This window comes from Gracilinanus agilis, chromosome 5 (genome assembly GCF_016433145.1).
Source record: "Gracilinanus agilis isolate LMUSP501 chromosome 5, AgileGrace, whole genome shotgun sequence".
In the NCBI taxonomy this organism is placed as follows: domain Eukaryota; kingdom Metazoa; phylum Chordata; class Mammalia; order Didelphimorphia; family Didelphidae; genus Gracilinanus; species Gracilinanus agilis.
In genome coordinates, this window is record NC_058134.1 from 214,616,453 (window position 1) to 214,688,541 (window position 72,089).

Here is a 72,089-nt window from a genome sequence, read left to right on the forward strand (position 1 = left end):
TAAACATTTACTATGCTATCTGGCAGTATTCATTGCCCATCAAACTATACATGATGCATGAGTTACTTCTTCTCAGTCATCTTTATGTTCTGTGAGTCAGCAGGTCCTGAAAAGCTGGTTAATCTGTCACTCACAATGGCCAACCCTGGCCATGATTTATTATACACAAAACAAGACGAGGGGCTGAGACAAGTGCGGGGACCAGTGTAATGGGGTCCCTATTCTCAAGGACCATGCATTTTAGTGCAGGTTAGGGGCAGGTATCCAAAGAAGCAATATCACACTATTGAATCTTCCTTCTGACACTTGCTGGCTACAGGCAGAAATCTTGCATCATTCAAAATCAATCAGACAATTAAGTAACAAACATTCATTAAATATATACTGTAATCTAAGCTGGCAATAGGGATTTTAAGACTATCGTGAATAAGTCCTTCCCTCTCTAGGGAGACATATATATGGACATATGTAACTATATAAAAAACATACAAAATAAATACAGGGTAATGGTGGGAGGGAGGACCACAGCAATTTGGGAAGCAGAAGAAGCTTCATGTTGAAGGTGGGACTTTAGCCAAGAACTGGAAACTAAAGAAATGCCCATCTATTGGGAAAGAACTAAACAAAGTATGAATGTAATGAAATATTATCACATTGTAGCAAATGGTGAAATGGAGTGTTTCAGAGAAACCTGGAAAGACCTGCATGAACTGATGTAAAGTAGAAGTGTGCAAAACCAAGAGAATGGTTGGTAAAAACAATACTATAAGTAAAGAGTTCAAAAGACTTCACAAATACATTGATCAACTATGATTCCAGTGAATGAATGATAAAGTATGTTACCAATCTCTTGACAAGAAAGTGATGGATTCAAGATGAGAAATAAGGCAAACATTTTTGGATATGGCCAATGTGGGCATTTGTTTTGCTGGATTCTGCATATTTATTGCACAAGGATTTTGTTTTTGTTTTTTCTTTTTCTAACGGGATCAGGAAATAGGAGGCCAATAGAGAAGATAGGGATAGAAGGAAGGAAGGAGGAAAAGGAAAGGAAAAAGAAAAAAGATTAAGGTCATTAAGGGATTTTTTTTTAGATGTATGTATCAGAAGGAAGGCAAGAACAGAGTATGCACTTCAGTTTTCAAATCTACAGGTTGAACTTATATGCTAAAAAAGAAAAACCAGGTAAAGTTTTATGTTTTAATCATTTTAATTTTAATATAGTTTTTTCTTTGGTGTTTATTAAATTTAGAATAAAAAGAAATGGTACTTGATCTAAGTCTTGAGGGAAACCAGGAATTCCAAGGTGGGCTTCTCCACTCCAAAAGTGGTTGTTCTATCCCCTCCATGTATCCAAAGTCTACATTTTCTCAAGGTTTACCTCAGGTTCCTCTTCCCCTATATATCAATCTCAGTAACCAACAATCTTTCCCTTATTGCAAATACTTTCAGTATTTATTCAAATTCAACATCCACAAGCAAGTCATTTACTCATGCTTGCTTATAATATCTATATTTAAAGTATCAAACATTATAACTTACTATATTAGTGTTTTGTATACAGTAACTGTTTAATGAATGTTATTGTATTGTATATTACCTTCAAATTATTCTCTAGTTCTTTCATTTGTGTATAAGTTTGTACCACAAACTCATAAGTTACACATAAAAATAGTTTAACTTGAGATAACATTTGTCATCTCTCCAATTAGGCTGTAATCCCTTTCAGCAACAATTGCTTGTGTTTACATTGTTGCTTGGCAGTTTAGAAGCACTTTCACTGGATCATAGATTTAAAGAAGGAAGGCTATCCAGTCCAACCCCTTCATTGACTGAAGCCTATAGAGGTAAAATAATTTATCCAAGGTCCTACAGGTAGTAAATGTCAGAGCTGGGATTGGAACCAGGTTCTCTGATTCCAGCTTATACCCACTTTCCAATTTCCCAACTTTTTCCCAACCTGTTTTCTTTACAATAAATCAGTAACTCAAGTTTCATGAGGTGAAGAATGATACAGGTGAGCCAGGGCAGACAGAGATGCTCCTGGTTTGTGCCCCAGGGAAAGAAAGCCCCATTCATTGTCTTCTGTCCTGGTCAGCCCACATCTGAATTATTACCACATTTTGGAAAGTACAATTCAGAGGGTTCCCAGAGCATAGTCACCTATATGGTGAGGCGAGCAGTTAGAGCAGTGATTCCCAAAGTGAGCGCCACCACCCCCTGGTGGGCGCTACAGTGATCCAGGGAAGCGGTGATGGCTACAGGTGCATTTATCTTTCCTATTAATTGCTATTAAAATAAAAAAAATTTATTTCCAGGGAGCTAAGTAATATTTTTTCTGAAAAGGGGGCAGAAAGCCAAAAAAGTTTGGGAACCACTGAATTAGAGGATAGAGGCTTAGGGGGATGGGATGCACTGTTCTATGGAAGGGAGTTGAGACTTACCATGAGCGGTAGTTGGATGTTTCTAGGAGAAAGACTGAAGCTCTAAGTAAAACTTCTAATAGACATTTCCAAAAGTGAAATAACTACATAATAGGGCAATAGGTGTCCTCTTCATTCCTAGCACATAGTAGGTACATAATAAATATTTGTTGATTGATCTCAGGAGGACTGCAAGTAGAGGTCTGAAGGCTATATGTTGTCAAATGGATTCCCCTTCATACATGGCCCTTTCATGTCTGAGTTTATGGTTCTCCTTAGGTGGGTCAAGGAGCATTAGTTTTCCTTCCCCTCCCCAAGTGAAAGTGGAAAAAAAAAAAGAGAGAGAAATGTGCATTTATAGTAGGCCACAAGGTGTCGCTCTTACCCCACAGTATTTTCAACCCCAGGCTTTCTTAAAGGATGGATGAGGAAGAGTTGCTTGGGACAGAAAGAATAACATTCCACACCAAGAGCTGGAAAGCCATCTTGGTTGGTTGTTCTTCGTCCTGGATGAGGACCAAAATGATATCATTTATGTCTTTTGACTCGTGTGCTCTCAGAAGTCACAGGATCATAGATTTAGAACTAGAAGGGACCAACCCACTCATTTTACAGATAAGAAAACTGAGCCCTAAACAGTGTCAAGTATATTATTTGCACTGAGGTCATGCAATGAAGAAGTGGCCCAATCAAACCCAGGGCTCTAGATCCAATCAGCTTTTTCATTGTACCATACAGTCTTTGTTATTTCAATCATTACCCCCATTTTACAGATGAGGAAATTGAGAAGTCTTTATTTCCCCCTCCCCATTACATGTTAAAACAATTTCCAACAGTTTAAAAGGAACTTTGAGTCTTGAATTCTCTTCCTTCCCCCAACTCCCTGAGATAGTAAGCAGTCTCATTTGGGGCTACATGTGCAATCATAGAAAACATTTTTCCATTTTAATCCTTTAGTGGAAGGAAACTCAAACGAAAAAGAATTAAGAAAGAAAGTGAAAAAATTTGCTTTGATCTGGATTCAGATTCCATCATTCCTTCTTTAGAAATAGACAGCTTTTTTTTTATCATGAGTCCTTTGGGATAGTTTTAGATCATTGTATTTCTGAGAATAGCTAAGTTATTCACAGCTGATCATTGTATAGTATTTCTGTCACTGTGTATAATGTTCTTCTAGTTCTGCTCGTTTCACTTTGCTTCAGTTAATGTAAGTTTTTCAAAGTTTTTCTGAGTTTCTCCTGCTCATTTCTTTCAACACAATAATATTCCATTACAACATATACTATAACTTAACTTAGTCATTCCCCAATTGATGAGTATCCCCTCACTTTCTAATTCTTTTCCCCCAACAAAAAGAGCTACTTTAAATTATTTTTGTACATTGAGGTCCTTCCCCACCGCCTTTTTTTAAAAATCACTTTGGGATACAGACTTAGTAATGGTATTGCTGGTTCAAATGGTATATACTGTTTTATAGCTCGTTGACTATAGGTTCAAATTGCCCTTCAGAGTGGTTGAACTACCCCAGTGGTGCATCATTGCCTCAATTTCCCCACATCTTATCCAAGTTTTGTCCTTTCCTTTTCCTTTTCTGCCATAATAGCCAATCTGATGGGTGTGGGGTGGTACCTTAGAGTTGTTTTAATTTGCATTTCTCTAATAATGATTTAGAGCATTTTTTTCATGACTATAGAGAGCTTTAATTACTTTGTCTGAGAATTGCTGGTTCATATCCTTTAACCTTTTGTCAATTGGGGCATGACTTGCATTCTTATACATTCCACTCATTTCTCTAGATATTTAAGAAATGAGACCTTTATTAGAGGGACTTGTAAAAATTTTTTTGCACCATTATGATTACTTTCTATTCTATTTCCCACTTAGTTTCTGGCTTCTATTTCCCCCAATGTCCATTCTTTTCTATCAGCCACTCCCCTTCTCTTATCCCTATCCCCTCCTACTTTCCTATTTTCTATACCCAATTGATCGTTTTTTTTTTTTTTTTGCTCCTCTCTCACTGAGCCCATTCCAATGAGAGTAAGGTTCACTTGCTTCCCTACCCATTCCCCTCTACTGTAAAAACTCTTTCATTCCTCTTTTGTACAGTAATTTACCTCACTCTATTTTCCCCTGTTATGCCCAATTCAGATCCCTCTAGCAAGGACAAGTCCATGCCCATAATGTAATAAGCAATAGGAACTTTAATGCTAACTCAGAGTTAGGGTCCAGGACACTAGAACTAACCTGGACCTCGTTGGGAGGGAAGCATGGATTTTTATGCTAAATGCAGAGTGTACATAAATCATTTGGGAGTCTAGTTACATTGTGTCCTAACAAACACCCTATTATTAGTGACTGTGGGTTTCTCAGAGCCCTTCTGATCGTGGAGTCCCTAGCTTGTGTTTGGTTGTGGTTGCTTAGTTTCTGTGTCATAACTTTGGGATTCTACACCCCTTCCCCCTTCTCCCAATGCATTCTTCTTTCTCATGCCTTAATTTTATTTTTTTAAACCATCCCATCTTATTCAATTCACACCCTTGCCCTCTGTGTATGTATATTTCTTCTGATTGCTCTAATAATGACAAAGTTCTTTGGAATTACAAGTATCATCTTCCCATGTAGGTATATAAACAGTTTAACCTTATTGAATATCTTTTGATTTCTCTTTCTTGTTTTCTTTTTAATGCTTCTCTTGAGTTTTATATTCAAAAGTCATATTTTCCATTCAGCTCTGATCTTTTCATCAGGAATATTTGAAAGTCTTCTATTTAATTGAATACCCATTTTTTCCCCTGAAAGATTATGCTCAGTTTTGCTGGGTAAGTGATTCTTGGGTGAAGTCCTAGCTCCTTTGCCCTCTGAAATATCCTATCTCTAGCCCTTGAACCTTTTAATGTAGAAGCTGCTAAATTTTATGTTATCCTGACTGTGGTTCCACAATATCTAGATTATTTCTTTTTGGCTGTTTGCAATATTTTCTCCTTGAACTGGGAGTTCTGCAATTTGGCTATAACACACTTGGAAATTATTCTTTTGGGATCTCTTTCAGGAGGAGGTTGGTAGATTCTTGCTATTTCTATTTTACCCTCAGGTTCTAGAAGATCAGGGCAGTTTTCCTTGATAATTTCTTGAAAGATGATGCCTAAATTATTTTGTTGATCATGGCTTTCAGGTTATCCAATAATTCTTAGATTATCTGTCTTGGATTTATTTTCCAGGTTATTTGTTTTTCCAATGAGATATTTCACATTTTCTTCTATTTTTCATTCTTTTGACCTTCTTTGATTGTTTCTTGATGTCTCATGACTTGCCCAATTCTAATTTTTAAGACATGATTTTTTTTGAGTGAGATTTTGTACCTCCTTTCCATTTGGCCAGTTCTACTTTCCTAGACATTCTTTTCTCCCTTGGCATCCCTGACATTTCCATGGTTTTCCTCCTACCTTATGACCACTCCTTAGTCTCTTTTGCTAGATCATCACCAGCAAGGATGTTTCCCAAGAATTTGTGGTAGGCTTTCCTCTCTCTAGATTATCTGATCCATTAGGCTCAATGATCATCTCTGCCCAGATGATTCCTAAATCTATTTATCTAGCCTGAACTCCAGCCCTGCTGAATACATTTGCCCTGATATCCCAACTCAACATGGCCAAAATAGAATGTGCTATTTTCCCACCAAATCTAATCCTGCCCTTCATTCAAACTTCTCAATTTTGGTAGAGGACATTGCCATCCTTTCAGTCACTCAAGTTGTGGTCATTCCTGGCTCTTCTCTCATCTTAATCCCCCACAAATAATCAATTATCAAGTCTTATCAATTGTAGCTCTACAACTCTTACATCTCTTCCCTTCTCTCCACTCCTAGCACAGGGCCCCAAGTCCAAGCCCTTATCATCTCTTGCCTGGACTATTGGCAGTAACTTCCTAATTGGACATCCTGCTTCCAGTCTCTCCCCTCTCCAATCCACACTCTAAATTGCTGTGAATATAATCTTCCTAAAACTATGCCCAAAGGGCTATAAAACTGTGCATGCCCTTTGATCCCATGTAAAAATATTTATAGCAGCTCTTTTTGTAGTGACAAAGAATTGGAAATTTAGGGGATGTCTCTTAATTGGGGAATGGCTGAACAAATTGTGGTATATGTTGGTGATGGAATACTATTGTGCTATAAGAAATGATAAGCAAGATGATTTCAGAAAAATCTGGAAAGATCTACATAAACTGATGCAGAGTTAAATAAGCAGAATTGGGAGAACATTATACCCAGTAATTGCAATAATGGGTGATGATCAACTGTGGAAGACTTAGCTATCCTCAGCATTACAATGATCTAGGACAATTCTGAAGGATTTATGACAAAAAATGCTATCCACCTCCAGAGAAAGAAATGCTGGAGTGGGATGAAAATCAAAGCAAACTATCTTTTTAATTTATTTATAGTTTTATTTGGAGATTTTTATTTTATATGAGTATTCTCTTATAACAATGACCAATATGGAAGTATGTTTTGCATGATAATACATGCTCAAATTGTTTACCATCTTCAAGAGGGGAGAGGAGGGAGGGAGTCAATTTGGATCTATAATTTTGGAAAATACATGTTAAAAATTATTACATATAATTGTGAAAATAAAATATCTTGGAATTTTAAATATATACAATCTTCCTAAGGGGCAAATGTGACTAGGTTACTCTTGTGTTCCACAATTTCAATGACTTCCTAGAGGAAACTCTAGGATAAAGCCACAAATACCTTGGGCCTGGCATTTGAGGGTCTCCACAATATGACTCCTCCCCTAAGATTCCAACCTTTTCTCATATCACTACTCTTCACACACTATAAATTCTATCCAAATTAGCTTTCTAGTAATCTCTGAACTTGATGTTACATCTCCTCCTTCCATGCATTTGTATAAGCCATCTGTCATGCCTAGCCTATGTTCTTTTTCTCATCCTAGCTCCCTGAATTTTTGACTTCTTTCAAAGCTCACTTCAGGTGCTATCTTTATGTTATTAGTGGTCCATGATAGCTGAATTGAATTTGTTGAAAATACTAGTCACAATAGAAAATATTAGTCACAATCCTTCCCATAGGTTGAGCTACCTTTCCACAGCATCCTCCAGATATGCAAATTTATGACCCTGGACATTTTTATTTCATCCAAAAGTTCCTCAGAGGCATGATTAGTAGCCATGTTTTGCCCTGGGTCTAGTGCCATTAGATGCTATTGTTATCATTCTTTCCAGATAATGTCCCCACCAACCCAGCCAGGAATACGGCTAAGGAGGAGAAAGAGAAATCAGTGTGTTACAATGAACCACAGCTCTGTATTCAATGAAGTTTAAATTTAGAGCCAAGAGGATCTCTGAGCTCATTAGGTCCAACCACCTCACTTTATAGGTGAGAAAATTGAAGCCCAGAGAGTCGTGGCAACTTGCTCCAGGTCATATAGGTAATAATCACCCAGTCTTTGAGACTAGATTTGCACCCAGGTCCTCTGGCTTTACCATGCTCCCTCTTTTCTATTAGAACACAGTCTTAGATTTCTATATATTTATTGAATCATTCTCCCCAATCATTTTTTACAAAGCAAGGCCCTAATAATTTCCTGAAGCTGAATGAGGTGGCTAGTACAGTATGGGCTGAAAATGATAGCTCTACCAAGAAGAAGAAGACAGAATTTTTGAAGAATATCTTAGCAGGCAAATTCAGTCTCAATGGAACAAGATAATCAGCCTGGTAGGGCCAATTACTGTTTTGGGTGTTGGTATGGCTAGGACTAGGTGACCTGCAAAAAGCCTTTCCAATTCTGAGAGTCTATGACTCTATCACACATCAAAGATCCCACATAACAATCATGGACTGAAATATATTCAGAACTACAAAAGTTGAAATAGGACATAGTTTTACCTTGGACAGCCATAACTCTGCTGGGATAAAGTAAATTGTTAAAACCCACTGGGTCTCCCCAATTGAAAAATGGTCAAAGGATAGGAACAGGCAGTTCTTAGAGGAAGAAATTAAAACTACTTATATGAAAAAGTGCTCCAAGTCACTACTGATTAGAGAAATGCAAATTAAAATAATTCTGAGATGCCACTTCACATCTATCAGATTGGCTAACATGACAAAAAAGGGAAATGATAAGTATTGGAGAGCATGTGGAAAAATTGGGACACTAATACACTGTTAATGGAACTATGAATTGATCCATGTCAATATGGAACCATGTCCAAAAGGCCAAAACTATGTGTGCCCGTTGACCCAGTAATACCACTACTGGGTCTGTATCCCAAAGAGATTGAAGATAATGGAAAAAGATCTACCTATATAAAAACATTTTTAATAGTTCTTTTTGTCATGGCAAAGAATTAGAAACTGAGGGGTTGTCCTTCACTTGGAGAATGGATGAACAAGTTGTGGTATATGGTTGTAATGGAAAACTATTATGCCATTCTAAATTACAAACAAGATGAGTTCAGAAAAACTTGGAAAGTCTTATATGAACTGATGCAAAGTTAAATAAGCAGAACCAAGAGAATGATATATACAGTAACAGAAATATAATATGATGACCAGCTGTAAAGGACTAAACTATTATCAGCCAAGGAAGTTCCCAAGATACTCACAAAAGACCCAGGATGAAAAATGCTATCCACAGCCAAAGAAGGAACTGTTGGAGTCTGATTGCAGATCATAGCATCCCATCTTCCACTTTATTTCCTTCATGAGTTGTTTTTTTTTTAATTGTATGGGTGATAAGTGTCTTCTGTCATGGCATGAGCAATATGGAAACATGTATTACATGAAAGCACTGGTATAACCTTTATCAGACTATTTATCATCTTGAAGAGATGGGGAGGAAGGGAGAGATGGAGAAAATCTGAATCCTTAAATGTCAGAAAACATTTGTCAAAAATGGTTTCTACATGTAATTTAATTAATTAGGAAAAAAGAATAAAAAGAATACTAGGTCCAGAGAACTGCAGCTTCCCTCTTCTAAGGGGTTCCAGCTTTGCCCTTACCTAGACTAGGTTCAGGCCTAGGAAAACGTAGCCTCTAAAAAGAGGAATCGGGTTTTTTTTTCCTTTTCATTTTTCTTGGTTCTTCTTGACTCTCCACCTTGGGCAAAATAGTTTGAAGCTTAGGTAGGTTTTATGCATAGAATCTTCCCTAAAGGGATTATGAGGGCTTCTAGAAAGGCACTCTATATACAAGGTTGATCAGACATGGGACAGCTATTTACTTCCATATATAATTCATTTTAGGGGAAATGGTGGATGAGGACTTACTGGAAGCCCCTGGATGTTCATGCCCTTTATTTAGATTCTGAAGCCCTCACCCCATCACTGACAGAACCATACTCCAATAGGACCACCCCTATTACATTCAGATAATAAGAATTAGCATGGTGAGTCAAGTTGATCTTCATTTTACCTTGGCCTTCTCCAGAGGATTATAGACAAAGTGCCTGACTCTTCCTTTACTTTTCCACATTTCCTTTCTTTTTCTTAACTTTGATCTCTTTTGCCCTCAGCAGGGCTCTATTCTTTCCTCTTCACTCAGGGTATAATACTGGAGAAATGGGGAATGAAAAAAAACAAAAGATGTAGTTGTAGTCCTAATTATGCCACTGACTGACAAGTCACTTAAGATTCTTTATCAAGCTAGGCTTTTGCCCTAAGGTAAGTCATGGTCAATTCTAGGGAATTCAGTCTTCTATAAAGGGAGAAATAATTGGCCAAGATAGCATGGCATAATGCCAAGAAGGTTGGATTTGGAGTCAGGGGACTTGGGTTCAAATCCTGCTCTACAACTTACTGCTGTGTGACTTCAGATAAGTCTTTTCTGTGATTTAGCTTCCAAAAGGGCTGGATTAGATGATCTCTAGGGTCCCTTCCAGTGCTCTTTTTTAAAAATTTTTTTAAAATTTAGAATATTTTCCCATGGTTCCATGATTCATGATTCCCACCTCCCTCCCCCCACCCTGCTCTTTCCTTCTCCCTCCTGAAGCTGACAAGCAGTTCCACTGGGTTATACATGTATTATTGTTCAAAACCTATTTATAGTAGGATTCTGGTTTTTAATCCAATCTTCTATCTGCTTCCATTTAATGAGGGAGTTTATCCCATTCATATTAAGCATTATGATTACTATGAATTGCCTTCCATAGTATTATCCCATTTAGATCCTGCTCTATTCCCTTTTACTCTGTTCCTCCTCACCAGTATTTTGCTTTTTGTCATCCTCCCAGTTCCCCCTCCCTTTGATTACCTCCTGTTTCCCTTGTCTTGTTCCCCTTCTACTTCTCTGTAGGTTAAGATAGAATTCTATACTGTACTGAGTATATTTGTTTTCCCCTCTCTGAGCCAGCTAAAATGAGAGTAAAGTTAAAGCATTGCCTGTCACCATCCTTATCCTCCCCTCTCTGTATTGATTTTTCTTGCCTCTTTATGTTATATAATTTACCCCATTCTGTCTCTCCCTTGCCTTTTCTCTCAGTGAAACCCTCTTTTTCAGCCCTTGATTGATTTTTTACATGTCATTCATATGCATACACATCATGTCATACATATATACATCATGCCATCATATATCATCACATACAGCATATTATCATAATTAGTTTACTTTTCTACCCTCCTTTGAGTAAATTCCTTCTATCTTCTCTACTACTGAGAGTAATTTTTGAGAATTACAGAAATCTTCTTTCCATTTAAACATATAAACATTTTTATCTTAATGTAACCCTTAAATTTTCTCTTTCTTATTTACCTTTCTGGGCATCTTTTGTGCCTCATATTTGGCCTTCACATTTTTTTTTGTTTAGGTCTTGCTCATTCCTCAGGAATGCTTGGAAATCTTCTATCTTATTGAATGACCATTTTTTTCACCTGAAAGAATATACTAAATTTTGCTGGATAGATGACTCTGAGTTGTAAACCCAAATCTTTTACTTCCCTGAATATCATATTCCATGCCTTATGATCCTTTAACATAGAAACTGCTAGGTCCTGAGTGATCCTGATTGTAGCTCCATGATATTTGAATGGTTTCTTTTTGGCTGCTTGAAGTATTTTTTCCTTGGCTTGGTGGCTCTTATATTTAGCTATTATATTCCTGGAAGTTGTCATTTGAGGATTTCTTTCTGGAGGTGATCTGTGAATTTTTTTCAATTTCAATTTTATTTTCATGTTCAAGGATCTCTGGGCAGTTATCTTTGATAATTTCTTATAATATGACATCCAAGATTTTTTCTTCATCATGGCTTTTAGGAATTCCAATAATTCTCAGATTATCTCTCCTAAATCTATTTTCTAGGTCAGTTGTTTTTTTCAATAAAATATTTTATGTTTCTCTCTGTTTTTTTTTTCATTCTTTTGATTTTGCTTTAGTGTTCCTTGATTTCTCATGCAATCATTAGTTTCTAGATCAATGGTTGGCAACCTTTTTGGCCGTGAGAGCCATAAAAATGCCTGCGGAAGGAGGAGGATGGAGGCAGAAGGTGCTGGAATATGGGGCGGGGGCTGAAGGGCTCCCTGAGGCACATCCTGGGGCTCTGCCTGGACTGGCTGGTTGGGAGGTGGAGCCAGATATGACTCAAGAGCCATACGTTGCCAATCCCTATTTTAGATGATCAATTCTGATTTTTAAGGCCTGGTTGTACTCTGTCATTTTTTGGTTCTCCTTTTTCAGTTGGCCCATTTCTTCTTGCATCACTTTCTTTTCTCCTTTTATCCCTTTCCTTTCTTCTTGCATTATGCTACTTTCTTCTTGCATCACTTTCATTTCTCTTCCCCATTTTTCCTCTACCTCTTTTAATTGGTTTTTGAAGTCTTTTTGAGCTCTTCCAGATTCAGTGTCCAATCCATATTTTTCTTTTGGTCTTTGCATGTGTTTCCTTTACTTTCACTGTCCCTTTTTGTGTCTGCACCTTGCTCTTTGTCTCCATAAAAATCCTTTAGTGTTAGTTGCTTTTTTGTTGTTTGCTCACTTTTTCTATCTAATTATAGGTAGGCTCTGTTTTCTGGGAATTTGGGGTACCCTCTTAAACTTCCATCCTTCCTTGATGCTATTTTCATCTTATTTTCTGGGTTTTTTTTCCTAGTTTATCTGATGATCTGAGGGCTGAGGGTTCTGAGAGCCCCCTCCCCATGCTGATTCAGTTGACCCTTGAAATGCTAATAGCTTAAAGACTTTCCTCAGGCTTGGATGTAAGCTTTTGAACTCAGTCTGAATTTGATCAGGTCAGGGGCTGATCAAATTCTAGCCCTAGGCTTAGACTCAAGTTTTTGGTCTCAAAGTGTTCTTGATTCAATCAGACACACCCTTGATTGCCCTGTCTTGGAGCTCCAACCTTAGTTTTGGGCAAAAAGACCCCGGGGAGGCTTCCCCTGAGAACTGTGTCCTTACCCCATACCATGAATTATGTCCTCATTTCAAGCTGAAACTGGGATTCCTGGCTTCACTCTGGGCTCACAAGGATTGGCCCCCTTCAGCCCAGATTACTCTGGGTTAGGACTCTAGACTTCTCCACAGGTTTGAAATTTCAAAGGGTGTGAGTTGGTTTGGACCACTATTTGCCCCAGTAGGATCTCAGGGTCTGACTTAGCTTTGCTGCTATGCCTCTTCTATCTCCACTCCCCTCTCACCCAATTCCCCAGATGATCTCTGCCTACCTTTTGGGTTTTTCTTTTTTTTTTTAAGGTTGTTTCACTCTGTCTCCTTGTTGATTCTTTCACTCCTGTATTTGTTTTGTGGTGATATTTTACTTTTGGTCAGAGAGGATTTTCATGGTGAAACAGCACTGTTGCCCTAATTACTCCTCCCCCTTCCAGTATTCTTTATGAATCTATGAGCTGGTCTTGGCTAGTAAAGGATGCTCCTGCTCACCAGTTTCAGTCAGTGGGAGAATCAGGAAAAAACCTCTTATAGGAGGTGGCACTTGAGTTGTATAGTGAAGGAAGTCAGAGGTTCTGAGAGATAGAAGGGATGTTGGAAAGCATTCCAGGCATGGGGGACAAATTGTGCAAAGTTGTAGAGATGGGAAATGAATGCGTGAACAGAAAACATCAAGAAACCTTTTTTTAGCAGGAATGGAAAGTGTATAAGAGGAAGTCACATAGGAAAGTCTCCTTTGAGAAGAGTCTTCACAGCTGAATAGCTCTGTTTTCACTTCTGTCATTACTTTGGATTCTCATGACCTCCCTGTCTGTGAGGTAGAAAGATCATCACTGGGCCAAAGATTTACAGCTGGCCATTACTCACTCTGACTTGTCCCTGACCCCTGGACAAGTTCCCAAAGCATCCCTTCCTAGGTTATCACTTTTAATTTTCATTCTGAGCTAGCCATTACTGGGAGGCAATGTAGCATAGCAGGATAAAAGAAATCACTCCTACATCTGAAGACCTGAACTTTTACTTGGAATCTGCTATTCATTTGCTGGGTGACTTTAGACAAGTCACTTCTGGGACTTGAGGAAAACAGGGATAAGAATAATTGTACTCCCTATCTCACAGTGTTATGAGGATGAGATAATGCATATGCAACTTTAAGGTGTTTTATACACATTTATTATTATTATTATTATCATTATCATTATTATTATTATTATTAGTGGTAGATATAATAGGGGGATCATTTTAAACCTCTTAATTCCAAACTATTTAAATAAGTAATTAGCAATAAAAAAAGAGAAATGGATATCAGAAATGATACTGACATAGATTACTATAATTTTATAGAGAAGCTTAACTGTTATTTCTCTAATGCCATGACAAAGAGGCTAACAGAACCCAGAAAGCACCTTTGTCAGCAAACCTTTGATTTGCTTGCCAAGCAGAGTGGGACTTCAGGAAAGACCGACCACTTTTCCAATATTCCCCTCAGCATGCTCCTATGTGGTTTTAATTTTCTTCTGTTTGGTCTCTATATTTTTAAAGCTTTCTATTACTATTGCATGTACTATGCTGGGGATGGAGAAAGTGAAGCTTTGATGTTCTAAAAAAGATACCTAAAGGCTCTGTTCTTGTATTCCATTAGATTGGGAGCTACTCAATAGCAGATACTATCTTTTGTCTTTACTTGGGTTCCCAGCATTTAGCATAATGCCTGGAACATAGTAAGCACTTAATTAATAAATTATTGACTTATTGACAGATGTTTGAAAATAAATGGATAACATTTATTCAATGCTTTACCATTTTAAAAAACGTTTTATAAACATCTCATTTTATCCTTACAACAACCCTCTGAGGTAGGTGCTATTATTATTATTATTTTTAAATTTTATTTTATTGTCATGCAAAACACACTTCTGTACTGGTCACTGTTGTAAGAGCAAAGTCATACATAATCAAAACCCCAAAATAAAACCATAAATACACTGATGTGAAAGACGATTCCAATAGTTCTATCTCTGGAGATGCTATTATTTAAAAAAAATTTTTTTTTATTCCTTACTTTTTGTTTTAGTAACAACTTTAAAACAGAAGGACAAGGGCTAGACAAATGGTGTTAAGTGACTTGCTCACACAGCTAGAAATCACCTTAGGAGGAAAAAAACAAGAAAAACAAACAAATAAATAAATAAATCACCTCAGGTCAGATTTTAACCCAGGTGCTCCTGCCTCTAGTAGTTGCTATTATTTGCTACCATTTACATATGAGGAAACTGAGGCAGGCAGAAGTTAGTTGACTTGCCAAAGATCAAACGGGTTTGAACTCGGGTCTCCCTGACTATCCCAGCTCATGATATATAACCTATGTCACCTTTATCTCATTCTCATATTATTTTTATTATTATTGATAAGAAGCAGTAATTTCATTGATGTAGAGAGTACCTTAAGAGGAAACTCCTTCTATTAGCTAGCACCTGGTCTGCAATTTATATAATCTTGGAGAGAGTTGTCTGGGGACCAGAGAGACTGAGTGATTTGTCTTGAGTTGAACACTAGTGGGTGTCCAAGGCAAAACTTAGATTGGGTCTTCCTGGCTCTGAAGCTCGTCCTTCTCTACTGTATTTTCTTGCCTCTTTTCTAATCATTATTAATAAGAACACCAATTTATACTGGCTAAAGATTCCAATAACCAAACTGGGAATGAAAGTCAAAACCATAGCTGCTTGTTAAGTCCATCAGCAAAAAACAAGTAATTTTTGTTGAATCTCCTCCAAGGGATAAAAGGTGTCCAAAGGTGGGCATTTAATCAGCCTCCTGAGGAGAGTTAGCTCTTGTTCATTCTCAGGAAACATTCCTTAGAATCCAGGACTTCACCCCCACGGGGCCAGGCTTAAGGAACTTGGGACTCTTTTTCCTATTAAGGCTGATTTTAGGGGGTTTATGTGGGTACAGCCTTGGGTACCAGGGTCTATAGAAGAGGAGGGACTTTGACTGGGAAAGCTGGCAGGGGAGTAGCCTAGAACAAGGCAGGTTTGTTTATGTGTGTGCCCACATGTTATTAATGCCTGCTCTGGCTTTCTAGGAAGTGTGAAAAAGTGGGTAAGCAAGAGATAGCTCAAAGGTATATGCACATGCAGTCCTGCGGATGGAGAGAGTGAAGTTTTAATATTGTAACTGAGTCATCATTAGTAACAACTTGCATTTCTATAGGGCTTTAAGGGAGAAGGGAAGAGAATGAGTATTTACAGAGACCTACTATGTGCCAGGAACCATGCTAAGTGCTTTACAAAATATATCTCATTTGATCCTTACAACAAGCCTGTGGGGTAGATTCCACTATTAGCTTCATTTTACAGATGAAGAAACTGAGGCAGAGAGAGGGAAGGCAAAATGCCTTAGCGTCACCCAGCTAATAAGTGTCTAAGGCCGTATTTGAACTCAGAAAAATGAGTCTTTCTCATCCACTGCACCATATGGCTCCCTCTAAGATTTGTGAAGTGTATTACATGTTCTATGAATCTCCTTTGATCCTCACCAGAAACCTTTGGAGCAAATACTATTTGCTATCCCCTATTTACAGGTGGAGATAAGCCTTCTCCAGGGTCGAGTCTCTCTGGATTTAGCCGGGCTGGTCCTTGTACCACAGACCAACAGTTTATCTCTAGGACCGTACTAGAAGCCTTGCTAGCTCCTGAGGACTTGATTGAGCCTAGGCTACACTAGCATAGGCCTCCAGGGTCCAGGGTCACCTCTGAGCTGAGATAAATCCCCAGAAGGATTCTGGTAGAGAGCTATACCTGCACACAAATGTGTATAGACACAAATACGTACACAATATTGAATTCCCAAAGCCTTGGGGCCCATTTAATCTTTTACTAGCCTAAATTTCTAATAACTTAGATAGAAGTCTAATATAGGAGGCATACACATATTAGATGAAGTGCTACTTTGGGGGCTAATCCCAGAAAAAAAAGAGCTGTCATGAAAGGACATAAGAAGCAAATGCAATCTTATATATATATACGAGTTTCTGCAACCCCCTAAAATAGCATCATTACACCAAAATTCAAGCCCCTTTGTTTGGAGGGATTTAAGCTTCTTCCAAGTTAAAAAACTAAAATATAGCATTCATTTATTTATGGCCAGTTTGTAATGGGTACCATATGCTAAGAAGCCTTAAGTACAAGAATTTACCTTGGACAACACTTCCAAAATACTTCATCAGAATATAATTTTTACTTTATTAAAAAAAGTTTTATTTAAAAATATATAATTTAAAAAATACTTCATTAGAAGAGCTCACACACTAATGCTGAAAGAGAATCTGCAGCCATTAGGGAACCATGGCCTTGGAACAAAGAATGCCAGAGAGAAACACAACAGCCCCCATATGGAAATCCAGGTCACCTGAGAAACAAGGAACATAATTACAAGGATGGGTAGTAGCAGTGGATGATTTGAAGTTCAAGATCTCCTAGATTTTCCACCAAGGCTGCACATGAACTAGGAACCTTGCATGGAGCTCCTGGAGCCTGGAAATAGTCCAATCCCAGGGATCTATCCACAAGGCCTTTGGTATCAACACTGATCCCTCTAGAACGAGCTGGTTCTGAAGTCAGAGGGGATGTGTTTGGGTTCTGAAGTCAGTGGGAAAGGGTTGGCGGACCAGGCCAGTTCTCAGGAATGGACAAAGAAGTATGAAATCTGTTGCTGGAGAGTACACAACCCCTGGACCCCCAAAAGGTTTTGGATGGTGATAAAGGATAACTTGATTCTCCCATTTGGTATGGACCAGGATTGTATAGAAAGTTGGCCTTGGAGTTGGGAATATCTTGGAAGACCTGGGTCCAAGTCTTGCATCTGACACACATTAGTTGGATGGATGAATAGATAGATAATAGATAGATGATGGAGAGATGGTTGGATGGATAGATGATAGATGGTCGGATAGATGATGGGTAGACAATGGTTAGATATGTGAATAATGGAGAAATGGATGGATAGATGACAGATGAATAGATGGGGGATGGATGATGGGTGGATGGATAATAGATGAATAAATGATAGATGACAGATCAATGGCTAGATGGTTGGTTGATAAATAATGGCTGGTTGGCTGGATGAATGATAGATGATGGATGGATGGATGAAAAAGCACTCATTAAGCATTTATTTTGTGCCTGACATTGTGCTAAGTGCTCTTTTGGGCTCAAGATTCTGGACTCTATCAGAGTTTGAGAGAAGGTATCATATGAGACCCCTCCTAATTCTCAGGGTACATTGTTACTTCACACACAAATATATATACATATATACACATATATGTATATATAAACATACATATACACATTTTCCCCTTTAAACCAGTGATTACATTGGTGGAGAGAAATTGATGAAGAACCTGCCCACACCAATGCAGACTGGCAAGCAACTGGTCTGCAGTTTAGCCTTAGAGTTGTCTGTGACATGGAGAGATGGTCTCACAGTTAGGATGTGTCAGAGGCAGGATCTAAATTCAGCTTTCTTTCTCCTGTCCCAGGTTGCCCTGATCCTTCTTCCACATATATGCATATATATTCATGATTCAACAGACACCAGAGAAACTTGACAGCAGCCCATACTGGTTGGTACATTTTTATTCATCTAATTTAAACAAGTTAATACAAACAATGGAAGGAACAAATAAGAATTATCTGTCATTTCCACAAGACTCTAATCATAATACGCCTGTGGCCTGGGGACTGCAGAGAGGGAGGACCTTGGAGAGCTTCTAGAAGTTTTCCACGTTAGCACATTAACAGGAGACTTTATCAGATGAGCCAAATGTCAGTTGAGATGACAAGAGTTTGGTCCTGAAGAGAAGAATGGGCCAATAAGAGGCAGTATCAAGAGAACGTGTGTGTGTGCATGTGTGTGTGTGTGTGTGTGTGTGTGTGTGTGTGAGAGAGAGAGGGGGGGGGAGGGAGAGAGAGACTGAATGAAGGTGATACCTAATGAAAAGGGGTCAGCTTAAATGAGAACAGGGCCTCCCAATGGATCTTTGTGCTTTGCCTAATTAGGAAAGGAAAGATAAGTAAGTCTCCAAGGGTGCTGGTTTATGGGATCCAAGGCAAGGTTCGGAGATGCTAGAAAAGAGAATGTGATCTGGAATCAGAGGGCCTAGGTACAAATCCTGCCTTTGCCATTTGGATAAATCTCTTAACTGGTCTGAGTTTCTATTTCTTTACCTGTAAAATGGGGATCGGTGCTAGAAACTAGATGATCTCTAAAGCTCCTTCCAATTTCCAATCCCTGATTTTATCATTGCTATCTGTGTGATTCTGGCCACTTCTCCCTGGGCCTCAATTTCTTTCATCTGTTAAAAGAGGAAGCTGGACCGCATAGCCTCTAAACTCCCTTCTAGCTCCAGAACTATGACGCTACTCCTAGAGACAGATTCAGTAGAAAGAAAACTCCTTGAGGGAAAAGACTATTTCATTTTTGTATTCTCAGTGCCTGGTTCACAGTAAGGCACGTAATGCTTGTTGGATGAAATTGAGCTGCATCTCAATGGGCTCAGTTCTAGTTTTACTGGTTTACTTTGGTGAGAAGTCCTAGTAGTGTCTGGGCAGTTCACATCCCAGATGCTGACTACTTTATCTTGTTCTTTTCATGATTTCCCTGACTGGCCCTACCCTCTTCAGTTTAGTTGGGCTAGGGGTTTCCATCTTCCCTGCCTCTCTCTTTTTGTTCCTGGGAGAATCAAATAAACAGCAGCAGCTAAAATGTCTTTAGAGCCCTCACAAGAACAGGATGAGCTTGTTAGCAAAGGCTGAAGGACCTTTTTCGAGGAGCCCTGACTCCAGGGGTAGCTGGAGAGCTGACCAGGGCACACAGTAGGGAGTTTGACACTAGCACAGAGGATCAAACCATTTCATACTACTTGAAGGAGAGGTATTCCTAGAGCCAAGGAAAAATGCCATTTCCTCTGACTTCCAGAGAAGAGATCAAAGCATTGAGAGTTGGAAGGAACTTTACTGACTGATCACCTAGCCCAACTCTCATTTCACAGAGGAACCGAGGCTCTGTGACCTGGCCAGGGTCAGGCAGGCAGCATGCCACAGAGGACAGATTCAAACCCAAGTCTTCCTCTAAATTCAAGTGACTTTTCCACTATACCTCAAGGTCACCAAAGAAAGTTCAGTGTGGGCTAAGGGAGTCGCAGTCAAAACCTCACAGCAAACATTCTCTTTTTAAGATTCTTGAAATGTGGGAAAAGAAAATTTTGGGATAACTTTCCTAGAGAGTACCTAAGATTCATAATGGGTGAGGAGGAACCCTGCAAGTCATGCAGTTTAACTGTCCCATTTTACAGCAGACGTTTTGAGGCCAAGAAGAAAAACCATTGACCCACTGACCAAGACCACATGAGAAGAGTCATAGGCAGAACTGGAGCCCCGGCTCGCAGGGTTCTTTCTACAACACAAAGTCCCATCTCTCACATGAATTCCCAAGTAGGATAATTAAAGGCAGTAGGATGTAATGGGAAGAAAGAAGGCTTCAGAACAGAAAGCCCAGGTTCAAATTTGCCATTTACTACCTTGGAAGAGTCACTTCCCCATTCTAGGACTAATTTCCAATTCACTTGGAAAAAAAATCTTTATTTTAAATTTATTTTTATCGATGCCTTTTTCAAACTTCACATTCATTTCCCTCCCCACTTCCTCCTGAGCTTCCCCTTGTAACAAAGATTTAAAAAAGAAAAATTGCCCCAAACCCTCATAGTTCAGCAAAAGCAATATATTAACAATATATGTATGACATCCCATATCCTTTGTTCCCCATCGGTTCTCATTTTCAGTTAATTCAATCGTTATTTATATATGCAAGGAAACAGAGGTAGCATGCTTTACGGCAGGGATGACTTGACTTAGAGTTAGAAAGACCTGAGCCAAAGTCCTTAGATTAGCACACGTGAGCCATGTCACTGTGGGCAAAGCATTTAACCTCTCAGGGACCCAGACCACTCTCTTAAGTCTCCAAGGGACAGAAAAATGACTAGTCTGCAGAGGTGGAGGAGATTTCCATTCTGGAAGTTCTCCCTGAAATCACGGGCCTGAAGATTTGATAGATACCTGCACAATATGTATATATGAACATAGAATATATTTGTAAATAATACACACATGTAAATATATGTATATACATGCATACATACACATACGGATCAGAGCTGGGGATGTGTGTGTATGGCAGGGGCAGCATAATTAGGTTGGGCAGATGGGTCCCCTCCTCAGTTCCTGTCACTATTATTCTCTTTCCCCCTAGTTACTTTAGCTTCCTCAGGTAGTCCTACTGAGTCTGCCTCCCTAGGTAAAACCTCACACTCCCATCAGTTTCCAATCTTTCCTCCTCTAGATCTTCGTTCTCCTGGACCACATCTCTTCAGGACTCTGCTGGGGTGCCTAGTCGAGCGGAGAAAATTTCTAGCTACGGTGTCCATGGCTAAAAATGGGTCTACCACCACTCTCCCTTGGAAATGAGTACCTTTTCCTTTTTTAAAGGCTTTCCCATGCACATATATTAGGCAAATGAGGAGGAATAATTTCCATTGGGTCAAGGGATTAGGGCCAAGGCAAAGCCCCATCTCCCATCTCCTGGCAGTGGTCAATAGCCTTTTTCAGAATAACTCAGATGGGCTCCATCCCTCTGGCTACCCTAACCAACAGTCCTCATGGGATACCCTAACCAACAGTCCTCATGGGATATGGGGCATTAAACGTTTAATCCCAAGTTCTTGCTGTGAGGTCTAACCCAATGATTCACCAAGCCAATGGGACAATTCAACGGGGGAGTTAGGTCAGAAGGAGTTAGGTCAGGGCCCCACCTTGAGACCTCTAAGACTGTAACACTCGGAATCTTCAGGATGAATCTGAACTCTCTGGGCCTTTCCATCTTTTCTAGACTATCTAGAAACCTCTCTCCTTCTCCCTCTTGCCACCCCATCTAACTTATTCTATGTCCCCAATTGCATTTCTCCTCATCATTGCTCAGGGTGACAGAAGTGACTTCTGGGTTCAGGCCAGATGTCCTCTTCCCCCTTGCTTACCTCTCACGGCAGATTTGGTCTCTGCCTCCACCCTCCCCCATGGCTGTCCCACTTGTATTTCCTCCCAAAAGAAATAAAGCTAAAAGTCTGGCATGTAAGGGAATGACTGAAGCAGCCTGGTGTTGTTCTCCATTATTTTATACTTGAGGAAATAGGAAAGTATAGTAACTTGCCCAAGGTCATGCAGGTGGGATTTGAACACAGGACCTCTGACTAGAACCATAATAGAGGTTACCCTCCTAGGCTATGAGCATGAAGGTGCTTTGCTCCTTTGTCCAGTTTTCAACTTTGTACTCCAGAATCACCAGCAAAATGGAAAACAAAACAAAACAAAATAAGGCTAGTAATATTCTTTGGTTCTCATCAATTCAGGCACAAAGGTAGGGGGAGGAGTATCTCTCCCCACTCCCACTAAGTGTAAACATGATTTGTTTGTGAACCCCACCCCCCATCTAGCACAGCTGAGGAACTTGTCCAGGACTCAGTTGGTCATCGTTCAGAAGGCTAGCCAAGACCAAGGCCATTAGTCAGAAGGCTGATGACCAGAATGAAGGTGCAGATTCCAGAGGGGTCCATCCAAGAGTCCTTTTCCAAGGCAACTTTTGAGAGTCAGTGGAGCCAGAGAAGTCTGGGGCCACCTGGGGGTCCTAGGCAAGGCAGTGGCCACATTCAGGAAATCACACATTTGTTCGCCTTTGAAGAACTAAGGCTCGTTTTGCCTGCAGAGATGGAGACAGAGAAAGAATGGCAAAGAAAGATTAGAATGTGAACTCCTTGAGGACAGGGACTGTAGGGAACTTTTCTTTGTACTTCCAGCACTTAGCATAGTACCAGGCACACAGAAAGGGCTTAACAAATGCTTTTTGATGGATTCAATAGAAGTCTTTTGTACCTTCTCTTTCACTGAAGCTTCTGGGCATTCGTGATCCTCAGGGTCAGGGCTCTAGTAAAGTAAGGGGTATCCGCCCAGGCATTAAAAAAGATTTCATTGGCACCTTTTATTTTCTACATCATCATCTTCACTAGCAACCATATCCCTTCCTGCTCTTCTATCCAGCCTGGCATTACTTATAACAAAGATTTTTAAAAGGTGGAAAAAAAAAAAACAGTTCAATGATCCTTGTCTAACAGTACGCTCCATACTCATACCTTCTGCAAAGAAGATCCAGTGTTGAGTCTCCTCATGTATATAATGGGTATCAAATTAGAACAAATGGGCAAACCTTAAACTACAACATAAATGAGAATCAATAGTGATTCTCAACCTTTTTTTTTTTTTTTTTAAATCTCAGGACCCCTTTAGTCTCTTAAAAAAAATCCTTACCTTCTGTCTTAGCATCAAATCTAAGACAGAAGAGAAGAGGCACAAGGCTAGGCAACTGGGGTTAAATGATTTACTCAGGGTCACACAGCTAGGAAGTATCTGAGGCCACATTTGAACCCAGGACCTCCCAATTCCAAGCGCAGTGCTCAATCTATTGTGCTATTTAGCTGCTCCTAGGACCCCTTTAGACTATTAAAAATTATTGGATTCCCATCCCCCCTCCCCTCTGCTCCTCTGACAAGAATTTTTGTTTCTGTGGGTCGTATCTATATTTATGGTAGTAGAAGTTAAAACATCTTAGTATTGTTATAAAAATAGTTTTGACTCTGAGGATGCCCTGAAAAGATCCAGCAGACTTCTTCATGTTCCTGGACCACACTTGGAGAGCTGATGCCCTAAAGCAGTGGTTCTTAACCTGGGACAGATCTTAGGGGATTCTGTGAATCTGGATGGGAAAAAAAATTACATCTTTATTTTTACTGCCTTTTAACTGAAAATTTAGCATTTCTTTCAATTACTTAAAAACATGATTCTGAAAAAGAATAAAGTATAATACTAATAAAAATAAATAAAATAGTTGTAATCTTGTCTTATATCCTAACCCACTAACCTTTTTTGCATTTGTTTTTAAGAATAACATTGATTTAAAAGAGGAAAATAGAAGGCAGCTGGGTGGCTCAGTGGATTGAGAGCCAGGTAGTTCTAGGTTCAAATCTATCCTCGGATACTTCCTAGCTGTGTGACCCTGGGCAAGTCACTTAATCCCTTTTGCCTAGCCCTTACCACACTTCCGCCTTAGAACCAATACACAGTATTGATTCTAAGACAAAAGGTAAGGGTTTACAAATGAATGAACAAACACATAAATGAAGGAGGAAAATACATTTTAAAAAATGATTCTGAGAAATAATCCATCCACTTCCCTAGTCTGTGAAACGGGTTCAGGACACAACAAAAGGTTAGAGACTCATGGCTCTAGAGGCTTTCAAATCCCCAACAAAACTTAGAAACACAGACAATGGCCCAATTTGGGGAAAGAAGAAAGATAATTCTTGCTCAGAGGATCTAGTCAGATCTATACCTTGGGGACTTCTGAGTCAAGTGGAGCCATGCAGCTGCTTTAAAGAGATGTAAGATATAAACATCAGACTTCTCCTGAGGTCCAAGAAAGAACTCACAGCCCTTTCTGACCTTCATCAGTCCAGAAGACAATTCCACCCATAACCAAGCGCTGGGCTTCTACTGTATATATTCCCTCTTGCATAAATATGTCCGTCTCCAGTCCCCAACCAGCCTGAAGCCCTCGTCTTCCATCCCACTTAAACCTCTTTGCTGGCATCCACTCCCTTCCATAGCATCAGGCTGGAGCTCCTGAGCTCCTAAACTAGAAAGGTGGCCTATGACCTTTATAATGGCATCCTTGGTAATCAGGGCATTATTGTATCAGGAATAAAAATGATAAATAGCCTGAGATCAAATCCAGCCTCAGATAATTCCTAGCTGGGTGACTCGGTGCTAGTCATTTAATCTCTGTTGGCCTCAATTTCCACAACAAGTGAAAAGGGAACAATCACAGCTGATACTTCTCAGGGTTGTAATGATCAAACGAGAAAATATTTGAAAGTGCTTTGAACAGTCCAGAAGACCTGAGTTCAAATCCAGTCTCAGACACTTCTTGGCTGTATGACTCAAGGTGAAGTAATTTAACTTCTAACTGCCTCAGTTTCCTCAACTTTAAAATGGGAATAGTAATAGCACCTACCTCTCGGGATTGTTATAAGGATAAAATGAGACTTAGTGGGCACTTAATAAAGATTTGCTTCCTTCTCACCAATATTTATATAGTGGTTTAAGGTTTGCCAATTTGTCCAGGGTCCCACAGCAAGTACCAGAGCAGGATTTACTCTGCCACCATCTTAACCTGGAAGCCACCAGAGCAGGATTTAAATTCAGGTCTTCCTGATGCCAGATCTAGAATTATCCGCTGTCTTACTTAGCTTTCTCAAAGATCAGCAGCTATGGTACAGCTAAGCAGCTTGGTGGAGGGAGAACCAGACTAGGAAGGATGTGGGTTCAAAGTCTGGCTTCAGTTATTTCCTAGCTAGGTGGCTCTGGACAAGCCACTTAACCCCCATTACCCAGACCTTGCCCTTCCATCTTAAGAGTTCTTTCTTATCTTTTCTTTTTCCTTTTTTTTTTGGTGTGTGTGACAAGTATTCCTTTATTTAGAATATTTTTCCATGGTTACATGATTCATGATTCTCCCCACACACACATACTTTTTTCCTCCCCATTCCCGGAGCTCATGAGCAGTTCCACTGGGTTATACATATATCATTGTTCAAAACCTTTTCCATGTTATTCATATTTATAGTAGAGTGATCTTTTAACATTAACACTCCAATCATATCCCCATCGAACCACATTAATTGATCATAGGTTTTTCTTCTGCGTTTCTGTTCCCACAGTTCTTCCTCTGAATGTGGGTAGCATCTTTCTCATAAATCCCTCAGAATTGTCCTGGATCATTGCATTGCTGCCAGTAGAGAAGTCCATTATATTTGATTGTGCTACAGTGTGTATGCAAGGGGTTTAATCTGTAGACAATTTAAGGGAACCAAAACTGGTAGCCTATCAGTTTCTGTGTACAACATTCTCCTGGTTCTGCTTCTTTCACTCTGCATCAGTTCCTGGAGGTCTTTCCAGTTCTTTATTCCTTTGAGCACAATAGTATTCCATCACCAACAGATACCACAATTTGTTCAGCCATTCCCCAATTGAAGGGCATCCCATCATTTTCCAATTTTTTGCTACCACAAAGAGCACAGCTATAAATATTTTTGTATAAGTCTTTTTTCTTATTATCTCTTTGGGGTACCAGAAGTACCAGAAGCTGGGTCAAAGGGTAGGCATTCTTTTAAAGCCTTAAGAATTCTTTCTAAGATGGAAGGTAAGCATTTTTTTTAAAAAGTCCAGGGGGCAGCTGGGTAGCTCAGTGGAATGAGAGTCAAGCCTAGAGATGGGAGGTCCTAGGTTAAAATCTGGCCTCAGCCACTTCTCAGCTGTGTGACCCTGGGCAAGTCACTTGACCCCCACTGCCTACCCTTATCACTCTTCTGCCTTGGAGCCAATACACAGTATTGACTCCAAGACGGAAGGTGAGGGTTTAAAAAAAAAAAAAAGTCCAGCCACTGTGGTTTAGCTTATGGTCTTAGATTTGCCTAGAACATTTGTCCAGTGAAGCGATTTGGGGTCTGATAGCTGCTGTAGGTCAGAGGCAGGTCCTGACCCAGCTACACATATGCAGGGAACAGATTCATTGCACTGACCTCACCAGAAATACTGTGGAGAGTTTTGTGGCCGTAGGCTGGAAGTTCAGAGAGTGACCAGGACTGAGGCTGCACTGAAGGCTCTCAAGGGGTTTAATCTGTAGAAAAGACAATTTAAGGGAACCAAAACTGGTAGTCTATCAGCTCGGGGAGGGCGGCTAGGCAGGAGATTAGACAGAATGATAACAGCTTTTTTAAAAGCATCCTAAGGCTGGCAAACCAATAATGGCCTGTTATCTCACTTAAGCCTCTTTAACTTGTTCTATTTGGACCCACAGGGCAGAACCAGGAGTGGTAGATCCACAGAAGGAAAACCTGCAAACAGGGAAAGCAGCCCCAAAGTGGTGGGTCAGTTCCTCTTCTCTGGAGGGCTTCAGGCAGTGGTTAGATTGCCCAATGGTCAGAGCTGCTTTAGAAATTTCCATTCAGATAGAGGTTGAACTAGAGGTTCCCTATGAATGATGTAGAGATTTTATAAACCAGTCTTTCCACTAGCACCAGACCGTAGAGTCTCCTCATCTCTGGCCTTCTCCCATTTTCTGAGCCAGCCAGGACAGGCATTCTTCCATCAGGACCATGCCTACTCTCATGCTTTTGGGTCAGTCTGTTGAGTTTTTGCTTGGGGTGAAGTGGGGAGACTGTGTTGGACCTTTTGTCCCAGAGAAGATTCTTCCTCCTGTTTCCTGTTCCCTGATGGCTTCTCCAGCATTTTCTCAGACGGTCCCCATCCATCCCCCACAGGGAACATTCCTACCACCTTCGAGCAACTGGGAACTCAATGAAAGGGACCAATGTCTGCCTCTCTCTTTCAGGCCATTAGCAAGAGAGATGTTAAAGTAAACAGACACCCAGCAGTCCCTTGTCCCCCTTGTCATAAACCCTATTCCTTGGAGCTTGTCCACCATCATTCATCATACCCCATTGTTTATGGCCCATTAAGCTGGTCTGGTACCCTGGCCAGACCCAGCTCATTCTCTCTGGCCTCCTCCATCTGACAACAAAATCCAGACGTTGCCTCTCTTGAGCCTGTCTTCTTCCACCCCCAGATTATTCAGGAAATCTCAGGGACAGCCCTCAGGAGTCTGCCCCGGCCTGGATACTCTCCTTCTTTCACGGGGTTTTGGACAAAAGGAGCTGGATGCCATCCCTCCCTTGGAAACTTCCTACTCTGTGCTGTGGGCCTCAGAGCTGGGGCGCCCTGGCATCTGGCGGGCCTCCAGGCTGGGTAATTGAATCCTGCCTCTCTCCAGTCCCCAGGCTGTTGCACTTGGCCAGAGAGCCCACCTCACTTCCTCTCCTCTGCCTCTTTTACTGGCTTGGCCTATTAATCTGGTGCCAAAACCCTCCCTTGAGGCAGCCCCGTTTTGGCGGCAGGCGAGCGAGTCAGTGCCATAGCTTGGGAGCGGAGGTTCAGAGAGGCAGGGAGCCAAGGGCTGTTTGAGAAACCTTCCTCCCTGGAGGCTACCCGTCCCACCCCAACACTCATCCCCTTCCACCTTCCTCCTCTGAACATAGACCTCGGGGAGGAGGAATGTGAAGACCCCAGGTAGGCTATGCCATCAATTTCCATCCTGGGCCAGTGTGTTTCAGTCCTAACCGCTTGTTCCCTATGCCTGTGAGACCCATATAAGTCACTTGGCTTCTCTGAGACTCAGTCTCCACATCTATAAAATGGGATGCTTAGACTAAGACAATCCTTTATTAAGCCTGTGCAGCTTAAATCCTATGGATCCAAGATTTGGGGTACTCATCTATAAAATGGGAATGATATAGGAGCAGCTAGGTGAGAGCCAGGCCTAGAGATGGGAGGACCCAGGGCAAGTCACTTAATCCCCATTGCCTCACCCTCGTTGCTCAATGCAGAAGCCTTGGAACCATTCCCCAGTACTGATTCTAAGACGGAAGGTCAGGCTTGCTTTGTTTTTTAATGGGCACAATGTTTTTTGTCTTCCCTTTCTCAGAAGATTGTAAGAAAGCTCTTTCTAAGTCTCCATCCACTAAAATAAATGACGCTTTTCCATGTGATTGCTCTGACCGTGCAGAGATCATTACAGACCCTCTGAGTAGCACACAACACGCTTCTGGACGCAGATGAATGACTTCTACCCAGTTTCGAACCCAGGTCCCCCCAGAGTCTCTACTGACCCAGCAAGGGCCGGTGCCTCCAGCTCCCATGCATCTATATGCTCCCAGTGGGCAGCGGGCCTCCAGGTGGAGATGTCCCTCCTCTGGCTAACCCCGCCTCCCAGCATCCAGCCCCCGTCCAGTGCCTGGGGTACACCCTGCCCCCTCCCTGGGCCCGAGCCTGGCTGGCTTTCCCTCTTCCATCCAGTCTGGGTGTCCTCCAGCCTGCTGGGGCCCTGGTACCCAGGAAGTGCGCCAGCTACACAGAGAACGCAGAGGAAGTTCGAGGCCCAGTGCTACCGCTAGAGGGGAGTATAAGGTTGCGGATGGATGGTCCCCGGGGCGGCGCCACAAAGCGCGGAGTCACCTCTTCTCTGACCCTTCCTGAACCCCCGAAACAGGTTGTGGCACCTGCCTCCCGAGGCTACTGTGAGGATCGGATCTGATGATGGGCGCAAAGCACTTTGCAAGCCTTTAGCCTTTTCTATCAGGGCTAAAGGCTTTGAGTGGGATGATGAGAATCCTCTCTCCCTCCAGCTCCCTTTTTATCCACCACCCCCTCCCCCCCCCCCCCCGAGTGTCCAGCAAAGGAAGAGAAGCACCAAGCACCTTTGCTGGGACCTTGAGCTTCGGAGAGTGACAGTAGAACTCCAGGCCTCAGTTTCCCCATCGGTATAATGATGTGGAGGGACTAGAGGGTCTCAGGAGCCCCTTCAGGCTCCAGAGCAACCGTCCTAGGCCAGACCTCAATAGCCCAGTGACCTTAGGCAAACCCAAAGGGAGGAGTGGGCTAATTCTCTTGGCTTCTGTTTCCTCATCTGTAAAATGGAGTCAGTCTCTACATTCTCTCCCTTCTAATTGTTTTTTAAACCCTTACCTTCCATCTTAGAATCAATACTATGAAAAAAAATTTTTTAAGGGGGCAGCTGGGTGGCTCAATTCAAATCTGGCCTCAGATACTTCCTAGCTGTGTGACCCTGGACAAGTCACTTAACCCCTGTACCCCCCAGCCCTTATTGCTCTTCCACCTTGGAACCAAACAACAGTATTAGTGTAAGGTAAGGGTTTTTTTTGTTTTTTTTTTTTAAAAAGGAAGGTTTAAAGGCTTTTTAAAAAATCAATACTATGTAATGGTTCCAAGGTAGAAGAGTGGTAAGGACTAGGCAATGAGGGTCAAGTGACTTGTCCAGGGTCACACAGCTAGGAAGTGTCTGAGGCCACATTTGAACATAGGACCTTCCATCTCCAGACCTGGCTCTCTCCATGGAGCCACCTCACTGCCTGCTAAGGTTTTTTCTAATGAATTCTAAGTCTGTGATTTTATTATGTCAGTTCAAAAGGTATCTCCGTTCTCAGGAAGGAGATAAAAGTGTTTGGGGGTTAAAGGAGAATCATGAAGGTCAGGGGCACAATACTGCAGAGAACCTCTGATTTAGAGCTGGAAGAGATTTCGGAAGCCATTAATTAAGTCCAACTTCCTCACTTTTTACAGATGAGGTAGTTGAGGCCCAGAGGGTTGAAGGGCAGAGCTAAGATCTATTTCCTTTCCCCATAGGTCTTCTGATTTCAATCCATCACACTTTCTGTTTTGAGGAAAGACTGACAGAGCCTCACGGCCACAGGAGGAAAATGAAAGGATCTCCTACCAAACACAAGCATGGTCTTGGTGGGGTTCGAGATCCCTGTCTTTATTTTTCCTAGTTGGAGCTTTTATCATGCCTGGCCTGCTTGTGGGAGCTGGCCACTTAAATGAATTCCATCAAGCCTGAAGCTGTTGTCTCTGGGTCCCCCAACCCCTCCCAAAGGCACCCAGGGCTCTGGCTCAGACATTTACCCTGGGGGTGACACTGTAAAGGATTTCATATGACTGAGAGATGGGAGGGCAGATGAGGAAACTGAGGCCAAAGAAGGAAAAAAAGGAGGGGATTTTTTTCAAGATCAATTAGCAATTTTTTTTAACCCTTATCTTTTGTCTTAATATCAATTTTAAGACAGAAAAGTGGCAAGGGCTAGGCAATTACAGGTACATGACTTGCTCAGGGTCATACAGCTAGGGAGTACCTGAGGTCAAATTTGAACCCAGGTCCTCCCTACCCCAAGCCTGGCACTCTATCCTAACCCCTTCTTTTGCCTTCAACACAGATGTGGTTCAGAGAGGCAGTGGTTATAACAGTATCTGTAAACTGGGAAGCCCTTAAGTGGTATAATGGGAAAAATCCTAAATCTGGGATCAGAGGACCTCAGTCAATTCTATCTTTTACTAAACCCTGTGTAATCATGAGCAAGTCTCCCCTTCTTCTTGGTTCCCAGGGCTCCCCTGGCCCTCTTTCTCTCCTTTCCATTTATCTGAGCCCTTCCTACCTGCCCAGGATCAGCCTGGGTGCCCCTTCCCTCCTACTTATACCCAGCATTCAAAAGTAACAACCAATTGCTATGCCATTCAAGCAGGGGGACCCTTAAATCTTGAGGAATCCACCAGAGACACAGGGAAATGACTAGCCAGTGGGGTGATGGGGTTTCTAAGCAGACATCACCTAGAGGGTGAGGGTCCTAACCGGGAGGATGAGGCCAGCCTACAAAGGCTTCTCCTTTTCCAGGCTGGGTTCTTTTCTGTTCCTCCTCTCCTCCCTTCCCTGCCAGGTGTTCTCCATGGCAACCCTTCCTCTCTGGAAGAGTCACAAAGCAGCGTAGCATCTGGTGGGATATGGAGGAGGGAAGGTACAAATTTGGGAACAACCAGAGGAGAGGGAAGGAACATCAGTTTCTTCCTGCAGGGTGGTACATATAGTAGAAAGACAGATGGATTTTGAGTCCAAGGAGCTGGGTTCAAATTCTAACTTGAGCAAGTGACTATCTCTCTGAACCTCAATTTTCTCCTGTGTAAAATGAGGGGGCTCAGGGGCAGTTAGTTGCCACAGTAGACAGAGAACCAGGTCTGTAATTGGGAGGACTTGGGTTCAAATTTGGCCTCAGACACTTCCTAGCATATGTCCCTGGGCAAGTCAAGATTTAAAAAAATAAAAGAGGGGGCTGAATTAGATGACTTTTAAGGTCCCTTCCAACTCTAAATCTGTGATCCTAATATCCTCTGCTCTGTCCTTCCTTTTCCTTTTCCCTTCCCCTTCCCTTCCCTTCCGTCTTAGAATCAATACTGTGTTTTGGATCCAAGGCAGAAGAGCAGTAAGGGTAGGCAATGGGGGTCAAGTGATTTGGTGGTTGATCATTTTAAAACTTTAGAAGCACAAGCCTCAGAAGTCAAAATAAGCCAGGGATGCTTCCACACCCCTGGCAGGGCAGAGCAGAGCAGGAGAAGAGTTTCTCTATTCTGAGAGAAGGGAGTCTTAGAGAAGGCCAGCCTTCCAAGAGCCCTGAGATTCAGACTCCATTGTCCTTGAGCCATGGTGGTGGAGTCAGAAGACTGAGCTTGACTCTCCAAGATGCTACATCCTAACTATGTGACTTTGGAACTTAGGCATTTGAGCTTTCTCTTCTGAAGAGGGATTAGACCATATGAACTCAGGACTTTTGACCCCGGAACCAAGGCTCTATCTACTTACTAATCCTGAGAAGTATAATCCCCATTTTATAAATAAGGGAACTAATTCTTGGCAAGGTTGGTTAACTTGCCCAAAGCCACTTAACTGGTTAGAAGACTCTAAACCAGGTCTTTCAACTATAAACTAGAGCTTTCAGAAGCAGGCCAGGTTTGGTTCTCAATGCTCCCTCCCTTGTGGACCATTCTCCGCCTCTTTTCCATTCCTCTGATTCTTCCAAGCCAGTTCCCTGGGGCAGAGTCTATTTCTGTGGCCAAGGAACATCTGCAGCCCAAGTTATTAGCACCACTCTCCCCCCAAAGAAGGGTCTTTTTGGCTGTTCTAGAAACCGTAAGATAAATTAGACATAGTTCTGGCCTCCCGGTAAATCTCAGTCTAAAACACAGACAAATTCTTGGAGGAAAGAAAAAGCAAAAACCATCAAAAGGCCAGTCCCCAACCTGGCAGTGAATCTGGTTAACTCTTTAGAGAAAGAAATAAGCCAAGGTCATTGGTCAGACACAGGAGAGAACAGGCTCTGTTTGGGCAAGGCAGTCCCCTCTCTTTAGTTTCTTCTTGGGGGCTCCTGGGGATCTTCTGGAAAGAGCCCTGGGCCTGAAAGGCAGAGAAAGTCCCCTGCATTCCTGTCCTAGCTCTATCTCCTCTGACAGAATGGAAGCTCCTTGAGGGCAGAGCCTGCTTCATTTCTGTCTTTGTATCCCCGGAGCTTAGCCCAGTCCTTGGCATATACTAGGTACTCAAACTTGTCCATCACTTAATTTTGTGACTAATACAAATGCCTTCTCTGTTTATTCCTCAGTTTCCTCACCTGTCAAATGAGGGCTGCATGCTCACGGGTTATTGGAATCCCTGAATTGAGTGATCCAGATTATAAATGTGAAACCGAGAATGAGAATGTCATAGGTTTAGAGCTAGTGGGACCATAAGAGATCATCTAGTCCAACCCCCTCATTTTATAGGTCAGGCCCAGAGTAGGTAGTGACCTGCCCATGATCAAACAGGCAGAAAGGAACAGAGCCAACACCTGAATTCAGGTCTTACGATTCCCAAGTCTGGTGCCTTTTCACTGCCCCATGAGCTTTGAGAATGACTTGTGAGGAGGTAGAGGATTATGGATGAGGAGCATTCAATCAATCCTCTGCCAGCTTTGGCTAATTTGGATTGGATGGTTTTGCTGAACTTCCTCTCCCTCTGCTTTCTTTTGTGTTCTTCATTATATGGGCTGGCTCCCTGGGAAGGGACTAAAGGATGGATGTATTTGCAAATGAAGGTAATATAAAAACAAAAGGTACCGATAAAAATAATTTCTAAAAAACACCTTGTAAGGCTGTGTGGCATAATTGGTGTTATGTACTCACTGGGGAAAGAGACAGGGAAGAGGTCAGATGAAGAGGAGGGGAGGTGGAAGGTAGAGGACAGAGTTGGGGTAGGATCCCCACCTGAAACGTTGCCGTTGCTGTGGACACCACCATTGGCACTTTGGGTACTTGGGTTCGTGGCTGGCCTCCTTACTACCACAAACTCCCCTTCGGAGAAGGTCTCAGTGGAGAGGGAGCTGATCATGCCGTTGGCGGGAGCACGCTTAGATCTCCAGCTGAACTTGGTGCCCAGGCGTTTGCCTTCTTTGCTGGGGACGGGTGCTCCATTGGTAGCCTCACTCCTCCCAGCTCGGCCAGAAGCCTCTTTGCCCTTGGGTTTTAGTTCTAGGCGCCCAGGGGCACTCCCCTTGCCACCTTTATAGTCCGACCCTTCCAAGGATGGAAGGTCCATCATAGGCAGCACCTGATCCAGTGTGACCAGGTCATGGAGAAAGCTGTCAAGGCGTCGGGCAGACTCAGAGCCTTCTCGGCCTCCCTCCTCTGGTTCATCCTTGCCTCCTCCAGCTTCCTGCTTCTGTCGCGCTGCCCAGCGCATCATCTCCCCAGGGGGTTGTCGGCTGCCCACTACCAGGGCATACTTTGGATTGATCATTTTACGGGCCACCGTGGAGGAGTATTTGAGGCCTGTCAGGCCCAGCTCCCGGTATAGGTCCACTTCCTCTGAGATGGCGTAAAGTTCTCGGAACTCAACATCAAAAGGCTCTGCGTACTGCCCTGTCAATACCAGGAGCATATTTCTGTCCACATGGGAAGATTTCCAAGTAAATCTACAAGGAGAAGCAATGCCCTCTTAGTCCTTCTGGCCCCTCTGTAGCTCCTCAGCCCATGGACCACCCCTCTCCCCATCCCCATTACTCTGGATTCTTCCCAAACCACAGGCTTTCTTCAGTTTCATTTCCCAAAGCTCAAAGGACATCAGAGACAGAAAGGACTGAAGTAGGACACTCTACCTGCCCACCTCTGTCTCAGGCCCACTCACCTGTAAGACCCTGTAGCTACTTTGTCACCATCTACCATTAGGAACCTGGAGGAGAGAGTTCCTTTGACCTTTCCAGTAGGTGTGTAGAACCCAACACCAGTCACACAACGGGTTCGGATGTTCTGGTGGAAGAAGAGAAAGGAATTAAGTAGGTCCCTTAACCTGGTGGACTTAGGATGAGTATAGGGGTGTACAGTGTGTGTAAAATGGCAGAAAGTGAGTTCCCCTTGCTCTGCAGTCTCTTGGCCATCCAGGGCTCAGATGGTTTGAAATCCTCTCCATATCTGACCCCAATTCTTTTCTTGGACCCTCACTATAAGCAGAACGGTCAACACTTTGTGCCCAGCAGATAGCAGTGAGGCTGGCTCTCACCCCATAAGTTGGGTGTCCCTTTGTAAAGGCTGGTGGGAACCAGGTAAGCAGAGAAAGGAGCATGTAGATAAGAGCTGGACTGGACAGCTCCCCTGACTCTTCCTGAATGCTTTTAGCCTGGAATCATGAGGACTCAGGTTTGAATCCTATCTCATAACCTTACTGAGTTGCTTCATGGCAAGATGTTTAACTTCTTCTATAAAATGGGAATAATCATAGTGACCACCCTATAAAGTTGTTGTGAGGGTCCAATGAGAGTGATAACTCTTAAAGGGCATTATCATTCAAAGGACCACCTAGGATGATGGCTTCCCCACCTATTGGTGATGACAAGCACCAAGAAACAGCCTACCTGACAGTGGTCTGGATAAGAACCAAGGCCTGGGAAGTCCTCCTTCCCTCCTACAGAATGGAGGTCAGGGGAAAATTAGGGGCATGTTTTTTATTTCCTTTGGATGCTAACGTAAGCTCATTGCTGAGTAGAGAGCAGAAAAGGTAGGAGGAAGAAGCCATCCCCTTCACTACCTCCATTACCCCCAGAGTCCAGGCTTTTCCCTCCCGTCCCCTTGAAGGCTTAGCCCATACCCGGATCCGGAAATCATTGAGCTCCAAGTTCCGACACATTTCTAGAAAGAATTTGACGCCTGCCTCATCCAGAATTATATACACTGGGACCCGTCTCTTGTAGGCAGCATTGACAATGTCCTGGAAGATGTCCCCATCTGTGAAAAGGTCCATGACCACCGCAATGACCTAGAAGGTGGGAACAATAGTTAGCATGGTGCTTAGCCACAAACAAGAGAGGCCAAATCAATGCTTATTTCCTAACTGATAGTGGCTTTGCCATGCCTAGGAGCATGCCCCAACTCAGGCAGCAGGGAAAGCTCGGTGGAGGCTCAAAGGAGGCAAACTCTACTTGTGACTACACCTCACTGTAGCAGTGACAGCTAATACCTAACATTTATGTTGCTTCTGAAGGTCTGTAAAACACTTTCCAGATATTATCTTGTTTGATATGTTGGGAAGTGCTGAATTTGACTCGGGAGATATCTTAAGTTCAAATCTCAAGACTTAATAGCTTCATGACCCTGGGCAAGTCCGAATGGACGTCACCTTTAGGAACCTCAGTTTCCTCATCTGTAAAATGGGGACAACATAACTCATAGAACCTACCTCAAACAGCTGTTGTGACTATGGAACAACACCTCTCTCCTCTGAAAAGAGAGGCATGTTTAACAAAACAGTCTTCTGGGGTTCAGGTTTGGGCACTGCCATTAATCAGAGTTCTGGTTTTCTCCTTTGTTCCTACTGTCATTGGGTGTATTGTTTTCCTGTTTCAGCTTGTTTTCCCTTTGCATCAGTTCATACAAATCTTCCCTAGAATCTCAGGAGTTTGGAATGTTCCAGCTTTAATGTTCCAGTTCAGCAATATCCCATTAGGTACAGATACAAATAGAACAAATTGTTCGGCCCTTTCCCCTTTGATCAATGGCATCTTTGTTTCCTAAGATTTTTCCTATCTGGATACTATTTCAATACTCACCCTGCCCCTCAAAATGACTTTTAAAAACATTGTATATATTCTGTATTTACTTTTATGTTCATATGTTGCCTACTTCAGCATTCTCCAAATTGCATTGATCTTACTAAATTAAGTCCTCTGTTTCTGTGCTGTTCCAGCAAAATAGAATGCAAACTCCTTGAAGGCAGACATGGTTTCTTTTTGTATTTATACCCCAAGTGCCTAGCTTGCTGTAGGGACTTAATGTTTGGTGACTGAGCAGGTGAGGGGAGAGCATCTTAGAAGGGAAACCCAGAACTGTTCCATTCATCCCAAGGAGAAATGACAGAGAGAGGAAGTGTTAACACTAATGGGGAGGCAAAGAGAAGGCTCATTTCCATCCTCCACACAGTTGCATGACCATTAAGCTGGGCTGAGCCTTGTCTCTACCCCATCACCCTCCCATGGCATTTCAGAATAAACAACCCCAGTTGGTCTCATTCTCTTGGTTTTTTTCCCCATCCTATATCATTCTCAAATCAAAACACTGAGGAATTTCACTTACTGGATTAAGTCTAGACTCTCATGTTGACATTCAAGGCCCTTTGCAATCTCTTTAGTTCTGCTTTCCAATCTTTTGTCCTACTGTTCTCACTCTGCAAACCCCTTCATTTCAGCCAGGCTAGTTTCTTCATTGTCCCCCAAATAGGGCTTAATTATTCCTACTTCTAGGCCTTAGCTCATGGTGTTACCTGTATCTGAAAATATGTCCTTTTTCCTCCTCAATATCCAGTCATGACCCACTCACTCTTCAAAGGCCAAATCAATTTTATCAGTTCCAGAATCTAAGGAACTAAGCTTTATTTGGGGGGGGGTTGCTGAAAATTTCTATTTAATTAATTAATTTAGAATAGTTTTCCATGTTTATATGACTCATGTACCTTCCCTCCACTCCTCCTAGCCCCCTCCCATTGCCAATGAACAATTCCACTGGGTTTTAGGTGTGTCATTGATCAAGGTTTATTTCCATATTATTGATATTTGTACTAGAGTGATGGTTTAGAGCAGTGATTCCCAAACTTTTTTGGCCTACCACCCCCTTTCCAGAAAAAATATTACGTAGCCCTTTAGAAATTAATTTAAAAAATTTTAATAGCAATTACTAGGAAAGAGAAATGCACCTGTGGCCATCACTGCTTCCTGGATCGCTGTAGCACCCACCAGGGGGCGGTAGCGCCCACTTTGGGAATCACTGGTTTAGAACCTATATCCCCATCAACCCATGTGATCAAGCAGTTGTTTTTCTTCTGTGTTTCTGCTCCCACAGTTCTTTCTCTGGATGTGAACATAGAGTAACTAAGCTTTAGACCTGGAAGGGATCTTAGACATCATCTGGTCCAACTCCTTCATTTTACAGAGGAAGAAAATGAAGCCCAGGAGAAGTATCTTGTCCAAAGTTGGCATCAAAGGCAAGTTGGGGTGGGCAATCATGAAACTAGAAGGGAGGTCTCTGGATAAATCCTGTCCTTGTTGCCCTCTATCTCTCCCAGGACCACAGCCTGCCATTCACCGGTGAGATTCTATCCACTGTGTCATGCTAAATTAAACAGTAAAATATTTGTATTAAAAAAAAAAAACAATTGCTCTCTGCTCCTACTCTAGTTAGGGTGCAGGAGTGCTAATTACCTTGTGCTTGGGCTCCATAGGTACCATCTGACATTCCACTCTGTTGTGTCAGGCTCATGACAGCCAGCCCCCTCCTCCCAGAGCTCCTGCTGCTCTGTTTCATTCCTGAGCAATTGTCCAGGCTGCCCAGAGTTTCTATATGCTCTGGGGAAGAGGATGGAGACACAAATCCCCCCAGTGCTAGGCTGGACAACATGCTGTCCTAGGCTCAGATTCTCAGGAAGGGATGTTGAGATCACCTTGGTCTCTGCCTGCCCCTTCCTGGATGGGCATCGCCCACCACGAGAGGCTAATTTGAGCTGGCAGCCATTCTTGGAAGTCGCTGGGCTGATAAGCCCCTGGGAACCAAGCCGGCCCCTTCCACTCTCATGTTCTAACGCTTCTCGTCTGGCGTTCTCATTGCTAGAAAGTCAGGGAAGGGGGGAGGAGAGAGACTGGAGACTTCCTTCTACATGCCATTCAGTTTTAATTAAATAGCCCAGCTCCACTAATTCTCTCTCTGGGCTCCTTAATTACTATCAGATACTAAAAATAATGGAAGCTTTCTCTCAGCACCAGCAGCAACTCTTCTTTCGCCTTCCCCCTGGCCTGTGGAAGCCACCAAAAGACTAGGAACCCCATCTAGGATGGATCTGGGAGACACCAGCTGACCGTGGTGCTATCCAGCGTCTGCCCTCCACTCTCTCCAGTGACAATGACAGAGGCAAGGAGAGGCTTCAGACTGCAAGAGAGCTGACCAATCATGTTAGTCCAGCCCCTTCATTTGGCAGATGGGGAAACTGAGGCTCCAGAGGAAAAGTGTCACATGCAAATTTCATAGAGGATGCAGGCCCTGAACCCCAAGCCCCCTGGCTCCACGCAGACCCAGCATTCTTTCCCTGCCCCACAAAAACTCCTTTTTATACCTGAAACAGCTGAGAGAGACTCAAAGACTAATGTTTAATGACTTATCCAGGGTCACACAGCTGGTAAATGGGCCTTGAAGCCAGGTAAGCTCTCTGATTCCAAGGCTTTACCTTTTTTCTCTTTCATTCATCCTATTTCCCAAGGATCCATCATTCTATTTGAACCTCTGCACTTAGCCAGAAAAGTGGCCCAGGAGATGCAGCACTGGACCTAGAGTCAGGGAGACCCGAATTCTAATCCTACCTCAGACACTTCCCAGCAGCTGTGTGATCCTGGGCAAGTCACTTAATCTCTGTCTGCCTCAGTTTCTTTAATTATAAAATGGGATAATCACAGTACCCACCTCCCAGAACTGTTTTGAGGTCCCACTGAAATCATATTTGGAAAGTGCTTAGCACTGCCTGCCCCTGTTCTCTCCCTCCTCAGACTAGTTTTGGGTCAGGGTTACATAGGGTTGAGAGGATCAGGGTTCAAATATCACCAAGGTATCTGGGCAAGTTATTTCATTCACCTCTTCCTCAGAGTTTTGTTTCCTCTGTAAAATGAGAGGGTGAGACTCACTGTCCTCTTGATGATACCTCTGCCCTATTGGTAGCTATGGCCAAGTACTCAACCTTCTTGGGCCTCAGTTTATGATGTTATTCATCTATAACATGAAGGACTCTCTGTGGTCTCTTCCAGCTCCAGATCTGTGACTTGCTCAAGGTCACCTTAGGTAGTGAGTGTCGGGGATGGGATTTGAACCAGGTCCTCTGAGTTCAAGGCCAGAGAACTTGCCTTTGCTGGCCATACAATAGGGTGGAATGGAGAGAATTAGATTATGAAACAAGTTTCTTAAATAAAAAATTAAACCAATAAGCATCTAGGCAATGGGGGTTAAGTGACTTGTCCAGGGTCACACAGCTAGGAAATGTCTGAAGTCAGATTGGAACCCAGGATCTCCTGTCTCCATTCTTGGCTCTCTATCTACTGAGCCACCCTGCTGCCCCAATACTTGCTGAAATAAATGGCATTTGAGCCTTGAAGGCTGGGAAAGATTTAGTTCTTTTAATGTAGCATCATTATAAAATTCTCCTGGTGCCTGGATATTGCTGTGTCTTCTCATAACACAAATGGAGCCCATGTCGATTTATATCATTGACATTTTAATAAAATCAGACCTAACTTCCCTAAGTCCCACCCAGTTTCATCTTTAAAGTTAGAGAGAACCTCTGAGATCATCTAGCCCGGCCTCCTTTATTTTACAGACTAAGAAACAGACTCAGAAAAGGAACTGACTTATCTAAGGTCACATAGACAAAAAGGACCAGAGCAGGGTTTCTAACTTTAAATCTATTGTTCTCTCTACTACGTAATACAATGTGCATGAAGCCACAGGGAATAAACAGTCTGGTGTGGATGGAGGGATGAGTGGAAGACGAGACCAGAAAGTGGGGCTAAGGTAGATTAGAGAGACAAGGGGTACCGAATGCCAGGCTGGGAAATGTGGCTTGTTTAAATACATGAGGCCCATAGGATTGGACAGGAAGATGAAAATGGGGCTCAGGGTTATACATTGCTCCAAGCTGACCATCAAGGAAGATGGGCTGCTAGACAGAGGGCACCTGCCATACCCCAAGCCCATTGTCCTCTAGGAATGCCACCTTGGTCACAGAGATGGCACAAAGGAACACCAGCCACAGGTTCCTACCTTCCATCTTAGAATCAATACTGTGTTTTGGATCCAAGGCAGAAGAGTGGTAATGGCTAGGCAATGGGGAGTGGGGAGAGTAAGAGACTTACCCAGGGTCAAACAGCTGGGAAGTGTGGAAATGAGGCCAAATTTGAACCCAGGACCTCCTGTCTCTAGGCCTGGCTCAATCCACTGAGCCACCTGGTTGCAACCCTTCTCCCCCCCCCCCCCAACCTCCCTGCCATGTATTTTATTTTATGCATTTAGAAACATGATTCTGAGCGATCCATAGACTTTAGCAGACTGACTTCCAGAGAAGTCCAGGACATGAAGCTCCTCTGCTCATTCTGAGGTTACTTTCTGGTTCTAATAAACTATATTCTATGGATTTAAAGAGTTCAGAGAAAATTCCTTAGCAAACATTTATTAACTCCCTACTGTTTGTCAAGCACTGTGGTAGGCACAGGGGACAAAGACATAAGCAAGTAAACTCCTGTCTTTGAGGATCTTACATGAAACCGAGGGGAACAGAACATATTTAGAGACAAGGAAACACAAGATATAGCCAAACTCAATCCAAAATGTGTGTGTGTGTATGAGAGAGAGAGAGAGAGAGAGAGAATGAGAATATAGGGAAAAAGACCTCTTGAAAGAGCTATCACCATCACCTTATCTCAGCTCCACTCTCTCCTAGGCACAGAGAGGAGGATCACTTGTCAAAAAGTCACAGAGCAAGTAACTAACAGTCAGGACTTGAACTGGGTCTTGCCTCTCCTCTCAGCCCAGTTCCAACATCCCTGAAGTCTTCCCACAAATCTAGACACCAAAGGTTAAGGCTCTGCGTCACCTTCTAGGCTTCCCTGGGGTCACAGTGACGTGAGGTGTCTGGCATCAAGGCCTGGTTGGCTGCCAGTTACTAGGGAAGCCATGCCCCACCATGATCCCGGAGGTGCAGGAAAACAAAGGGACACTGCTAGAGCCGGCACCACGTCAGCAGTTAGCCCCAGTCCTGGAGGCACACAGGGAGGGAGGTCTGGGCAAGCCTGGCTGACTAAGGTGATGCTCCCAGGGACTCCCTTAAATGACTTTCTCTAAAGGTAAACTAAGTGGATGGAGTTTTCAAAGCCCTGAATCGTGAATCCTCTTTGAAAACTCTGAAAAAAAAACTTTGAAAAATTTGAAAAAGAATTCAAGGAAGCATTTATTGAGCGCTTACTGTATGCCAGGTACTGAGTTAGGTCCTGAAGACAAATGAACCAGTCCCTGCCCTGGGGAGTTTCTGTTTTCCTGAGCTTTGATGATACATAAGTAGAAAATTAGACTTTTAAAAACCCCACATACATGGAGTAAATCCAGGGCAATCTGGAAGGGAAGAGGAGAACGAGGAATAACTCCAGTCCATCTTCCACTCAGTTGTCAAGCTCATCTTCCCAAAGCCCAGGTCTGACCAAGTCACCCCACCAATGATAAACTCCAGGGACCCCCTATCACTTCTGGGATCTAATAGAAAATCCTCTGTTAGCATTCAAAGCCCCTTCTAGCTTAAGCTACTTTTCTCTCTCTCTTGCCTTCTCACATCTCATTCCTTCTCTTCTCCCCATAACTCAAATGCCTCTGGCCTCTGTTGTGCCTTTCACAAGACCCTCCATATCTCTTTGCTCTGGTACCAGTTTTCACTGGCTGCTCCCCTCCCCAGTCTCCTAAGCCTGGAATGTTCTCCCCTCTTCATCTCCACTTCCCTGGCTTCTTCCAAGTCTTCAAGAAGGTGTTCCCACACCCTATAAGTTCTAGTACCTTCCCCTTGTTGATTATTTCCAACTTATCCTGTCTCTAGCTTGTCTGAACAGAGATGTTTGTGTGCTGTCTCTCCCATTATACGGTGAGGTCCCTGACGGTACAGATGGGCTTTTGCCTTTTTGTGTAGCTCCAGCACTTAGCACAGTGCCTGGCACACAGGAAGTGCTTCATAAAAATTCGTTTTCCAGTAAGAGTTACTCAACCCTTTGTATATATGTTGGGGGACCTTTTCCTGATGGTCCCAACTTCTCTTCCTTTGTTAAGAGCTCTCCTCACACTCCATTCCTACTCAAGTCAAAGGTCATGCCAGATTGGCACGACAATCCATTTTTAACAGGCTTCTGAGCTCCTCCTGAGACAGTGAGGATAGCCTCCAGGAGCAGTCTGGGCTGCTTCTAGAAATCCAACATCAAGGTGGAAATCACTTCTCCTTGTTTAGTCCTGGTGAGTCATCTTATTATCCCCAGCTGACAGTCTGATAGCAACTCCAGCCCAAAACAGACAAATCTTGGCCGGCTGGCATTTGTTGTGGGGAGGGCCAGTCTGCTTCAGAGGTCATTTAGTTGACCATCTCATTTTACAGATGGAGAAACTGAGGCCCGGAGAGAAGAAATAGCCCATTTACATTTTAGAGAGGTTTTTTTTTTTTTAATTTTAATTTTTGGAAAAACCTGCTTCTTCCATTTGAGGTCAGAGAATTAACTCACTGAGAAGAAAAATGTTGACAGAGAAGTCCTGTCAGATCTCTTTCTGTAGGAAATAAGGCTCATTTATAATTAACATACAGACTAGAATACTAATAGATGCTGCTGAGGGGCTTAAAAACATGATGCCCTTTTTGGAGAGATCTATTTCACAATCTTTTTAAAATTTTCATTTTTATGGATAGTTTTGGAATTCCCATCACCTTGGTTTCTAAATTTATTCCCTCCTTCCTCCCCAATTCAAGGAATAATCCTGGTGATGAGAGAGAAAGAGAGAGAGAGAGAGAGAGAGAGAGAGAGAGAGAGAGAAGAAAAAGCAGATGAACCTAGTCTGGAAAGAAGAGAAAGAAATAGTCATTTTCTCTTCTTTCTTTCTCTCCATAATCTTAGGGACATTATAAACGTATAACCAGATCATAGAACATAGAGTGAGAAAGAGCTAGCTCAAACCCATCAAGTCCAGTCCCTTCATTTTACAGATGAGGAAACTGAGCTACAGAGAGGGTGAAGGAATTACCCTAAGGCAAACAAGTAGAGATCGAGGATTCAAACTAAAGTCTCCCAACACTAGATCTAGAGCTCTCTCCACCATATTTCAAATTGGCTGGCTGCTCTAATCCTGTTCAAGCAATTGTTAAACATTTGGAAGTGCCTACTATGTGCCAAGCACTGGGAAGGAGCTAACTATCTAATGGAGGTGACAAGCAAACACATAATACAAACAAGCTGTATACAGGATACTTTTTGTGGTTGAGTCATTTCAGTCATGTCTGACTCTTCATGACCTCATTTGGAATTTTCTTGGCAAAGATCCTGGAATAGTTTGCCATTTCCTTCTCCAACTCATTTGACAGATGAGGAAACTGAGGCAAATAGGGTTAAGGGACTTGCCCAAGGTCACTTAGCTAGGATGTGACTGAGGCCAGATTTGAACTCAGGAAGATGAGTCTTCTTGACTCCAGACCTGGTACTCTATCCACTGTACCACCTGGCTGCCCTGATATAGGATAAATAGGAAATAATTAATAGAAAGAAGATACTAGAATGAAGAGGGGCTGGGAAAGGCTTCTGGTAGAAGGTAGGATTTTATTTGGGACTTAAAGGAAGCCAAGAAGATCAGTGGTTAGAGCAGAAGAGAGAGGATGTTCTGGGCATGGGGGACAGCCAAAGAACACCCAGAGACAGAAGGTCTTGTTCCTGGAACCACTAGAAGGCCAGTGTCCCTAGATCAAAGTGGACATGTTGAGGAGTAAGGTATAAGACAACTGGAAAGGCAGGAGGGAGTTAAGCCATTAAGGCATTTTGTATTTGCTCTTAGAGGCAATATGGCGCCACTGGAGTTTATTGAGTAGGAGGCTGACATGGATGGACGTGCACTTTAGGAAAGTCATTGAATGAACTCCTGAATGGCTCCAAGTCCTACCATCTTACATTGGAAGGGGTGGGTGGGTGGGGAACAACACTTGGCTCCAGATGAAATAATTCTGACTCCCAGTTTGGAAGATGGGAAATGAAGTTCTACCTCAAGCTGCCCATTAAAGAAAAGAATTAAGCATGCCCTCTTCAAATGTTCTGGGATTGAGAGGAGGAAGGAATCTCAAGAGATTATCCATGGCTACAGATTTGTTAGGATTGGGGCAGACTGGAGAGAGCCCTGGAGTGGGAACTGGAGAAGAAGAGTTTTATTCATTCATTCATTCATTCATTCATTCATTCATTCCTGAGCACTCCTTAGTGCTTTCTTTGTGCCAGGTACCCTGCTAGATGTTGGAGACATAAAGATAAAAAGGAAACAGTTCCTGGCCTTAAGAAGCTCACATTCTGGGGGCAGCTGGGTGGCTCAGTGGATTGAGAGCCAGGATTAGAGACAGGAGGTCCTGGGTTCAAATCTGACCTCAGACACTTCCTAGCTGTGTGACCTTGGGCAAGTCACTGAACCCCCATGGCCTACCCTGACCATTCTTCTGCCTTGGAACCAATACACAATATTGACACTAAGACAGAACATAGGGGTTTTTAAAAAGTTTACATTCTATTGAGGATATAATAATACCACAAATAAGTACAAATAATTAAAAAATACAGTTATTTCAGTGATTGAGAAAAGCACTCACTCGAGTGGAGGGAGAGACGTCGGATGTTGTACTGGACTGTGTCTTGAAGGGAGAAAGGGATTAGAAAGTGAAGGAGAGCATTACAGGCATGAGGAACAGCCTGGGCAAAGGCATGGTGGTGGAAGATGGAATGCATTGCTCAGAAGACAGGAAGGTCAGTTTAGCTAAATTGTAAAGTGGGAGAAATAATTTGAAACAGGTTTGGGAAGACAGGCCGGAGTCAGTTTGTAAAAGGTTTAAGTCCTGGCCTGGTTCCTTACTGAGTTCATGTTACTGGACAGACACATCATTTCCTCTTCTGCAAAATAAGAGATCATAGGATCACCAATTCAGAGTTGGAAGGGACTTCAGGGGCCTTCTAGGCTAATGCCTTCTTGTCACTCAGGAAGAAACTGAGGCCCACAAAAGGGAAGCGATTTGCCTATTGTTATACAATACTAAGTAAAAGAGGCAGAATTTGAACCCAGATCCTCTGAGTTCAGAACCAGTGCTTGTTGTATTATATAGTAGCTGTAGTCCCTTCTAGATCTCAATTCATTAATCCTATGATTCAAGCATACCTCTTGTTTTCAGTGATTTCATTTAAGCCATACCTATCTTTCCAGGTCCACCTCCAGCATCACCTTCTCCATGAAACCTTCTCTTACTTCTCTGACTCCCACACTGAGCTCCCCCATTTCTAAATCCCTCTGCTTTTTGCCTATGGCTGTTGTTCCACACTGTCCAGCTTTGATCACATATCCTGTATTGTTTTACTTTTTGTAGGCTTGTCTCAGAAACAGAATGCCACCATGTGAGGGCTTCTGGCCTCTGGGAAATACTCGTCTTCAGGCACTCCCAGGATATAAGTGCAGGAGAGAATCACAGCCCAAGAGGGCTGGAGGACTTGGGTTCAAATCTTGGCATTACCACTTACTGTGCTATCTGACCTTGGGTAGGCCATATCCCCACTGTAGACTTCTACTTCCTCATCTGAAAAAATGTGAATAACAACATTTGCCTGGATCCCTTTGAAGGGTTTTTCCTGAGAATTAGATGACTGCTTGAAGGAAATGGGGGCAGTGATTCCTGGAGAAGACCAAGAAAGGACAGGGTGGTGGTGGAAGTGGGTGATGCCTCAGGGGGTAGGTCAGCTGTCTTCAAGGATCTAAATGACTGGGGGGCCAGAGGAGCAAACCAGGAGCAAAGGAGAGAAACGTCTAAGAGCTCGGTTTCAGCTCAATGTCAGGAAGGACTTCCTAACAATGAGAACTGTCTTGGCCAGAGGGGTGAGCTTCCTGTCCTTGGAGGCCTCCAGAGGAAGCCTGGACAAGCCCTTGTTGGATATTGCTTTCAGTTATTGGTTGGACTAGATGGCTTCTGAGTGCTTTCCAAGATTTCATATCCTGAGAGAAGAGACTATGAGCAGACTTGGATTCTAATCCTCTGTTTGGTCTCTAACTAGCCATGTTACTTTGTTGTTGTTGTTTGTTTGTTTGTTTTTCATTGTTTTGTTGTCATGCAAAAACCCACTTCCATGTTGGTCATTGTAAGAGCAAAGTCATACATAACCCAAATCCTAAAATAAAACCGAGGATGCGCTGATGTGAAAGACTTCACATCATCCAATAGTGCTGTTATGGTGTACCATGTTCTCCCAGTTCTGCTTATTTTACTCTGCATCAGTTCCCACAAATCTCTCCTAGCTGTGTTACTTTGGACAAGCCAATCAACTTCTCTTAGCTTTGCTTTGCTCATCTGTAGAACAAGGAGGCTGGGCTAGCTGACCTCTGGGGTCCTACTCAGATCTAAGTGTGATCTAGAAGGAAGACATTCTTCTCTACAGGGGAGGCTTGCCATCTCCCCTCCCCTTATGGATCCTCAGAAAACGCAGGGGGTGGGAGCAGCTGGGTAGCTCAGTGGATTGAAAGTCAGGCCTAGAGACGGGAGGTCCTAGGTTCAAATCTGGCCTCAGACACTTCCCAGCTGGGTGACCCTGGGCAAGTCACTTGACCCCCATTGCCCAGCCTTACCACTCTTCCACCTGGGAGCCAATACACAGAAGTTAAGGGTTAAAAAAATAAAAAGAAAAGAAAACACAGAGGGCAGCAGTGGCTCTTGTGAGGATGCTGCTGCTCTAGCTCCTGCTGGTACCTCCTTCCTGAGAGTCTGAGGCATCTGAGAGGGGCATCCCGACCCTCCCTTCCTGGACCCAGAACGATGGGCGCCAGAAGTCTGCCAGACAAAGGGTGGTTCAAGTGTTGTCAGCAACAGTTTCCCAGCTATTTGCTGCCACCTAACAGCGTTTCTGTTTCCCTAATGAGACATCATTAAATACCTGCTGTAGGGACCAGGCTACAGTGCCCAGGGTGCCCCAGCCTCTGGGAAGAAGCTCTACTCCATACAGCAATCATTGATTGTACTCTTACTGGATGAGGCTCCGACAGGGTAAAGGAAAACAAATAATTAGTCCCTCCCTGCAAGGAGATTCCATTCTACTTGGGAGTAGCATGACAACAGGAACACAAATGAAGTCATGTTGAAGAGGGAGGGGGCACTAACCGATGAGAAGGGAAGCCAGGGAAGGCTTCCTAGAGGAGGTAATCCTGAGCTGACTCTCATAGCTGAGGTTCTTCCTCTTTTTCTATGTCCTTGAACCCCCAAGCAGTCCATGGTGGAGCTTTCTCAGAACCATGTCTGCAAAGGCTCCAAATAAAGAACGAAAAATGGAAATGCACTGAAATACAATGATTAACAGCTTTCTTTTCTCTCTCTCTCTCTCTCTCTCTCTCTCTCTCTCTCCCTCCCTCCCTCCCTCCCTCCCTCCCTCCCTTCCTTCCTTCCTTCCTTCCTTCCTTCCTTCCTTCCTTCCTTCCTTCCTTCCTTCCTTCCTTTCTTTCCCAAACTTCAGGTTAAGATCCCTGCCTTAATGGAATTCTCGAAATCCTTCCATTTATTAAGGATCTACTCTATTCCAAGGCATTCTGCCAGGGGCTGAGGTACAGAGACAAAAAGGAAAGAGTCCCTACCCTCACTAAAGTTACAATCTGCCGGGAAGATACCCTGGTGACTCAATACAAATATTTTAAGAAATACAGGGGGTGGTGAGGTGGCTCAGTGGATGGAGAGCCAGGCCCAGAGACTGGAGGTCCTGGGTTCAAATGTGATCCCAGACACTTCCTAGCTGGGTGACCCTGGGCAAGTCATTTAACCCCCAATGCCTGGCCCTTACGACTCTTCTGCCTTAGAACTAATACACAATATTGATTCTAAAACAGAAGGTAAGGGCTTAAAAAAAAAAGAAATACAAAATCACTTCAGTGGTGGGGAGATTATAAACAAGTAAGGGTGGGGGAAGACCTTGAGTAGAACGTGGCTTCTGAACTAAGGCTTGAAAGGGAGCTGCTGAGAGACTGCATTCCAGGCCTGGGGAAGTCAGGACAAAGGCATGGAGGTAGGAGGGCCTTTTATAAGGAATAGCAAGGAACTCATTTGGCTGGATAAGGGAGAATCAGCCTGGAAAGATGGGCTGGGTGGTAAAGGGTCTTAGTCCTGGCTTTGTAGCAAGGGTGTGTTTCAGACACAAGAAAGAGCTTGTATAAATGCAAAGAGGTAGGCAATAGATCGTCCATGTTCTAGAAATCTTGAGTAGTCAGGGGACAGATGGAAGAGATGTTATAGAGGAAGGATGGATGATGATGGTGATGAGAGCATCTGTAGAGTGCTTTTAAGGGCTGCAAAGCACTTTTACAAAGGTTATCCCAGTTGATACTTAAAACAGCCTTGTGTTATCAGGGCTATAATGATCCCCATTTTATAGGTGAAGAGATTGAGGTAGAAGTTAAGTGACTTGTCCAAGGCCACACAGCTAGTAAGTGTCTAAGGCAGGAATTGAACTCAGGTCTTCCTATCTACCATTAATTCCAGGTCTAGTATTTGGGGGAAAGAACTATAGATCTGGAAGTCAGAGTTCCTGCCTGTGGTTTTGGAACCCAGCTCACAATGTTAGTCACCATTCTGTCAATACTAAATGGGACAGAAGTAAAAGTGCAGTTGTAGGGGGCAGAAGAAGGGTTGCAGGAATTCTGAGAAGGGGCTGTGGGAAAGGGAAACCCTGTCTGGCTCCAAATGTCTGAAGGAGTGCAGGCTCGTTGGGCAGGGTTCTGGACTAGCAGCCAAGGGAGCCTGGGGGTAGGGGTGGGAAGCCCCATCTGCCCCTTGGGCTTAGCCCACTGGGATTCCTTCCTCACCTGTTTGTGCTGCCAGCCAGTTGCAGCTTGGTAAAAGGGGCCAGGAGAGAGCCCTAGGATAGTACAAGCTCTGTACTCCCCCTCTTCCTGGTTACTGGAAGAATAGCCCAGCCTGGGGGAGAGGCAGGCTACCACTAGTACCTAAGCAGCTGTCCCAGGGGCGGGGGCAGAAAGTAGGGTGGGGAGGTCTCTGGGGGCCTGTCTGGACTAAAGACCAAGGAGAGTGCACTGGAGTTAGCAATTTCTCAGTGATCAGAAGGAGGAGCCCCAAAAAGGCCCACTGGTTATGATCCAGGATGTGCCTATAGATTTCTTCCTTCTATTCTTCTATCCTTCCTTCCCTCCTTTGATTCCTTGATTCCTTCCTTCCTTCCCATTACACTGAAGTTCTGATTATAATTTGGGGGCGGGGAGGGAAGTTCTTCCTCTCACCTTTCTCCTTCTTCTCCCTGTCCCTCCCCCTAACTCTTTAGTGTAGACCAGTGATGGGCAAACTACGGCCCTCGGGCCAGATGTGGCCCTTCTCCTTCATAATCTTTCAGTCATTAATAGGGCTCAGTATCACAAAAAATACAAGAATTTTGTAAAATGTATCATTGTTATTTTTTAATAAATTATATTGGCCCACCTAAAGTTTTTTTCCTTTCCTTTGGCCCCCTCTTGAAAAAGTTTGCCCTTCACTGGTGTAGACCTAGTGGCTCTCTTGCTGCTCTCCACACTCCATGTTAGAAGGGACATTAAGAACCCATTTTATCAAATATGTAGAAGGGAAAACTGAAGCCCAGAGAGGGAAAAAGATGCCTCCACAATCCCTGGGTCAGAGTCATGGATCCAGGGTCAGAAAGAATATCACAGAGGCCCTCTAATTCCCTGCCTCATTTTACAGAAGAAACCAAGACCCCGGGGAGTGACACAACTTGCCCAAAGTCATGTAGGCACTCAGTGACAAAGCCAAAATTTGTACTGGAGTCCGCTATGACTCCTTGGGGCACATAGTTGAGATAATTACTTCTCCACAGTGTAGGGCCCAGTGAGGAAGGTCCCGGTTGGATTCCCTGCATTTCCTATATCTCCTCATTGGATTCTTGCTCATCCCCATCCCCGGAGATGCCTGGACATTGAATCCTCTGGCTTTCTAAATATCACCATCCCTGCTCCCATCCTCAGAGCCTAGGGCTTCCTTCTGACCTGGCCATCCCTTAGCCCTGTGGAATAGACCTATCCAGGCTTCTCCCTTTAGGACCCTCTGTATCTGAAACTTGCCCAAAGTCTCTCTGGCTCAGCAAAATGGAAGGTTCCTGTCCCCCCACCTCCTCTGAAAGCAATAGCAGATCTCAGAGAAAATTCATGGTCTCTGTGTCAGCAGAGGTCTCAGAGGCCATCTGGGTCAGCCTAAAGTGAAGGAAGAACCATCCCCCTCTCTCGGGCTTTACCTGAAGTCCTTTAGGGAGGGGGGACCTACTCTTCCTTTGCTCCTCCCCCCTAATCCTTTGCATTCTGCTCTAAGATCTCTGATTATCAGAAAGTTTTAGCTTAAGATGGATCCACACTAACTGCTCAGCAATATATCTACTCACTGTTTCTGGTTCTGCCCACGGGGACCATGAGAACAAATTGAATCTCTCTATCACAGGAGGGCCCTTTGGACTTTTGTTATTGTTGAATTCTTTTTCCAGCCTTTTCTGACTCTTTGTGACTTCCTTTGGGGTTTTCCTGGCAAAGATATCAGATTGGTTTGCCATTTCCTTCTCCGGCTCATTTGACAGATGAAGAATCTGAGTCAAAGAGGGTTAAGTGACTTGCTCAAGGTCACCAGCTAGGAATTATCTTAGGCTGGATTTGAACTCGGGAAAATGTGTCTTCCTGACTCTAGGCGGAGCACTCTATCCATTGCACCACCTATCTGCCCCTTTGGATACTGATATTAATTCAATTCAATTCAATAAGCAGGGGTCATGGAGCTAGTATTATTAGATGGGACCTCAGAGGTCATCCGGTCTAACCTTCTTATTTAATAGAGAAGAAAGCTTGGGACTTGCCCTGAGTCAAGTGTCAGGAAGAGTCTCCACCCCATGCTGTCTGTCACTCTCCTGAAAACAGCCTCCTCTCCATTCCTCAGGAATCTCGGCCCCTGTCCCTTGGTCTCCCAAGCTCTGATGGCTGAGCTTTCTCTTTATCTTGGTGGGCCTCAGGCCTCCAAACCCCTTCCCAGCAGCCCCTTCCCAGCAGCCCCTTCCCCGCTACATTGACTTCCCTTTACGTATGGCCTTCCCTCAATAGAATATAAGCTCCACTCCCATCTGCCACCATCCGGTGTAAGAAGCAAACCTGGTCCACTTTCTGGGGACCAGAAATTCTGCTCTGAGGAAGAGCTTCCTCTTGGAGAAGACTGCCTTAGAGGCCCTCCCCAATCTCCTAAGGGCAGCATCTCCAGACACAGCCGGGTGGAAGAGCCCACACCCCTATAGGTAAAGTCAGAAGTAGAGGCCCCGGGGAAAGGCAGAGGAGCTAGTCAGGGCCACTCATCCACAGCCACCTGGAGAGGGCACCCTGAAGTCTGAAGGGCAGGGGCAGGCTGGGACAGGATTCTGGGCTCTGGCTTGAGATATTAAAAAAAGAAAGAAAGAAAAAAAGACAAGTATCACATACCATGTCATTGGTTCATCTTCCTGGCATCAGCTCCCAGAACTGACTGCTTCAAGGGGCATTGCAATGGGTCTAGATTTGGGTTGTGCCCCGTGGTGCCTGGAGGCATGGGAAATGTGCAACAGAGGGACCCCTGATTGGGCTTCGATGCCCAGCTTTAACTTAGTGCTCTGCCAAGTATCAGGAGATGAATAGACAGTGCCTGAAGAAGAGAACACTTGAAAGGGTATCGCGGAGCCAGCAACTGTACCAGCCCTCTTCAGTGGGGGGAGAGGAGGATGCTTGGGGTCCCTGCCTAAGGCTCTGGCAGCCCACCCTGGGTGAGGGGCAGACCCTAGAGCTGGAAGGGGCCTTAGGGAACATCCGACTCAACCTCACTATTTTACAGAGACCTGGAGATGGGAATTCTTTCTGCTGTGCCTTGTTGTCCAGCATCCTTTGTGCCCTTAAAGGAATGCTCTCTGCTCCCTCACAGGTCCTGTACAGAGTGACTACTGAGTATGAAGTCTTCTGGGTAATGTGTATGAATTTTAACAGGGGTCTTCTAACCACAAAGCCACAACCCAGCAAAAGGGGGTTAATGGTGGACATTTCAGGGGCTATGGCAGACTCACTCACTTCACAAACTTTTACTCAATACCCATTATATACAAGACCCTGCATTCAGTCTTGTGGGAGACTAAGAATAAAGCACAATGCCTGCCCTCACTGTGCTTCCAGGCTATGAAGGGAGACCTATATGCCCCCCCCTACAATAACTAGTGGAAGACAGTATCATTATCTGTCCTAAGAGAAGTATTTGGATGGTTCAGAGTCAACCTGGTGCCATGAAAGAATGGTGGAGAGAGACCTAGGTTCAAATCTTGGATGGAGCATCTACTTTGTGGCCTCAGGATGAAGCTTTGTACAGTCTGGTCCTGGATTTGGAGCTGGGAGCCCTGAGTTCAATCCTCATTCTGTAGCACTAGCTGTATGACCGTGAGCAACTTACCTTCTCTTGGCCTCAGTTTCTTCATCTCTAAAATGAAGAGGCTGGACTCAATGGACTCTCTTCTCTTTCTTTTTAAACCCTTACTTTCTGACTTAGTATCAACTCTAAGACAGAAAAGCAAGGCAAATAGGGCCAGGGACTTGTCCAGGGTCACACAGTTGGAAGTGTCTGAGGCCAGATTTGAACCCTGATCCTCCCAACTCCAAGCCTGGCTCTCTATCCATTGTGCCATCTGGCTGCCCTAACTCAATGGTCTTGTAAGAGCTCTTTCAGGTAGGATCCTTTAAAATTCCATTCTATTTAAATATTTAAGAAAGATGATGAAAATAAAAACCAAAGAATACTTAAAAAATAAAATAAGGTTCCATTCTCAGGTCACAGAACCTTGGAACCCAGGCCTAGACATCTGTTCACAGATATTTTGTTCCATTAGACTGACCTTGTAAAGAGTTTACCAGCCCACACTTTTCCAGTCTGGCCTTTGTGATCACAATAGTTCTTGCTTCCAGACAATGAGGCACGATGGAAAGAGCAGGGGACTTGACATGGGTTTGAGATCTAGCAAACAACTGACTGATTTTATGATCTTGGGCTTTTCCCCTTCTTTGAGCCTCAGTTTCCACATCTGTAGAAATAGGGATAAACATGCATGTTCTCTCTGTCTCCTAGGGCTTTTTAAACTGTAAAGAGATGGAGAACTAAACCTTTGCTTTCACCCACACTGGAAAGTCCCAGGTGAAGAAGGTGAGTGCCTTCTCTGAAACTGAAGTCTTGGGGAGTTGCCTGGGAGGGTGGAGGGGTGAAAGGATTTGCTCAGGGTCAGCCAGCCAGGACCTGTCAGGTATTCCTGGCTCTGAGACCAGCTCATTGCCCACTATATAAAGCTGCCTTTCTTTGTTAACAATAAAGCTCTACAAAATCATGAGTCAGCCCAGTCCATAGTGAGGTGAACCATCCGTAACTACCTCTTCCCCTGGTCTCCCCAGCCAGCCCTGCCTAATAGGCCAAAGGCTCCCTTTAGAAAATATATCCTGTCTGCACAGAGGTTATTATGGTAGGATCCCAAGACTAAAGCTGAAGGGGGCTTCAGAGGCCATCTAATTCAACAATCTTATTTTACAGATAGGGAAACTGAGGCCCAGGGAGGATCTCCTATCTAGAACTGGAAGAGGCCCTAGAAACCATCTAGTCTAACCCCCTCATTTTACAGATGGGGAAACTGAGGCCCAGAGAGACAACTTGATTGAAAGCTGGAAGTGGCCCTAGAAACCATTTGATACAATTCCCTCATTTTACAGCTGAGGAAACTGGGGCCCAATAAGGTTAATTGACTTGTCCAGGTCCACATAGTTGCTAAATATCTGAGCCAGGAGTCACACCAAGGTCTTTCCATTTCCAAGTTCATCACTCTCTATTAAGCCACCAGAAATTAGACCTTCCAAGGGCAGAAGAAACTAGGGGTGGAGGGTAGTATTTTGTCTGGAAAGGAGAAGACTCAATGGGGCCCACAATAGCCAGACACCTTCATTTCAAGCCTCGGGTAGGGGATTCTCCCACCTCTGGAATTCTATAATTGGATGGGTGAAAATTCAATCATTCAATGACTGCCAAAATGGGCACAGAAATCTCTGGTGGCTTATGCTGGGTTAATGAATACAGACATATAGAATCCTGGGGTGAGAAAATACCTTGGAAGTTATTAACCCAAATCTGACCCTAAACCTAAATCCCCTCTTCAACAACCTACAGATTGTCATGTAGCCACTCTCCTTGAGTAACTCCAGTGTCAGGAAACTCACTACCTAACAAAGCAGTCGTGAGATAACTTTATTTGCTAGAAAATTCCTTTTATTACACTTTCAGATCTTCCTTCCTGTAATTTTCACCTATAATTATCTGTGTTCTGGGGTCAAATAGAACAAGTCTAATCTCTCTTTTATATGAGAACTCTTCACATGTTTGAAGATAGAAAGCACATCTTCTTACTAATCCTTCTCTAGCACCTTCAACCATTCCTCAGAGAGTGTGGTTTCAAGTTCCCTCATTATCCTTCTCATCCTTTTCCAGCTCATCCATGTACTTCTTTAAATGTGGCTCCCAAAATTGATTAGAACACTCCAGAAATAGTCTGGCCAGTGGGTCAGTCATTTCCTTGTTTTTCCTTTCTATGAGATCCTGGGTGAAGTCATTGAATCTGAGGCTGCTGAGAGCCAGGGGGAGCACTGGGTGTGGAGTCAGAAAGGCCTGCTTTCCAATCTGGCCTCAGATCAGTCACTTAACCACCTTGTGCCTCATTTTTCTCATCTGTAAAACAAGGGAGTTAAACTCAATGACTTCCATCTCTAAAACTATAATACTCCTTTGTGAGAATACTTGTAGTGCTTCATAGGATTGCTATGAGGATGAGTGATTTTGTGAACTACAAATCATGGAAAGGTAGAGCTTAGTTTAACTTATTATGATTATATTAAGGAAGCCTATGGTCACATTTGATTTCTGGCCATGTAATACCACTAAACTTGTAGTCCCCACATAAATGGTTTTCTAGACACATCTTCCCCTATGTTAAGTTGGGCAGTTAATTTTTTGAACCCAAACACAGGATTTTACATTGATTCACAACAAATATAATATTCTTGGCTTCATGGCTCCAGAGATTGAGGAAAGGGGCATGGGTTCATCCAGATGAGGCTTCTCATTTAGCTGCCAAACTACCTTCCATATTCTTATCCCTTGAATATGCAAGTGTATGATGGTGCTTATAAAGGGAGAGAAGACACCTTTGCACATTCTCTCATCTATCCGGACATTAGGGTCTAGCTCAAAACTTACTTTTTCTGCCTTATGGGTAGGGGAAAAGTAATAATCTTTTTTACCAGCAAAAGTAGGTTGGGAGAGGGAAGATGAAGAAGGATTTAGTAATAAGACCTAAATCCTCATTCTATTAGAGCACCCTTCCTCCCCTTACCTTTGACCACTGCTGCTAAAGGTATTCTCCCTCTAGCAGGACTGGAGGAATGCTGAACAACTCCCCATTCAGCAAGTGCAAAGCTTAAACAAAGAGGACTAGCAACTTCCTTCCTCAGAGGGAAAAGGACGAAGGAAGAGCTTAGTTGAATATGTCTAGAAGGCTGGTGAACACCAGAGATCAGAATGGCAGAGGGGAAAGTAAAGAAGGGTCCCACCTAGGAGACATACTGCAAGTAGTAGGCAGTACTAAACCCATGATGAACTGAATTAAGCCAGGATTTGATGACAGAAAAGACCTTAGACATCAATTCAGTCTGATTCTTTCATTTTACATATGAGGAAACCAAAGCCAAGAAAGGAAAGTGACTTGCCCAGGGTTTTACCTCTAATAAGTAGAAAATCTAGAATTGGCTCCCAGACTTCAGAGTTCTCATCTACTGCTCTTGCTCCTCATGCCACAGCCTATAACCCAGTGACCTGCATACAGTAGGGACTCAAATATTTCTGAATGATACTGGTATAATTGCAGATGAGATGACACTTTTATCTATTTCTGTTGTAACTGTGTCTTAACCAAAACCATGGATGAGATCCTCTCTCAAGAAAGGGCAGATGTCCCTTGTCCTAGCATCAGTGTTGAATTGAACTCAATTCCCTCACTTAGTGTCATCTTCTCGGCCCTTTGGACCTGGCTCAGTACATGATAAATTCCCAGTCCATAATGACCAGACCTACCTAGCCTCAGGCTGGCTCCTTTCACACATCTTCCTCCATCTTATAATTGGGCAGGTAATTTTTTGAACCCAAGCACAGAACTTTACATTGATTCATAAAAAATGTAATCTTGGCTTCATGACTCCACTGGTAAAGAAAGGGAGGTGGGAAGGGAGTTAAAATCTGGGAATACAAAGACAAGAGTAGAACCATTCTTGCCCTCAAGAAACTTACATGGCTCAGAGTGTGGAAAAACAACATATATATAAAGTAGATAGAAGCTATGTACGTTATACAAGATAACTGATGGGGAGGGGGTGGCACTCAAAGGTAGGGGGGAAGGAACAAGGAAAAACTTCATGAGATGACTCTGGAAGGAGGGTAGGCATTCCCAGAGGCTAAGGTAAGGACAGAGTGCATTTCAGGCATGAAGATAGCTGGGGAAAAGGCGTGAAGAACCACAAAGAGCCGAATTAGGCTAGATTGCAGTGTATATGGAAGGTAGGAATTGTAAGAAATCTGGAAAGGCAGACTGGAGTTAGGTCAAGAAAGGCTTTAAATGGGAAGTTGATATTTGATTATAGAGGCAATAGGAAATTGATGGAGTTTATAGAATAAGGGAGTGATATAGTCGGACCTGCCAGGAAATGATGAATGAAAGATGAAAAGGAACCCTGGGTTTGGACTGAGAGGAACCTCAGGATTCCAATCCTAAATTTTCTAATCTATAAAATAAGGGGATTGGAATTGATGGCCTCCAAAACCCTTTCTGGGGGTGGTGTGTGTGTGTGTGTGTGTGTGTGTGTGAGAGAGAGAGACAGAAAGAGAGAGACAGAGAGAGAGAGACAGAGAGAGAGAGAGAGAGAGAGAGAGAGAAACTGGACAGGGAAGGGTTAACACTTCCATCCTGGACCTCCCGGCCAGCTTCCCCACCTCTCAGGTAAATCCCAGCCCAGTCCACCCAGATGGCCGGAATAACAAAGCCAGAGCCCACCCCTTTCCCCCAAGACAGGAAACTAGGTAGTTTCCACACTGAGCCCCACCTCCGTAGAGCAAACTCTTTGCAAAGGGCCTCAACAACCACGCCGAGTGTCAGATTCTCACTAAAACAGGTCGAAGTCCAAAGGTCACTGGGGATGGGCAGGGAAAGGGATCCCCATTTCATAGACAGACAAATAAGGTCTTCAAAAGTGAATCTCACAAAGGTACACCCCCAGCCTCCAGCAATCCATTAGCCCTATAGGTGGCCTCCCTAAAGGTGGGGAGCTTCCCCCTTGAGCCTTCAGGTTAAGGTGTTCTCCTCCCCCACAGCTGGCTCTCCAGCCCATCCGCTGCTTGGCCCCAGGGTACAGTGGCTTGGGGGTGGGGCCCTCCCTGCTAAACATACCTTGGGAGGTGTGGCTAGTCAACAGAACTGGCAAGACCAGAGGAGTGGGGGGGTGGGGGGAGGGAGAAAAACCAGATAACTTTCAGTTTGGTAGTTTTAGGGCCGCTTTACTGAGCACCTGACTCACCATGGCCATATGCCATAAGGGCTGCAAACATGTTTTTCGCCTCTAAACAGATAAAGAAACTGAGGCTTAGTAAGGCAAAGTGACTCTTGATGGCCACCTGGTCCTGGCAGGTGCCCAAGCCAGGGGAACAAAGGGCAAAGAGCCAGAGAAGGCACAGAAAGGCTACAATCCCGGTGGGTGGAAGTCAACACTGGAGGCATGGGAAGTGAAAGGAAGAAAGGAGGAGAGAAAGGAGAGGCATCTTGGTGTACTGACTGTGCCCGGAGCCAGAATTCAATCTGTTCTCTGCTCTGTGTGCAAAGGTAGCCTGGCCAGAGGAGATGGAGGGCCTGGGGTCAAATCCTCCTTTTGATGCTTAACTGCTGTGAGATCTTTGACAAGCCATTTCACCTCAGTGAGCCTCAGTTTCCTCATCTGTAAAATGAAGGCTGAAGCAGATGCTCTGAGGTTATAGCCAGCACATAATCCTATTACCCAGTGAGATTCACCACCAGTCTAACTTGCCCTGGGTAGGCCATTTTTCTATCATTCTATGCCCAGGTGGCCTCTGAGGTCTCTTTCAGTTTATCCGACAGGCAGGAGGAGTTAGGGCTTTTGCAGCACTGTGGTGTGGGCAGAGAGAGGCCTGGATCCAAGAGCAGCTTTCAAAGCTGGTCGGCTGTTTGCTGGCTGAGCAATCAGGGGCAAATCGCTTCCTCCTAAGAGCCTTATCCATTGCTCTAGGGGACCTCCAGGCTCCTTCTAGCATGAAACCTGTGATTTAGGGCCCCTTAGGGGTCTTGCACCTCAGGCCTCTCAACTAACTGACTTTAAGGTGGGGAGCCGCATTCAGGGGGGTCAGGGGGAAGGGATTGATGGGTCAGCGCTCAGAGTGGGTGCGAGGCAGGAGGAAAGAGGGAGGAGGGAGCCCCTACCTTCTGAGCCTGCTGGATCATCACCCTGACCACCTCCTTGAGGTGGGGTGCCTTCTCCTCCTTGGGAGGGTGGGTGAACAGGTTGACGCGACTGACGCCCCGGTAGTAGCCATTGTCTGTCCAGCCCAGGTCGAGCGGGGGCACCTCTGTGTCGGAGCGGTCAGGCCAATAGGCCAGCGAGGCGGAAGGTGAGGTGGGGGTGGGGGCGGGGGCCTGGCCCCTGGTCTTGATTTTGCTTTTGGCATGGCCCGGCGGCTGCACCTCGTAGGGACTCCAGTCGGCCCGGAGCGCCTGGCGCTCGGGCTCGGACAGAAAGTCGGGCAGCCGTTCCTTGGTCACCACGTCCCGGTAGGCCCTGTCCCCACCGGTCAGCAGCGCCTCCAGGGCGGCTCGCCGCCGCTCGCAGTAGTAGAAGGCAGCGTGTGCCTCCGTCACCTTCTCATTCACGTGCCCATCGTCCAGGCAGCCCAGCTGAGACTCGGCCATGACGGCCAGCTGCACAGGATCCTCTGGGCAACTAGGGTTCCGGCCACTGCCGCACCTGGACGCCCACTGCGGGGCGGGGCCGGGTCCTCGACTCACCTGGAGGGAACCCCGCCCCCCTACCGGGCGCGGCCCAATCCGCGCGCTCGAGGAAGCTTCGGGAGCAACCCGCGGAGAACCAGCTGAGCAGACCCTCCCAGTGCCACGCCGCGTAGTGCACCCAGGGGCGCGGAGCGCTGCCCGGGCAAGGGCGAGGAGGAGGAGGAGGAGGAGGAGGAGGAGAGGCGTGCGGGAAAGGGAGGTGGCCCACTTGGCTCCAGCCGGCTCCCCTCCTTGGGGAATCCCTAGGGTTTCTTGAGAAGGAAGAGAAATGTGCTCAGAGGCGAGACTAGACCCATTTTATGGAATGTTGGAATGGGGATGCTGAGGTATCTTTCGAGGCCCCTTCCTTTCACTTCTACTTTTTTGTGATTCTGACGTTGGGCAAGACACTTCCGCAAGCCTCAGTTTCCCCATTTGTAAATGGGGAGGGGGTGTCTAAATCATTCCAACGAACAGTCCTCTTTCTAGGGTCATGCTTCATTCATGAGCAAACATTTATTAAACAAATTCCATCTATTTAGAGCCTTGCGCTGCAAGAGATTTACAAAGTTGAAAAGAAACGAAGTCCCTGCTCTCTTGGAATTTAACAGCCGAATAAAAGAATAAGTAAGACGAACTAACACCAGTATGGATTCTCTTCCGTTTTCTATTTCTTTCCATTATCAGAAGCGTCTGCCAGGGTAGAAGAGGCTGGGCAGAGTGGGGTTTTCACCAGGAAGGAAGGCTGCTGCTGCTGTGCTTGCATTGGTTTTCTCCCACACTGAATCACAACTCAGGCCACTTTGGGCTTGTTCAGTGCCAGAGCAGCAGGTAGGCAGACCCCTCTGGGAAGATCTCATTTCCCTCAAGTAGTCCCCCAACAAACATTTATTAGCCCCTATTATGAGCCATCCATTAAGGATATTCCCTCAAAACCCCTCATTTCCCAGTTTCTCCCATCCAATGAACGCCAGATAGTCCATTTCTTCATTCTACCTCAACCATACACAGGGATGATCACACCCTTCGTCTAACCATTGCTCACAAGTGTACACTTCCCTGTTTGAGAACTCTGAATTTTCTTTCTCTGACAATTATCTTTTATTTTTCCAACGCCTCTCAGGTTTTGGTCTCCTTCTAAGGCTACTTTCTGTCCTCGCTGTAATCTCCAATGCCAACATCGGTCAGTATTATTATCCCAGGCCATCTCCTCTTTCCTGATTATATCGTTCTCCCTTCCTTGTCTTAACATCTTGGTGAATCAGGTCAATTCGGCACTTGTTCTTTACTCCTGAGTCCCTTGCTCCCTTGCCATCTCTTGTCACTTCTACCTTCAGGGCATCTCTCCTATTTGTCCTCTTCTCTCTACTCCCACAGCTGGACTCTGGAAATAGCCTTCTAATTGGCCTGCCTGCCTCAAGTCTCTCTCTCTGTTCCAAAACCATTTTCCACACAGCTGCCAAAGCGATTTTCCTGAAGTGTAGAATGACTATGCCAACCCCATCCCCAATACCCCATCACTCAGTGAATCCCAGTGGCTTCTTTGTTACCTCGAGGTCCAAATATAAACTTCTCTGACATTTAAAGGGCTTCATTATCTGGAGTCCTCCTACCCTTCATTCCTTTCTATAAGCTCTGTGATCCAGCTATACTGGCTTACTTCTGTTCCCAGAGCACTACAGCACCATCTCCCACCTGCTTTCTTTTGTACTAGCTGGAACCCCTGCCTGGAAGGCTCTCTTTCTGCCCCCTCGCCTCTCAGAATCTCTGGCTACAATCCTTTAAGACTCCATTCAAGTGTTACCTTCCCCCAGAGGACTTTCCAAGTTCCCCAGAGGCTGGAGTTCATCTCCACTCTCGTGGGTTCTGATTTCTCTGGATTCTCTGGAATAAGGTTTTGTCCCTTAGCGTGCAGCCTCCTGGAGGAGAGGGGCTGGTTTTGCCTTTCTGTCTATCTCTGTACTAGCCCAGAGCCTAACACAAAGCAAGTGCTCGATAAACGTTTGTTGACTCATCAACTGATAGAGTATAGAAAGACAAAAGTTGAAACAGTCCAGGCCTCCCCTTAAGGAGCCCTCTCTCTCCTGGGGGAGATGACAACAGACACATATAAAAGGCAAAGGGCGTAGGACAATGGAAAGAACTCAGGAGTCAGAGGCTTGGAAAAGGCTATCTTTTCTACCTTGTGTGACCTCAGCTAACTCAACCTCAGTTTCCTTCCCTGTAAAATGAGGAGCTTGGCTAGATGGTCTCAGATTTCTAGCTCACGATCTGACTTAGTTCATTCAGACTGGCCTGGCAATCTGGTGTCCCCTGGATGAGGGCTCTAAGACAAGGCTGGGCCACTCACTTGACCCCTTCCTGGCAGCAGGGAATGGCCCCCTAAAGCATGAGGTAGTTGATAGAGTATTGGATTCAGAGTCAGAAAGACCTGGGTTTGAATCTGCCTCTCCCACCGTCTGACCTTAGAAAGTCACTTAACCTCCTTGGGTCTCGGGGTTCTCCTCTGTAAAATGAAAGGGCTGGTGTTAAAGACCTCTAACGTCCCTCTCAGGCCAGCCTATGATCCTCTTCTCCCCCCTGCCTCCCTTCAGTACAAAACAAGCGAAAGAGTGATGGATTCTGTTTCCTCAGTTCAAGCTATCCATATTCTGGGAGTAGAGGACTCCAGGGACTGTCAACCCAATGCCTTTCAGCATTGTAAATCTTCCCCTTAAAAAACAAACAAAATATAAAATGCAGTCACATAAAATATGGGAATTGCTGAATAGCCTTCCCACTTTAATTTAAAGCATGTGTGTGTGTTTGCAGTAATAGGACTGCCAGAGGACTGATTACTATATTGGTGTTGCAAAATATGTATTTGAGCACTAGGAATCAAAACACACACACACACACACACACACACACACACACACACACACACACAGAGCCAGCTTGGTTTAGCAGCTTTCCACTGGATTAACCATAATCTTAGTCATTTACATTATTTGGGTCAGCAAATTCAGCATTATAACCAGAATCTTTGATTTTTTTTCCTTTATAACCCCTACTTTCAGTCTTAGAATCAGTACTGCATATTGGTTCCAAGGCAGAAGAGCAGAAAGGGCTAGGCAATGGAGGTTAAGTGACTTGCCCAAGGTCACACATAGAGAAAGTGTTGGAGGCCAGATTTGAACCCAGATCCTCCCCTCTCTAGGCCTGGCTCTCAATCTGCTGAGTTACCCAGCTACTCCCAGAATCTCTGATTTTCAGAGATTTTCAGATCACATTATGATGGGGGTCTCACTTCTCTTACTCTATACCTCCTTGGCCCTTTTGTCTCCAGGAACATTTCAAAGATAATAATAATTGTAATAACTAACATTTATATAGCACTTACCATGTGCCAAACACTGTGCTAAACATATTATAATCATTATCTTATTTGGTCCTCACAACCACCCTGGAAGATAGTTACTATTATTATTCCCATTTTATAGATGAAGAAACAGAGGTTAAGTGACTTGCCTAATCACACAGCTAGTACATGTCTGAGATGGCATTTGAAGTCTTCCTGACTCCAGGCCTAGTACTGGCTCCTTACTCTGTGCCACCTAGTGATCATACAGAAGTGTGGAGGAAAGGGAGAAAGTCAGATGATCACAGGTCTAGATCTGGAAGGGGTCTCAGAAGCCATTTCGTCCAACCCCTTCATAGGTAAGGAAACTAAGGACCAGGGAAAGTTTGTGACTTATTCAAGGTCATCTAGCTAGTAAGTGACAAAAGTGAGTTGACTGTGGGTCTGTCCAACCCAGAGCTCTTTTCATTAAAAAAAAAATTGATTGGAACACTATGATTTGCAATGTGCTAAGGATTGGTTATATACTCAGGAACAAGTTGAAGCCTGTCTTCAGAGAGCTTCCACTCTCCTCTGCGTACCCTAATCTCTGGATATTGCTTTCTTTTCTAGAGGAAGATAGTAGGTATTGTTGGTGTTGATGATTTTCCTTCAGAGTGGGTTATTGGACTTTATTGGACTTTCATGACTGACACACAGTTAAGGCCACAAAAGAAGTTTGTTGTTTGTCCAAATTAGTCAGGCAATCAAGAAGTGTGTAGTGATTGCTTACTATGGCACTGGGAATATGGCAAAAGTGGTCCCTGGCTTCAAGGAGCTTACATCCTGATCCAGTATTTTTTTCACTGCAATAGACTGAGTCCTCATCTGCAGCCTGGAAGTCACCTATACTCCAGGAAAAAAGAAAACAACCCTAGCTCCTTCACTGGTTGAACTGGTCCTGCCTCCATTCACCCAGAGCCAGGGGTGGAAGGGGACCAAGCTCTGGTCACAAATCTCCAAGGTGGTCATGCATTCTTTCTGAGAAGTGATATATCTGGATGGGCCTCTTCCACAAGCCTCCTCCTCCCACCCTCAGCTGCCTCCCACATTCCCCCAACCCCCTTTCCTTGGCTCCAGTTGCTTCTCCTTCCTTGTCCTGACAATTCAGGTTGTGTGTGTTCGACAAAGCTGACACCTTATAGTTAACATTAATTGTAGCTGGGCTCATCCGAGGCACACTCTTCTCTTCCCCAGCCCTCCTGTGTAATTTGATTCCCTAAATAGCCCACCTCATGTTACAGCCTTAAATAAGTTCCCTACTGGTGGCGGGGGTGGGGGGGAGGCTGTCCCCCTTTGTAGCAATTAGTGTCACAAGCTCCTGTTATAAAACTTTTGGTGCTCCGAGTCTCCCAGTGAAATCGTCCTTTGCTCAAATACATTTACATCTCATTATTGCCACAGAGGGGTAATGCCATCCTGCCTTTACCTAAGTGAAGTGTTTAGAACCCAGGGTGATAAGATCCTTCATTTAGAGCTGGGAGGGACTTCAGGGGCCATCCAGTCCATCCCTTTCATGTTAGAGCGGAGAAATCTGAGGGCCAGCAAAATACAACAAATGACTAGAGGTCACCCAGTTAGGGAGTTGTCCGTAGTGGAGGAGGGGGACAGGAGAACTGAGAATGGAGAATGGAGAATGGCACCAAGATGGGTCATTCTCACTTACAGGACACTGATGCCAGGCTGGTTCAGGTCAGTGGTTGTCATCACAGAGTAGCCAGCTAGGTCTTCCTGTGAATGGATCAGGGAAAAGAGTACTGGATTTGGCATTGTGCTCCAAAAGGGACTCAGTTGCTACAATTAGCCCGGCAATGTTGAGTAAGTCACCACTGCTCTGATCTTCAATTTTCTGATGTTTAAAATGAGGAGGCTGGACTATATGACCTCTAACATCTATTCTAGTTCTCTGTGTATAATCCTGGTGAGTCCCTGCTTCTCTCACCTTTAAGACACCAGCCTTGAGGCCCTTGTTAAGGTTTGGATGCTTATTTCATGGCCATTATATCCAACCTTCCCCAGCCATCCTGCACATTTGTTCTACCCCAGCTTTTTTCTTGCTATCTGTTCTCCCTGAGCCCTGGCTTTGCCCTATCAAGTCAATTCTGTCATTGATATTAGAAAGGGTATGCCAATCAACTCCCCAGGGACTCGTCTCACCATTCATGTAGCTCCCTAAATCATAACACTTCTCCCTGGCTGTCATTCATCTATATTTGTATGCGATCTCCATTAGAATGTTAGCTTCCTGATGGCAGGAACTGTCACACTTTTGTATTGAATCCCTGGTGGTTAGTACAGCGTTTAATAAATTTTTATCCATCCATCCATTCATTTATCCATCCATCCATCTATCCATCCATCCATCCATCTATCCATCCATCCATCCATCCATTCATTTATCCATCCATCCAAACATTCATTTATCCATCCAAACATTCATTTATCCATCCAAACATTCATTCATCTCTCCACTCACTTATTTATCCACCCTATGTGGATTCATTCATCCTATGTAGGCAGGACTCAACTGATAAATAACAGAGAAGCTGACCCCAGATAACCCCCTAAAATCTGAATACTGCTTGTAAAAATAGGATATATGGAGATGGATGGAACCGTAGATATAATAAAAATAGAAGCCTTTACTACTTTGACAGCTTTTCTACACAACATTGATAGGAAGAGATGGCAGCTACCAATTTAACCCGTCTTGGACCTCAGTTTCTTCATGTGTAAAATGAGGTGGTTGGACTCGATAGCCCATTCATTTCCTATACAAACTCAATCCTAGGAGACCCTCTCCAGGGTTCAGTGTCTTCCTCTTTAGACGTATAGAGCACATCACCATTTATAAACTATTTTCACTGCTACCTTACTTATTAACTGATTGGTAGATGATAAAAGAGATAGTTAGTGTAGTGGGAAAAATAGGGGACTACAGGTTCCTGTCCTTGGTCTGCTCCTTACTAGGTGAGTGATCTTAGACAAGTTGCTTTATTATCAGCCCCCCCCCCCCTTTTGCAGTGGGTTTCAGTTTCCACACCTGCAAAAGGAAGGTATTGGACTAAATTCTCAAGAGCCCTTTCAGAGCTAAGAGGAAAAAAAAGTGAATTCTAAAGCTAGTAAGCATGGCAACTTTCAGCTTTGATAATCCCCGTCACCTTCCTCTCTTTTGATCACAACTACCCTTCCTGGGCCCTTTTCTCCCAGTTGCCCTCATCCAGGCTGCCCAGAGTTTCTTCTGTTCCTCCCATTAATAATAATAATAGTAGCTTGCATTTAGGGAGTGTGTTAAGGTTTGCAAAGCACTTTACATATATTTTAAAAATCTGATCCTTGTGATAATCCTCCAAGGTAAAGATCAGGAAACAGAAAGAAAGAATTTAAAGAACCTCCCCAGAGTGACCCAGCTAATTAAATGGTTGATTTAAATTTGAGTCTACCCGTCTCCAACTTCTGTTATTCTATCTACTGGGTGACCTAGCTGCCCAGGAGAGATAGGATGGGAGAGGAGGGAGAATGCTGACCCAGTAGTCAAGAAGACCTGGGTTTGGATCCCACCAATTACATTTCGTAGCTGTGAGACAATGGCTTTCCCTATCTGGGCCCCAGCTTCCTCACCTGGAAAATCAGGGTTATGAGACTTGCATTCATTACCTCTCTCTCTCCCAGGGTCATTGTGAGACTCCAAAGAGATCATGTGTGTAAAGTTCTCTGCACACTTTCAGCCTCATTATCCTCAGTGAGAGACTGGAGTTCCCAGGAGAGCAAAGACCAGCTCAAGTGAAGTTCATTCATGCTTTCAGTCAAAGATCAAGTCAGAGATTTAGAACAGAAAGGGACCTCAGATGTCTATCTAGCCCAACCCTGTCACTTTATAGAAGAAAAGTCTAGGGACTTACCCAAAGTCACACATGTAGGAAGCAGCAGAGGTGGGGTTTGAATCTAGGAAGAAAGTCCCACCTCTCACACAAACAAGCTAGGTGCCCCTGGGAAATCTCTGAGAAATCTCTGACTATGAAAAAAGGGCAAAAGGCCCTGACCAAGGAACTCAGCCTGAAAAAGTCCCAGATCTGGCATTTCTCTCTTCTTTTGGCTCCTCCTCTTCTTGCAGCCTCAGCTGATCAGTCTGGTAGAAAGAGAAGTCTTTTGTGAGCCCAGAGTAGCTGAGGGGTTGAAGTGAGTGACCTGGCAGCCAATGGAGGACAAGCTGAGTCAGCCTGGCCAATGTTAGCTCTCCTTTTCTGGGACTCGCTCTGTCCTTTGTCTTTTAGAGCCTTGCTGGACTTCTTAGAGATCCTGGAGATTGACTGGGCCCAATACCTTTGGTGACCCGGATTCCTTCCCATTCCCTTTGGCTTGTCTATTTTAGTTACTGAGACTAGCTAGAGAAGGAAGATTCTCTGATCCCTGACTGGGAAAGGATCCTCTCAAGACTGAATTCAGGGTTGTGAGGCACTTGGTCGGCGTCCTGGGAGACCTTGAGCTAGAAGACTAGTTGATCTCTGAGATTCTTTCCTGCTCTAAAACAATGATTCTGACTATGAAGCCAGCCACTGATCCATTGATCCCCAGTTACTGAGCATCAATTCAATAAACATTTATATGTACCTACTGTAGGCTAGGTGTTGGGGAGTAAACATGGGAGTGAAGTAGGCTCTGCCTTCACAGAGCATAAAAATGAGGGAGACTGGATTCGAGGATCTTCAAGATTCCTTTGAGTTCCAACTCTAATCCTACTACTTCTTCTCCCCTGCAACCCATCACTGTGCTGAATTCTTTTAAAGCCCTTTGGGCATAATTCCAAATTGCCTTCCAGAATGGTTGGATCAATTCACAACTCCACCAGCAATGTATTAGTGTCCCCATTTTGTCACATGCCCTCCAACATTTATTACTTTCCTTTGCTGCCATATTGGCCTATCAGATAGGTGTGGGGTGGTTCCTCAGAGTTGTTTTAATTTGCAGTTCTCTAATCAAGTGGGATTTAGAGCATTTTTTTCATATGATTATTGATAGCTTTGATTTCTTCACCTGAAAATTGCCTATTCCTATCCTTTGACCATTTATCAATTGGGGAACTCTCTGTACTGAATTGAGGGAGACAATCAATTTGAGGTGGGATTTGGAAACCTCAATCACATAAGCCCAGATCAAGAACTGAAAGGGACCCGAGGGGCTGTTGAGCTCAATTCCCTCTTTTCACAAATGAGGAAAATGAGGCACAGGGACATTAGTTGACTTGCCCAGGTTGTAACGGACAGAGATAGGATTTGAAATCAGGTCCCTCTTACTCCTGGGATCTTGCCCCCTTTCACTCTTCCTCCTTTCCATTTCTTGTTCTGAGAAGAGTAATCAAACCCTGACCGACAGGACCTCTGGAGTGAATATGTCAGTTCACGTCCATTGCTCTCCTGTCAACCCTGTGATTTTCCAGCCCATAAATCCCTACCTTGTCTGCCACCCCCCCCCCCAATTAGAATGTTCTGTCTGTCCGTCTTGTATTCTTATCCTTGGTGCTTAGCAGATAGTAAATGGTTAAAAAGTCATTCATTCATTTATGCATCCATCCATCCATCCATGATACTACCTAGAAGATGAACCTGGCCACCTAAGAAAGATTTAGATCTATCCTTCTTTATGGTGGTATTTGTTCTCCTACAGAAATAGACATATTTAGGAAAGGAAGTAATGATCATAAAGAACCAGCATGGATTCATCAATGAAGTTGAGTCATGTTAAACTAACCTCACTTCCATTTTCAACAGGAGGATTGGATCAGGAGTGTCTTCAAGAACATTTACATCCATCTTAGCAAAGCATTTGACAAAATCTCTCATTCTATTCTTTTGGAAAAGGTGGAAAGGTGAGGGAATAACTAGAGCAAGGGATGGGGTTTGACCTAGGGCAGCAAATTTTAGAAGGCACTGACACTTTTATATCTTCTATAGCAAAGAAAACACTGAGCTTAGCATTGAGTTATAGGGAAAAATTCCCATGATGATTGACCTGTTTTACCCTGTTCCCTACCCAGTCACCCTCTACTCAACTATAGTCTCCCTAGCCAGTGTGACCAAACATTGTCCTAGGGCCAAAAGTTGCTAGTTACAGTTCTGGGAATAAGCAGACAATTGTGCAACTAGATGGATTTGGAACTGGATGAATGGAAGAAGTGGCCCAGTGTGTCTGTGCTTGGCCCTGATCTACTTTGATAAAAGAATAGATGGCATGCTTGTGACATTTTTAGATGGCATAGCATTGGGGTAGATAGTGCATTAATAGTTTGGAAGACAAAGTCTAGACCCCCAGAAGATCCTGACTGACTTGAATTGGGGGCTGAATCTAATGAGATGTAATTAAATGTCAAGTCTTATACATGGGTCCAAAAAATCAGCTTCATGAATATAAGATGGGAGGGATATTGAGTCTGAAAGAGATCTGGGGATTTTATTCAAATTGCCCACTGCAGGAATTGGAAGTGAGCTATCTATCCTAGCTACCAAAGTGAATTGGGGCTTATGCTGCCTTGAGAGGCAGAGCTTCCAGGGCTGCTAAGGAAATACTAGTCCTGCCACTTTTGCTCTGGAGGGCCATGTCCAGTTCTGGGTGACACATTTTTAGGAAGATCTTTTATTAGCTAGAAAGAGACCAGAGAAAGGAATGGATGGTGGAATGGTCTTGAGTTCATGCCATAGGAAGATAAGTGGCAGGGGACAGATAGTGATTCAGTATAAAAGAGAACCAGGCCTAGAGACTGGGAGGTCCTGTGTTCAAATCTGGCATTAGACACTTCCTAACTGTGTGACCCTGGGCAAGTCACTTACCCTCCATTGCCTAGTCCTTACTAGTTTTCTGCCTTGGAACCAATACCCAGTATTGAGTCTAAGATGGAAAGTAAGAGTTAAAAAAAATGACAGAAGAGAAGACTTGGGGGCTAGGGAAAGGGAATCACTGTCTTTAAGTATCTGGAGAGCTGTCATGAAGAGATAGGATTAGATTTTTCTCTGCTTGACTCCAGAGGAAAAGAGCAGGACCAGGAACAGTTGCTGGAGTTATAGTGTTTTGGACTTCAGGTCAGAAAACTTGGCAACAATCAGAGCTGCTCCAAAGTAGAAGGAGGAGGTCATGGCTCAGTCTCTTTCTCCCCCAAACTCCACAGCAGAGGAGGAAGGGGCGCAATCTTGGAGGAGCTCTTGTTGGAGATGCTGTATAAGCACTTGTGTTGGCTACTGGTTGGACTTGGTGGCCTCTGAGGTTTTGATCCAGTTTTGAGGTTATTTTGATACTTTAGTTCTTATGTAAAAACACACATGTGTATGTGTGTACACATATACATGGACCTTACCTTCTCTAAATCTGCCTCCACTTGGCTATCCTCTCAAGGGTCCAAGGGCTGGCTTCTAACATACATCCAAGTATCTCCCTTGACACTACCCCCTTTCCATCTCTCCCCTAAACTCAATGGGACCCTCCCCATGGAGACAAGTCACCCAGACTTGGTCTCACTGGCTGCATGCCAGTCACCTAGCAACCTGTTGGAACAAGGGCATAGATTGGGAGGCAGGATGCCATTCTTAAGTAGCAGATGCCCAGGGGGAAAGATGAACCTGTTAAGAAAAGGTACCCAAGTTGGAAAATGGCCAAGAATAATCCTAGTTTATTTCCGACCTGATGGCAGTTGGCAGGCTGGGAGGCCTCTGGAAGATGGCAGTGACTTTCTGGGTGTCTGGCATTGATCTGGGTGCAGCTAGAGTTTCTTGGAAGGATGAGGAAAGGCAAACCATGAGACCCTGAGGCCATCCAAGCAATGTGGGTTTCTGTGGGCTGTTTGGTCCTTGTTTGGGTATTGGACCATTTCCTGATTTGGTTTGGGCATGAGAAACAGCAGAGGAGTCATGGAAAGAGCCCTGGTTTGGGGAGTCTGAGCACACAGCCAGGTGACCTTTGACCAATCACTGCCTCTCCCTGAACCTCATTTCCTTTACCTGTAACATGGGAATAAAATCACTTGCCCTGCCCACTTCACAGGATCAGCTGAGATCATATGTGGGAAAGTGTTGTTTTGTTGATTGTGAAGCCCCATAAAAGTGTAAGGGATTATTAGAAGAGTTTGGGGAAGCAGAAGGTGGAAGAAGGGTGCTTGTGGATGTGCTCTCCATAAATCTTTGTCCTTTGAACCTCTGGCCTCAGGTTTGCAGACTTGTAGAGTTCTAACCCATGTGTTTCATTCACCCCCTCCTTTTACAGTTAAAGTAACAGAAGCCTACAGAGGTCAGAGGATTTGAGCAAGAAGGGACCTTTGCCTCCTCTGACGTATCCTCAGCCTCTATCCGAGAAGGTTACAGAAGTTATTTCTAGCTCCAGGACAAATAATCCTAAATCAACCCTTAGTTAGTGACCAAAACTGATGGAGTATAAGCTTCTTGAAGGCAGAGAATATTTCTTTCTTTGTCTTTAGATGCCTCATGTTTGGCTCCTGGTACAAAGTAGGCACTTAATACCTGGTTTGATTGTCAAATTAAATTTTTAAAAATCAAACAATAATCAAGATATGAGATCACCAGCCCCCAAGTACCCTCCTCAAAGGGATAATGGAATTGAGAATCGTCCAGGGCCAGCTTTGCCCCTGATAGCTTTGGTGTCCAGACTGGCCCAACTTTTTCTCCTTTCAGGATGGTCAGGCATGTGATGCCTGCTTTTTAATCTATGTTCTGATCAAGAAAGAAAGGTGGCAGAGCAGGAATCCCAACCTCCAGAGGCCAGATCTTTGGGGAGATCCAAAGCTCTCTATGTCTTCTATCTCCTGGTGTG

The 72,089-nt window shown here is 43.9% G+C and overlaps 1 protein-coding gene across 1 annotated transcript; it reads right to left on the bottom strand.

Annotated features, from left to right (window-relative positions):
- Nucleotides 1-22,111: 22,111 nt before the first annotated feature.
- Nucleotides 22,112-59,821, bottom strand: FAM83F (family with sequence similarity 83 member F). The gene is made up of 5 exons (XM_044678312.1): nt 59,336-59,821; nt 35,563-35,730; nt 34,606-34,727; nt 33,687-34,393; nt 22,112-22,635 (listed from the first exon to the last, which is right to left on the bottom strand). Exons 1-5 carry the CDS (start codon nt 59,819-59,821, stop codon nt 22,586-22,588), a joined length of 1,533 nt encoding a protein of 510 aa, XP_044534247.1. The 3' UTR covers nt 22,112-22,585.
- Between the last annotated feature and the right edge of the window lie 12,268 nt (nt 59,822-72,089).

Coding starts and splice junctions, on each gene's coding strand:
- FAM83F (XM_044678312.1), bottom strand. CDS start 59,821: ATGGCCGAGTCTCAGCTGGGCTGCCTGGACGATGGGCACGTGAATGAG. Junction 35,731..59,335: donor TGATCCAGCAGGCTCAGAAG/GTAGGGGCTCCC, acceptor CCCACCTTCTAG/GTCATTGCGGTGGTCATGGA. Junction 34,394..34,605: donor GTAGCTACAGGGTCTTACAG/GTGAGTGGGCCT, acceptor TTCTCCTTGTAG/ATTTACTTGGAAATCTTCCC.